Below are 72089 nucleotides of genomic sequence, written 5' to 3'. Positions count from 1 at the left end.
CTGGGAGCAAGCTGCTGCAGCACCCCTCGGCTGCTCGTGAGGGCACGCGTCAAGCGGGCAAACTTCCCCCAACCTTGAGAAAACATGCAAGGTTAGACACACATTACCAAAAAAAGCTGCAAGTGTACCTCATAAAACCTCTTATATGACTAAAAGGAGAAAAAATTGTTAAAACAGAGCAATCTGCTTTAATACTGACCAGAAGGGAGTATAATTTAACCAAGTAGCAGATAAAAGCAAGTCAGAGAATAGGTGTCAGCGTGGTACGGTAATAAAACCCATGACTGCTGTGACTTTGTATTCAATGACTCTACAAAAGTACTGCCACATGAATTGCATATTTTGCAAAGATAAATGTCCACTATAGAATAATCTCATATTAAATCTAATGATCAGATTTGGATCTCACAGCATTGCAGAAGACACTTCAGACTAATCAAGATGTAAGGCTAGAGTCATGCACAATGAAAATTACAGTTGTCTGTAACAGAAGTGAATCTAGCCTCAGATGCATCAAGCATAGATCTGGAATAAGCAGCGAAATATACATAAGATAATAAAAAGCAGAGCAGAAAAGCAAAACAAAACCATTAATTTTACTCTCTCTAAACAAAAGGGGGAATATACTAATAGATTTTCTCAAGCACAAATTAAACATTTAGCAGCTTCTGGCAGAGAAGTCATATGCTGAATTTTAATTCAGAATATTTTTTACAGTGATTTCAAATATCCCTGAAAATAGAAGACTTTCAATGACATCACAAGAGCTAGCTACAACTATAATCTTTATGAGCAGTACTTTACCATAACATGTAGGCAGAGTATACATCTGGATATTTTTGGTATACTGAAAGGAAGAAACAGTGTGTTTAGTCCCAATCTTGAAAAAATGCTCCCACCTGGGAGCTCTTGAGCTCCTACCCCTCATCACCAACTACAACTAAGGATGCTCAGCACTTTGAAGATTCAGTTTATAATGAGAACCTGGTTCTGGAACACACTGCCTACACAGCTTTCTTGTAGACCCCTTTTAGGTACTGGAAGGTGCTATGAGGCATCCTTGGAGTCTTCTCCTCTCTGGGCTGAGCACACCCAACTCTCCCAGTCTGTCTGTACAGCAGAGGTCCTCCACCCTCTGAGCATGTTTGTGACCCTCCTCTAAACTTGCTCCACAGGTCCTCCTTACGCTGGGGGCTCAGAGCTGAGTGCAGTACTCCATGTGGGGTCACATAGGATTCGAGTAGGGTATTGGAATTAAATACCAATATAGCCAGATGGAACGTGCCTGGGCTCATCTGGCCCTTGCCGCTTGACCAGAGGCAGCAGCTGTGGTGGTTTCACCCCAGAGACACCTTTGGCTGGCTGGATGCTGCAGCTGGGTGCTTGGGACAGGTCCAGGCATGCAGGAGCTCAGGTTTACCTCTGGCAGAGAGGCTTCAAGGCAAGGTGAAGGAAAGGAGTCAGTTCTGTTGGAGGGTTTCGATCCAGAGCTTTATTCCTGGCCCACAGGCCTCTGAATCCAGCAACATCTCTTAATAGAACTTCCAAACCACATAGTTGCTGTGTCTTTTAACCCCAGGGAGAGGGGAGGGAAGGGGCAGGGATCCCACCCAGGGGGAGGAAGTCTCAGGGAACAAATGACACCTGGATGGCCCAATGTCCCCAGGGCTGAGAGGCATCTTTTGAACTTTGCCAATCACACAACGCCCTTCCGGAATGTCAAGACTGACAGACAGCACTCAGCATGGGGCAAGAGAGGGGAAGGGAGAGGTGACTGGCACACCTGAGGAAGGAACCAGGATAACTGAGAGAGGCTGTGACATCACACCGCAACAGTAGGGCAGAAGAATAATTTTCCTAGACTGCTGGCCACGCTGCCTTTGATACACCCCAGGATACAGCTGGCTTTATGAGCTTCAAGTGCACCTGGCCGAGTCACAGCCAGCCTCTCCCCGGCCCAGGGGGAGGGCTTGGCAGGTGCCGGGCCCGAGGAGGCCGGAGGGGGACGCGCTCCAAGGGGGCAGCGGCGATCTCCCCTCAGCGGCGCGGAGGGAGCGGCGGGCCGGGCCTCTGGGGCCCGCAGAGAGCACAGCGGGCCGGGGCTGCAGCGGGCCGGGGTTGGAGCCGGCCGGGCCTGGAGGGGGCCGGAGCGGCCCGGGGCTGGAGCTGGCCGTGGTGCTGGAGCCGAACGAGCGGGACGCGCTCGCACAGGGCAGCCCCGAGAGAAACAGAAGGGAGCACAGCGTTCCAGCTTCGCCCGGGAACTCGAAACCGACCTCCCCTACCATGCACAAAATATTTCTAATGCCAGATAACATAGACAGCTCCTTTTAGTAACTCGAACCGGATTGATGGGGAGGGAGTTTTCCTGGAAGATGCGAAATTTGGTTCAAAACCTGAGGACAAACTTTCAGTGGGCATTTTCTTCCAAACATTGTTCTAAGATTTGGGCAATTTGGAGATACACAGAGGGAAGATCAAAAGGAAGCACCTCACTTGAACTTTGTTGCACAAAAGCACTGCCAGACAACTCTGTGCTATGATCTGTGGCTGTGAATGCTGAGCACCTTCGGGTGTACCCCCCTTCTTCCCAGGAGCCATCTCCTTCTGAAAGACACAGCTTAACCCATCCCTCTCTCCTCAGCATCCCCTGCAAGCATCTCCTCTGCCCTCCGTGAACATCTCACTTGTGGGTGCCTAAATGGCCCACAAAAGAACTGTTTCCACAAACTCTAGATCTCCCCCTCTACTCCAAACTCTGATCTGAAAGCAGTGTAACTGTTCTAGGCAAGAGACTGTGTCTCTGTTCAGCTTGGCTTTTCAAAGCAGTGTGGACACAAAGTGGGAATACACACCCTAATTCTCTCCACACATAGGGTACCACACCTGAGGGCCCAGCTAGGAGATGCTCCCACCACGGTGCCATGATATGCCTAAAACCAGGCACCAAATCCATGTGCAACGTGTAAGAATTCCATCTCTAGAACACAACACCCTCCTCCTTTTGGAGTTCTGGTTTTTTGTGAAAGAAAAAGATAAAAATGTGCCAACTCTAACATACAGTTAGACCTGCAGATTGTGGCATAGGAAAAAGAAAATAAAAATTAAACAGAATGCCAGTACTGAACCTTTTGAATCAAAACATCTCCAGTAATGCCTGAAAAGACAACAGCAGGTCAGTTATCTATCCAACAAAGAGAGGTCAAGTAATGGACTTAAGCCATAGGACTGAACACAAACACTAAATTTTAAGGGTCGTGGAGCTTTCCAAGATGAGGAACTAAGCTTCAAAATGTTGTAAGAATATATTGGTGTCTGTCCTGCTAAAGCAGAGAGACGAGATTATATGGATTAGTAGCTCTCTTTCAACACAAGCAGTTGGTATAGCCCTACATCCATTGTTTTCCTCTAGAAATGGAGAAAACACAAATTAAATTTAAAATCTAGTGATCCTAGGTGCTTCTAATACAGGCATATGTAATCCTCAAACAAGATAAGTTCACATAGAAGAGAACACAGCTTGCAATTCAGGAACCAAACATAAAGCTGGCTACCACCCCATGGTGGTGCTTGTCTGTGCCCCTGTCTTTGATTTTAACCCATTTTTATCATTGTTTGGTCTCTTTTCAGTTCTGCAGAAAATATCATGCACAGACAAAGCAATGATGACATTAAAACATTTACAGTTCAAAAGAATGGAAAGCCTGATTTTAGCACTCCTGCATTCCACACTGTTCTTTCAGTTTTCCACCATTTCTTCGCAAAAAGGTGAACAGAAATTGCTTCTGATAACACTCAAGACAAGATGATCACAAAAGCTGTCCCCTGAGGTTTGTTTCATGTGGAAATATGGCATTGAAATATACTTCTGTGCTGTGGCATCAAAACTTTTCTTCCTTAAAGCATGGATTTCATTTAACAATGGCCTTAAGTTGAATTTTCTGTATTTTTTCAGTAAGTTGATACTCAAGCACAAAGCACTTATTATTTATTTGTAGGTAGCTATTTGTTTCCCACCACTCTTCTCAATTCATTCCTGATAACTCCAGAATTCAAACACTGGGAACTGTGGCAGTTACAGAACCCTTGTTACCATGCTGCTGATCCATGACTTACACAATTCCTAGAGTCAGAACAAGAAGCCATTGTCTACTAGAGAACAAGCTTGTTTGTCCACAGCCCTGTTGTTCACACAACTGTGTAAATGTGAATAAATCAAGATTCCAGCAGTTCTTGCCTCCACTCAAGCCACCGTTGTATTCCCACACATGAAAGATCCCTGCTTACATCCATTCTTCTCTTTGAAACCTCATGACTAAAACAGTATCATTTTTCCATCTGGACTGGGAAAGCATACTGAAGTTTTTAACATATTCACTATTTCCCCTTCATTTGTTTCCTCTTTTTAAGAAAACATTTCATCCAGATGAAAGCAGAGTATATCTTAATCAAAATATTTCAAACACTGGCTCTGTTCATATAAATACATCTTAAAAACAGAACGAAAAATCCCCAAAAAAATCCTCCAGAAACAAAAAGGAAAAAAAAAAAAGAGGAAACGTGAATTTTCCCCTGAATTAAGATGAAGGAGACAAAATATTTTTTGTGTCTGTGCCCCTGCTTGTTATGCAAAGGACAGCTTAGCTGCAACATGAAATAAAGCATCTTCTGCAGAGAAGATGGCAACTGATGATTGCTACAAAGCACAGAAGGCAACATCATCTTGGAGGATAACAACCATTCACTACTTGATTCAGTGATGCTGAATTTGACCACCTCTTTGTATAAAAATGAAGTATCAAAAGCACAAATTAGGTTCCAAAGCTTAGTTTTCAAGCTTTTATGAGACAGCATACATGCTACTGGATATGTTCACCTTGTATTAATACATTCAAAATCTGTTCAGGCAAACTTCTTACAAACCACTCACAGTGCAAGCACAGTTTCTATTTGTCTGCATAAATAATTGTTTTGCATAAAGTGATGCATTCCACTTTATACACTATTCTCAAGCATCTCATACTTGGTGTGCTAGATCTCAAACCAGGAGAGACATATCAGACAAAATGCATTAATTCCAAATACAGTATAAACTTTAAAATTCAGCTAAGAAGGTGACCTAGCACTTGACAAGCCAAACTTAGCTATGCTATAGATTGATTTTGCCGCCTTCTATTCAAGTAAACCTCTTTTACATTTCCCTTATTTTTTCTGAGGGGCAAGCAAAGGGGAAAAAGTGGAAAGAGGTTGTTTAAAAAAAATTATCAACATCACTGACACTATTTTTAAGCGGTTTTATTTAGAATACACTATTTTTAAAGCTGCTGCATTTAAAAGCAAGCTTACTTACCTTCCATGGAAATCATAAAATAAACATATCTAAATTATCTGAATCAATTTAAAAAAGGCCACAATGAGAAGTCTACTTTTTATGTGACTTACTTGTTTCATCTATTCCAATGTCTGACATTATTAATCAATAAAAAAACAAGTAAGCATGAAAAATGGTAATGGAACCTTCTATTCCTCTGAGTCACCTTCAGGGGAAAGATGCCTATTCATCTTTGTATAGTCAAACACCTGCCATTACAGCTCTATACTTTTCACTCAAGGAGCTGCACCATTTGCAGCTGAACAATCAGGCTTGAAATTGCCAGCAGGTGATAGAAAACCAAGATACACCACAGCTAAGCAGGCTTAGCCTGACAGATCAGTTGCTCCTTATGTAGTACAAGAACATGATCGATTTAGTGGTTTTCTTTACATAGACATACAGGCACTGATTCTGAAAATCTGAAATGCTTTCAACTATAAAGTCCTGCAACTGTGCAAAGAGCACATTTTATTAACATGTGTGCATCTACAGGCAACCTGTTACATACTTAGTACTCATAAGCATAGGAAACTGATTACACATACAAACACAGTAAAAGGAAAGTACTTGCTAAGCTGACTGAAGGTGAAATAAGGAAAAAGAATTGATTTAGCAATCAGTTTTCAGTTCACAGTTTTAGTTTTTCAGATTGAAAGTTCATTTGGGTTGAGAATATGAGAAACATTCCTAAGAAAATTGCCCTCTTTCAAAAGCATGCTACAGAGTTCCTGTGTAACATTGCACACAGCACAAAGAACACGCCCTCCTCAAAGCTCATGTGTGTAAATGGTTCTCAGAACAAGCTAGTACAATTTTACCTTTTTTAGATCTTCCAAAAACATTTTTCCACTGTGTGAATCCCAGAGCCTACTACAGATGATTACCTAACACCTCATATCTGCCTTTTCTTCCCCCTCTCACAGCATGCAACTGCCCAATGAGATCTTACATTAAAGACATGGACACACGTGTAAAATTCTGTTTGCCAAATCAGCTCCTCCAAGAAGTTGCTCATCTAGCCATCAAGTGATTAATACAATATCACACAACAAAATTCCTACAGCAAGTATATTATGGAAGAAAAAGGGATAAATTAAGGATCAAAACAGAAAGTGCCGTTCCATTTATAACAAGACTGATTTGTGTATAAAGTGACAGAGAACTCTTTACCGGCATGAAAGTTCTGAAACGTTAATAATTTTAGGAAATCCAGAAATAATATTTGGAAGACTCATTTAGTGCACAGGCCCTCCTGTACATAAAGACATAGCAGTCAGGGAAAGAGTGAAGAGCTGTGAACCAGTGGCCTCTAAATAATACATTCAGTTCTTCTGTCTGCAACCTCTGTTAGTTATTTTGCCAGTTTTCGTGGGCCTGAGGGAGAAATTCTGCCCATCATCAACTCCTCTGCAAGTCCATGCATTTATGTGTAGGTTTAGTGCCTATACTGCTGCAGATGTGCAACCACTGAGAATTACCATGCTCACTGCAAGAACAGCATAATTTTAAGATACAAAGGAGACTTAAAAAGAAAAACACAATTATGATTCCCTTTCTTCAACATGCTTGTATTGAAAAAAAGAAAGCTGAAGTGTTTCTTTGTGTTGAAAGTGAAGGACAAACTGCCTGTCTCTACCACATTAGGGAACCCCTGTGAAAGCAGAGGACACAGCTAGCACTCCTGACTGAGTCCTGCTTATCAACCGACTAAATGAAGCAAGGGCCTTCACTACCAGCAAATAAATGAGAGCCAGCTTTACTGCATCATGCTTATTTATCTGTGCTGTCACTCCTCATCAGTATACAGTGAGCACCATTAGGCAGGGAAAAACAGACCCAAACTTTCTGACAAGCTAAGATTTTTAGTGTTATTAAAGCAATAAGGAACCAAACAAATAGCATTACCAGGAGAAAAAAATTATCCACATAGCCTGGAAGGGGGTATGTTTGTCAAGGTTGTACTTCCTTTTTCATGGTAACAGGTGTTTCCACTTTGAGAAACTATGTTTTTAAAGAATAACATTTTGAGAACAAATGTAAATCACTTCATCTTCACAGTAAGTTTCCTGTTTAATTTAATACTACAAATATTATTAAATACTACAAAAATGCAAACAACAGGAGAACTTACATCCTTTTTCACCCCAGAGGATGCAAGTCTCTGTAATCCTCCATAGAGTACAAAAGGTCTGTTTCTGACAGGCTCTGAACCTGAGTTCATGCTGCTGTCACAGCTGAGTTTGCTGCCAGGTTTCCAGGCGGCAGCTCAGCAAAGGGTTACGAGCAGGACACTGCTGTGCTAGTGTTCACTCTCCAGGACAGCTTAAACCTGATTCCACTTAAGATAACTGGAATCTCTCACATAGGCTAAAAGAAACTAGAACAGGACTTTAACAGAAGAAATCCCATAATAATGACAAGTAACATCGAGTCAGGCAGAATTTAATTATTCTGATCTTTGCTAGACTCAGCCAAGGTTGATTCCTCAGGTTTTTCATGGAGTTTCACACACAGTTTGTATAGGGCTGTTGAGCATCACTGTGAATCCTTGAGGGCTATGCTGGAGAGTGGGTTAATAGCGTATTTTAAAAGAACAGTACCTATTTACTATGTAAACTGGTCTTTCTGAAGCACTTGGGGCTTTCATTAGCAATGACCCTTTCCAGAGCAGGCCAGAACAATTTTACTAAAGAAATCAGCAACCATTTCTTGCACAAATGCCATCCCCAGTGGCACAGCTACAAGCTATTTTAACATTTCATTCTTAGCCTTGGGTATTTAAAGGACTTCAGCTCTTTCAAGACCAGGGCAAACAAACAAAAGCAGCATAAATATATAATTGTGAAAAAGACCAACCTTTACATGAATCATCCTCAATGGGCTGCTTGAAAGCCGTTATGTCATTGAAAGTGCAAAGAAATAAAACCACTTTATCCTGCTCATTTCGAATTGGAGCAATTTTCACAAAGAACCAGACAGGTGTTCCTGGAAACAAACACATCAAAGAGTTGGTCAATGGCAGGCAGAACAGTAAATGTGCCAGTTCAGATGTTTATATCTCAAATCAGCCATCTGTAAAAGTTACTTTAATGTTGACTTTTTTTTACAAGTACCTATTTGAAAAAATAACAAAGCAGCTGACAAGTCTGTTGTTTAAGTTCTCTGCTCTGTCTCTTCTTAGCTTTTTAATCTTCCAGGAATCACCCTATTTCTGAATTTCATCTGCAAAGTTAACACTTGAACTTAAGAACTGCTTTGTGATCCCCTGAAAGAAGAGTCCCACATATTTCCAAATGCTGCACACAACAGTGTCTTGCTGGCTCTTGAAGGACTTGAAAATGGGCCAGCTATGCCTAGGACATGAGCATAACACAGAGTCTCAACTCAGGAATATGACCAGTTTGGTCAACTTTATAATTCCCTGCCAAGAAGGAATGCCCTAAAAAAAATCAAGCCCTAACTACTACAGTAGCCTATGTCTAGCTTCAGAGCTGGGCTCCAGGAGCTCTAGCCCAGCCTGCAAATCCCCCCATGCAAGGGAAACCCTTCACAAGCTGCTTGCCTTGGCCTGAGCCTGCTCCAAATCACTCCAGTGTGAAGCAAGACTCCCCTGAATTCAGGAGAGAACAAGCCATTAGGACCAGATCACATGATGCTGTGGATGGGATCAAGTTGTACTGCATGGAACTGCACCTTTCTAATTACTGCAGCAGATGAACTGCTAATTAAACTGCTTGAGATTAAATTCTGCACATCACAGAAAAAGATGGCCCCAAAATATGACCCTTCGGATGCTGCTGCTGCCATTTCTTCTTGACCTCTACCCACCAGATCACCTTGAGGAGAGAATCTGTCAGTCAGCCCTGCCTTTCCATGTTTCTGGCAGTTCTCCTGACACTGCTGAGAAGACCCAATGAAATTCCATGTAACAAGGCAGTATCTACCATTCTTTTCACAGGACTCACACTGCTTTTAGTGATATTTGAGTATAAGCTGATTGGAGGGCTCAGAACAAAGCACTTGGCTCCTGTATGCCAGAACATGACCTCCCTGAAGGCACCATTTTTAAGTCTGCATCTTAACTTTAGAGATAAAAAGATGACTTCTCCAGCTCTGAGGTACATCACAGTAGGGACACTCCAGACCTCAGCCTTCAGGGAGTTTGTACATGGGTTTTCAGACTGTCCCTACACTCTCAGAGATGATGAAAACTCACTGCTGCCTTTGCAAGCGCAAGAAGTAAGAGAGAAGATTCAGGCTTTCTTGCTGAGAGCAACATTTTTTTTGTGTCCCTTTTGAGATTTGTTTGGAGAGACGGATCTACATACCAGGGGCCAAACTAAGATCAGCAGGAGTGTGACCCTCTGGGAAAGCCAGAATAAAGAGCACCACACAATCTTTTTCACTCATGTGGCAAAGCCTATTTTAGAAACAGTGATCTTAAAGACTATTCCTTTTCTTCCTCAGTCACAGGACCCTTCTCTATGCTAGTGATCAGATTCTCTTCCGCCTGAATTGCTCAGTATTTTAACATGAGCATGACATGGTATATTTCATGCAATAATTTTTAGTAACAAGGGCAACTTGTGTTTTCTGGCTGTCAAAGGGTCACAAGAAAACCTCAGGTATCTTACAAGTTACTGTCCAAAAAAGGAAGCAAAGGCAGCTTTTTTCCCACCTATGCTAATATAAGAGAGATTGCTGTTACCAGTGCCTCACCTGGCTGTTTCCCAGCCTCAGTGCTGAGCAATCTTTTCTGGCTACAGAAAGGTAGGGCATCTCCAAAACCCATGGACAACTTCCATAAACCAAGTTCAATTCCTAAGGCTCCCACTGTGCCTGCATAACACACAAGCAGTTTCAAACCCTGGCTGAGATTCCATGCCATATGTACAGCCACTTCTATAAACAGCAGGGCCTATGATGCATGGAGGCCTCTGCTCAAAAAGCAGAGAAATCCAGATGGAATCACTGGTGGCCATTTCTGAAATATGTCTGCATGGCAGAAAGTATTCAAGGGTCAATTTATTTTTTTTTTTAAGAGTTAACATTCCTGAACAACCTCTTCCAAAAAAGTAAGAACAAACAAACATGCTAAGTGTGAAAGAAGATTAAGTAAAGTAACTGTGCCAGTAAAATCATCACTAACTTGCTAATGAGCTTAGAAGACACTGCCATAAAGCAGCCAACAGCAATTTTCTAGACAGTAACACCCTTTACACTACTCTTTCTCAAGAGTTCCTAAAATTGCCAATCTCGATTTCTTCTTGCCTACTTGTTTTTCCCAACTTCACATGTGAACTATTCTGAGGCTGATCAAATCCGTATCCTGCTTTTACAGAGACTCCTTGGTGACTAACTGCTTTTCATTTTACCCACTTCAACACCCTTCACTAACACTGCAACTTTTTAATCAGCCAGAATCTCCATCAACAGCCTTGCTTTTTAATCTTTATCTACATGCACTTTTTTTGATTAGGGATTTTTTTTTCCCTCCCCAAACCACTCTGTATTGTTTTACTACTTCAAGCTGCAGCTATTCTGCTATGGGCTGCTCACAGTATTAACCTTCATAGCACTGAGGCTGAATTACACACAGTTTCTTCTCTGCCTCTCATAGCTATAAAAACATAGTACTGTGCTTTTGAAGATGATTTGTACTCAACACAGAAAGGATGCAATTCACCCTCCTATTCTGGCTATTTGTCAGATGAATTATGTCACCTTCTTTTACAGTTATGCTGTAGTGTGTTGTTGCAGGAATTTCCTAACATGTTCTGAATGCAGCAAGAAGACTTTTCCCAATAACCTGTCGAAGGCAGCTACAGAGCAAGGAGCTTTTATCAGCAGGGTTTTTACTTTCTGGCTCCCTTGACTCCCACTCATGTGTTGTATTATTTATAGGAAAAAGGAAGACAAAACACTTTTTTACCTAGAACCAAGTGTATAACTTAGTGATATGCCCCACAGGCTAAAAGAAAGAGCCAGATGTTCTTGACAGCCAAAAGTAGTTGTGTTTGATGAAATGCACTATTGGGGTATCCTTGTAATTTCCAGAGTGCCACCATCAGAGCAAAGTCCAAAATCAGGCGGCATGCAGGGCCTGCAGAAATCATCTTCCAATTTGTGTTCTACACAGTAACACTACAAAGGCAGAAATAAGTAGATGGAAAATTCTGTCTCTACAACATTGTATTTTCCCTGCAGTGCATTCCCTAACATCTTGTCGGTGTCTCTTGTGAACAGGAGACAAGTGGATATAAAAACACAGTCATGAGGTGAGAGCTCACAGTGCTGGGTTACATGGGCTTCCCACAATGCTCTCAACCAGCAGCTCATTCACAACAGAACTGGGATCTGAAACATGGGAACACACCAAATGGCTCAGCCAAGAAGTGGCCATGCTCAGCTTTTGTCCTGCATACTGGTTTAATTATCAGAAGAATTTTACTTCTTAAACAGTTTATTTAACTATTAAACAGGAAAGCCTAAAGTATAAACTACTTATAAATCAGGTCGGAAACCAGAATTTCAACGTCCTACAGGCAGTCCTCATGCTCTTGGTGTCAAAGCCAACATCCCTGCTCAGCCAGACAACCATGACTAGCAAGAGGCACAAAAAAACCATTTTAATGAAAAATGTGATTTTCAGATTCAGCCTGTGGTTATTCAGGCAGTGAAACTGCAGCATGTTCCAGAGTTCTCACAGCAAAACAAGAGCAACTTCCCAGTCTGCACTGATGCACAGCCACACAGAAAGTGTTTACCAGTGTTTCCAACAATATATCTACTTCCATTTACATTTTATCTTTAGTCCTGGCAACCTCTCTCCCTGGTAAAGTTCAGTGATAATACCAGTGCACAAACAAAAAAGTAAACACTCATGAGCTACACTGGCTTCTGTTGGATTTGGAATCAGCAGTGAGAGAATCCAGCCTTTGTCTGGTGGCATAGCACCAATCATGCTAGAAAAGGGAATGCCCCTCCAAAGCTGCAGGACAAGCAGTGGGGACAACTGAGAGGAAATGAAAATCTACAATGAATGCCCAATACCAGCCACAGGACCAGCCTGGCTCGTGGTACCAAAGTTACATGGCCAATCCAGAATTAACAGGGGCAACTCCTGATAGGCTTTTATGGCCTAATCACAGTTCTTATGGTGTTGCCTTAAAGGAAAGACAATTTTAAGGTCTGTCATTCAAATACCAAGTCTTCTCCAGACTAACATACTCTAAATGTCTGCATTTCTTTCAACTTCCCATCTGAAAGACAAATACTACTGTCTCTTCCCTATCCTTTTCTCCAGTCCTGTGTCTTTCAACAATGGTATGTTCAGCTTCTTGCTGGGCAGGAACACCAGCATTTCACATTCTATTTGACTTTGGTTGAAGTCTTTCAGAAATTCTTACATCATCAAAGCAAAACAGATCTTAAAGGTCTATTCCAGCCTCTCCATGAGCATACCACTGAGCTCTCCTAAGTCTTCCCTCCTGCCAAACAAAAATAGGCAATATGAAAATAAAAAACCACTGTTTAAATGTGCTCTTTGCCCATACCTTAAGCCATTTAACCAAAGAGGCCAACTGTTTTTCAAAACTACAAAAAGCATAATTTAAATAAAACTGGAATACACAATCTTTCTTCCCATTAATTAAACCAAAATTAATTTTAAAATATAATGAAAAAAATGTTTTGGCAATTTAGCTGACATCTGCACTGCCATTAATAAATGGGGCAAGTTTCCTCCAAGCATCACAACTTCTGCATTACTTGATAACGTCTCAGTCAAACAGTCATCAGACACCTATTGTCCTGAAGGGAAACAGTCTGGCAGTATCGAAATAGAAATGTGCCCTTTCTCCACCAATTCCTACAGGCAGCAATGCAGACAGCAGGAATTAAGTTCTATTAACAGCATGGCTGACCATTACAGCCACCCCTTTTAGGGTTTCACTTCTTCCAGGGACTCAGTATGAGATTGTTCCTCTCTATCCCACACTGACTGAACAGTTTGTCCCAATGTCAAAGTAGCCAAACAACAGAAGTGTCATCAGAGAGAGTTTGGCAAGCCACTGTACCCACACAGATTTTAACCAGGCAAGCCATTGTACTCACACAGATTTTAACCAGCCATTGTACCCACAGATTTTAACCAGGTGTTCAGAGAAGCCCATGACATTTGACCATGCAAGACAAAGAACAAAAGTTCTTTGCTATAGACTCTAGCTTTGAGCAGAGAGTGTGTAGCAAATGAGAACAGACCAACTCAGCCTGCAGCTCACCACTCTTTTAAAGAGTAAACCTTTAAAATAGACTCCCAGCACTTTTAAAGCTGTTATCTTCGTGTCTTCTCTATCTGGTGCTTGGATACTGTGGCACCTAATGCTTCTAAAGGTCAGATCTTTACATGCTAAGATAAGGAAAATCAATTTTAGTCCCCAAAGGTGGAATTGCCGTTCACAAGGGTTATCCTATGACACTGAAACAGCGCAGCAGAAAACAAGGTTCAGCACAGAGTCTGGTACTGCAGTAGTGCTGGCACAGTTCACCTGATTCTGAGCTCTCTGAAGAATAGAATATGAGTATAAGGAAGACACAGTAAAGTTTTGAGATCTTCTTTCCATTTACTGCAGGAAAAATACTTAAGGACTACTACTGGGAATCCTGTACATATTTGTGGAGATGACAGCAGGCCTTGCTTGCCAACACATTTGAAGACAATGATAAATGGGAATTACCAGTTTAATTTGACCTTGCTGAAGGTAACTGAACTCACACAGATGGGTTTCACAGGAGATGCAGGTGTGCATACTGCTTGACAAATAATGGAGCTGCACTTCATTGAGAGGTTGAGGAGGATACCTGTCACTTGACTCCAACACCCTCATTCTCTCCTGCTTCTGTTCCTATGCAACAATATGGGTTAGCAAAGGTTTCCATCTGGAGACACTGCAGGCACAGCACAAACAAGTATAAATGGGTTTAGATGGTTTGAACCAATAGGAGTTATGAGAAACTCTTTTCTCATAACTGGGTTGGTGGGCAATCACAGGTCTACCACCCTGAAGTGAATTCTGCTTCCTACAAATTAGGATGGGGTTGTTTGCTTTTGAACCTCTATAGAAAGCACTTGTCCCAAAGACAAATGCAAGTAGAATCTACCAAATCACTATTTTAGGCTGATTTGTCATTCTCTGACATCTGAAGGCTTTCTAATACACTGAGGGAAGAAGGGAGAAGGAAGGAAGGGAAAATATTGTATACATGTTAAAATTAAAATTTTAAAAATCAGACCATCAAATAAAAAAAAACCACACACAAAAACATTCATGCTATTAAATTTGTTAAATGTTCAAGCACCCAGAAAACAGGGAAGTGAAGCCCAGCACAAATTGAAAGTGCATCCCAGCCTTTGGGACTCTCACCATAATATGTCTACTCAGCAAAGAGCTACTGCTTTGCAGCATGCAAAATAGTTACCTACAGCCAAGCCAGCATTCTGGCAAGCATTCTGCTGGTCCTATCAGTAGACAACTTCTGAGACACAAAAAAAAAAGGTGTCTTAACACTCTCTCTGCAGTACAGCTGCAGACCATAAGCAATGGGAATACCTCTGCTCAGACAGGGGACACTTGAAGACTCTTTCTAACTCTTGATGCACTTCACCTTTGATGAGTTCACCCCACTTCAAATATTCTTCCACTAAAGCGGGTCAAGTACTGCATGGAAAAGGGGGTTAGATTTCAATTGGACACCACCTCTTCAGGGGCAGATAGAAGCAAGTGAATTTTGTATTGTTACAAAAACACACTTCATCAGTAATGAAAGCAAGTGCATATAGAACAAGCCTGCTTCTGCACTGCTTGTCTGCCAGGCCTACATTGTAGACTAAATACAAGACAAAGAAAATCCAAGTTTAATTTATTCAGCCATTTTTAACTCATGAGGCTGACCATGAAGTGTAAAAACTTAACAAATGACTGTCAAAGTCTCATAAGAAGTTAAATGTTGAAAACACATCAATTCAAGTAAGGTAAGATATGACTAAGGCTAGATATAAAATATTTTCTAATACATAAGCTGTACCCTTCCTTGGAATAAGTTCATTTATCTCCACTGACTTCAGATTTAGTGATGTTTTCATTTTCCCATATAAAAATAAACAATACTTCCAGCATCACTGGGCGCTCACATCTAATTAAACAATGGAACTGAAGCTCTCATGTGAAATTACTGTCAGTCTGTCTGTTGTCATTTGGCAGTCCTGATTAAAGAAAGCTTTCACTTTGTCTCCTTCCAGGTATGACAATGAATCCCCACTGAATGCAACTGGATGGCATCAAAGCAACAATGACAAAAATCTGGTGGCTATGCACCTGTTTGCTCTAATTGCTTCCAATTATCCTGAAGAAGCTCTGTATTACTGGGAAGTAATTCTTCCAGAGAATAACAATGATTTTTACATATCTGCTCAGTTATCAAGGGCCTAGCCCAAGGAATCATCAAATCTCTATCATATCTTAATTTTAAGTTCTGAAAACAGAGAGTGTAGTCACTTTTGGATATGGGGAGGACTGGACAAAGGAAGGGAAGGCCGGGGTAGAGGCAGCATCCATAAATGCAAACATGATGAAGGCAGGGAATTGTATGTTGTTTCTAGAGTTAATACTGTGAACTGGAATGAAGTTTGTGGATATACTGTGGATATACTATCAACAGCTGGATGGGGTATTCTTATCAGGCAACCAAGTAAATACTAACACTGGGTCACCACCATGGAGAGTGCCATGTAAAAAAAAAAAAAAAAAAAACTATCACTTCTAATAACATCATTAAATGTCTCAATCTGCTTTGGCATGTAAGACCAGGGAATAATTGTTTCTCAGAGAAAGAAAAAAATAGCTGCTCCCAAAAGTACAAGATTGACTTGCACTACAGACATCATTATTAACTCAAAACTCCTATTTTGTTTTCCTTTGTTCCTCCAAAAGGTTAGAGACTGTACTGTTAAAACAGCCAGAATTACATTAAATGTGCAGACTGTGGAAAATGTACCAATTATCCAACAACTCAAGACTAGGGGAAAAAACTGCTATTTGTCATGTCTGTTAGTTTATAAAGAGGCTGTAGACAGGTAAAGAACAAGGAAAATCAATTTTCCTGGCTAATTTGAAAAAGAAAAATAGAATGAGGAAAGAACAGAGAGACCTAACAGAAGAAACAAAGAGCGGGAAAAAAGATGTCTAACAAAATTCGGGGTCCTTTCCCAAGCTTTCAAACTGAGAGCAGGTTAGAACCAAGCATGTTCATTGTCTGAACCGTTGCCACAGTTGCAGGCAGAGGTAAGGTGACCACAAAGAAAGGCCACTAAGCAGTCTGGGTGCTAAGTGACTGGTAAACAGGACAGTGTTTTTCTGTGATGTGCCTTATATGGAGAAAGTTCCAGGATGTCCCCTTTTTGAAATTTTTCAGTTAAAACTCTCTAGTGTTATTAGTCAGTCTCTGTAACAGTAGTTAATGTATCTCTAAAGCTGCAAATCTAACAAACATTAGGTGCTCTGCAGTTTGTTAAACTTGAAAGCAAGCTCTGTGCTTCCCTTTTTCCCATGCCTGTGACCCTCTGTGTGTGGAGCAGAGCCGAGGCAGCTCCGTCCCTCACGTCACACAGCACAGCTACTGCACAGCTGGGGCTCCTTCCAGGCCACCTCTCCTGCACAGGAGCAGCACACAGCGGGGCAGGAAACACTCCTCACTCCACGGGTACCTCACTCTAAATCTGCATAAAGCACAGAAAGGCCCCAGGCTCCACTGCAGGCCATATGCTGCAGCGTGACAGAAGAGCGGCTGCATCGTCTCCCGGTGCCAAAACACTGATAACTAAGAGAGAATTCCAGGCTCTCCCAGATCCCAGGACTGCAGCTTATTTACTTGGGTTTGGATGCATACATGTGAGCTGGATATGGTCCCCAAGGCCACAAACTGAGCTAGGAACAGAAATCAGCTTTTAGGAAATAGGTAAATATTGGAGGCAGGCAGCCCTAGGAGGAAAGCAGCATAAAGCAGGGCCATACAGACTGTGCATACGGGCAGTACCAGCTTCATTGTTAGAAGGCAAAACTGTTAAGAGTAAAATAAGTTACAGAATGCATTTTTTTCAGCTTAACATCTGCCTAGGCTGAAGATCTCAGTGTATTCACACTTCAGGTGACACAGGTTAAGTAGATTAAGTATTTTCATCTTCATTAATAGACAAAAATAACTGCATGACATAGTCCACACTAGGTGAGACACCGAGTCAAGTGTTTGGGGCAAGTTCATCTGCTGATATGTGCAGTTACAGACAGACTGAATTTCCTAGGAAAAAAAAAATCATGTGCCAATTAAAGCTTTTTTGTCCAAAACAAAAGATGTTTCATCTGAAAACATCGGAAGTAGTTCAGGTTCTAAAACAAAAGACAGGTTCTTTTTATTCCAAAATTACTATATGCTGTCTTTGCTACATCAAGTTGTCAAAAACTGAGAAAGTATGTGCTCTGCAGTGGAAACTTGCCTAAACCTAGCTTGTGTACTACCATTGCTGATGGAACCTTCAGTGTTGTCTTAAAGCATCACACATAGATTACTCTAAATGTCAGAACAAATTAGAAAGCTTCCTCTGCCTCCCTGAGTGACTTTCATCTCTAATGTTCTCATTTCTCCCTTTCAGATCAAGTGGCAGAACTGGAGCTTACTTAGCCCCAGATAAAGCACTGTCCTCCAGGGTGACAGAATTGCAGTGTACAGTACAATTAAGAACACCTTTACACACCTACATTAATGAACAAACCAATTGACTACTTACTGTTCTTCTTGTACATCAGGATTTCAAAAGAGTTCATCTCATAGTTCTCAAATGTTTGCCGGACCTTGTCGATTGTATCTTTGTCTGTCAGCTCTCCATACATAAAACTGCAAATGAAGGGAGAAATTCCAGTCAGATACCAGACAAAGACACAAAGCCATTTGTTTACTGTGTAAAAAGGACCCATTTAGAAATGGCTCTTCTTTGATTTTGTTTCACCTGGAAAGCATATTTGACAGATGTAGCCCCAGGAGACAAAAGACAAAACTGGAATAAACAGATTACTTTTTTCCTCAAGCAACAGGCACAACAGTACAAGCTATTTAACAGAAAATAAATCTGTTCTCAAATACCTGCAGGTGCTGCTTTTCTGCATAACTTCTGCTCTGTGATATCCTGATAACTTGCAAAATCCATCGTTGCTGTAGACAATGGGCCAATCCACGATCTGGGCATTACCCAGGACAAAATTAGTATCTGTTTGAAAAAACACATCATGTAGACATTAGTCAAAGCTATGGTTGCATTAGAGGAAATACTCATTTCAGAACCCAATCCCAATTGCTTCAGCCACTGCACAATTTTCCCAGATATCATTCCCACTGCACTCAACAGGATTATTCCTGGTTTTTATTTTAAGTATTTTTTTATTTTTAAAGGAGTGCTAATTACTCAGACAGAGCATAAATAAAACACATGACGGTTAAGCAGGTAAAATTCATCTCTTGACTGAGGACAGATCCACCAAACTGTTTCCCTCTGTGCCACATGCTCTGATCCACATGACACTTGAGTTTGAAGGTGAAGCCTCTGACAGGGGGCCAAACCAACCCATGAGCAATACTTCTCCTCCGTGAATGCAGGCACAGGGGCTCCTCTCAACACCGCCCTCACCGCTGGCCACACAAGCCCAAACACTCACGCACAGCACTCCGAACTAAGGGCTAGCAATTACACCAGCAAAAGGAACTCCTTGTTTGCAATACAAGCCAGAGGCAGTTTCAATCAGTACAAAAAAACCCAAAACAACCAAGCAGGATTCACGCCTCCGTTCTTGCTGGGGCTGTGCGTGCCACAGCTTTATGCTTGCCAACTCAAACCTACACGTGTGCCAAGGCAGACAGCAGTGCTGCTCCCTGGGCACTGGCAGGCAGCAGGAGATAGATGGTGGCTCCTGTCACAGCTGCAAAGACCCTCTGGCTTCTGGAAGAAAGGCTGGGCACTCACATGAGATCAAGAGGCACTCATTTTTAAGGAGAGCCCTTACGGGAGTCCAACACACTGCCTACATTTCAGTATCAACTCCCAGCTGCTCACACATCCATACAGCTCATTAATGCTTCCTCCAAACAAATGACATTTTACCTATTAATTGCAGAGAGTTTAGTTTGTTTTAATTCCCCCTTTAATTCCCTCTTTCACCCCAAACTTCAAGTGGGTTTAAATAAAGCATCCTATAGTTAGCTAAATCCACTGCCCAATTCCACAAGCATGATCAAGTGTACTTTTACACACTCTTTAGAATGAAATACATCAGTAACATAACTTCAGGGTATTTCAGCTGCTTTGTTCCTCACAGCCTCTTTTAAATACCATGAGCTTTGCTTGGTTGAAGCACCTTCTCTCCGAAACAATACACCTCTTTTACCCCTTCCTATGAATAAGTAAACCAAGTCATTTCTTACTGCTAAAGCAAGTGCTTTTGAGTGTCTGTTACAAACATAGCATTAGACTGTTTTAGGATATTTTAAAATTTCAGCAGGAAGTACAAAAAATTACAAAAAAAAGGTAAATACAAATGCTAGGTGAGGTCCTGCCCTGATCTGAATAGTGTTATTACATGCATGAATTGCTTACAAATTCCTTGTGACTGCCTTCACTTCTCAAAAGGTAACTTTCCCTTCTCTCCACTTCCTAAAGAGTTCCTCTTAAGAATTTGCCTCTCTTTCACCCTTAAACCTTATTGTTTTCAGATAAATAATCTCTTGGGTTTTTTTCATTGGAGGCTATATAGGACACATTTCTGATAACCATCACTGTGATAATACTACTTTTATCTACGCTTGCAAGGCTTCTGTGAATTACAACAATGCTCTTATCTCCTATTTACAAGTGAAAACAAAGCCCTAAATCCACAAGGGATTTAAGCTCCAAAAGTTGAGACTGCAAGAGTCTAGTCCCTAGATGCCCAGCTATCAAGAACTTGGGAGCTGGAAGCTGTATGAGCAATGTTGGAGAGGAGAACTGAAAAACTTCAGCACAGCAAATAGAAATCTGACCAAGTTAAACCACAGAAAACAATGAAAAAGGTGATATTTTAAGGCTGTTTTTTTCCCCTTTCCCATGTTTGCTACAATACCCAATATTTTAACATAAGCCCAGTTCTCATAGTTAATACACGATTCTTTGCCATTATTGCAGGAGCTGAAGAATCATGTTCCCACTTATATTTTGGCCCAGCAAAGCTCAGTTTTTTTGGACTGGCAGTTTCCAAAGGATGCGGAGAACATCATACATTTCTCTCCCCCAGCAGCAGTTTGGACATTCTCCTAGAAGATAAGGCTACCTTAGGGCAGTGAAAGCTCAGCCATTATTTCAGCTCTCTAATGACTGTTCTAATCATCAAGCCACCACAGCAAATAGATGTCAACACCCTCACCATGTGAGTCTGAAGTCAGTATGGCTTGGCTGTTGTATTTTATGCACCCCTACTAGTCAGCACTGGGTGAGCCTCTCTAGCATGTAGAGGTACAATGTTTCATGAGAGTCCAGGCTGGGTTTAGTTAGTTGTGAGTTAGAAAAGCATGCTGAGAGATCATTATGTACCCATAAAGCTTTAAAGGAAAAATTTTGCACAACTATCAAACCACAGAACAAGTCAGAGATGTTGATGATCCCATTGTTTCTTAAGTGTCTCTCCCTTCTAGCTAACTCCAACTTCATGCATCTTGACCTTTCTTTGATCCAGGCTTTACACAGCTGACAAACACATCTCATTTCTTCAGAAGTGTCTCTGACAACACTGTTTGCCTGTGTGAACGCTGGCAAGACACAGCATAAAATAAGGACTCCCACTTATAACTGCAGTGCACAGCTTGCTCTGACAGACAGCCCAGGAGTAGAAGGGCTGTCCTCATTGCTATCATTTACACTCAACTGCAGTGACATCCCTGACAATGTGCTGCTTGGGGACAGCTCATAACCTGGTCATTTTTCCTAACATAAGAAAATAATGAGAAACATCCACTGAGGCAAATACTGCCATTGCATCTGCAGGGACACAGGGTCCCAGAGACCAGGAAACAGCTGTGGCTTTGTTACACAACAAGCACGAGGGATGCTCTAGTGAACTCTGAGTATCACAGAACAGAGACTCCTGGGGACTCACAAGTGGGTCAGCAAGGCCAGGAAAGGAGATGGCAAGAGGAACACCATGAAGAAATCCACTGCTAAATTCTCTTCAAAGACAGGGATGCATTGGACATAATAGTAATGGCAGCAGTATCAAAATTATTTGATGACTTGAAAGGACTCAGTGAACTCCCCTACCTGAAAATTAATTTCTATCACAATGGCAACTGTGTTAGCAGTATTGCCTAGCCCAAGAAGAAGCTGTAAGCATCACTGGCCCTTCTTATTAGCTAGAACTACAGAGAGCAGGCCCATATAAGACCTAGGCTTCTGGCTTGTGCTGAATTGCTGAATTTGGCACAGTCTGAACAAGACGAAGGAAGTATGCACAGGAAATATGCAGAGGTGCAGCACAGAGCACAGTGTGCTGCAGAAACACCAGTAAGAGCTGTAACATCACAAAGGCAGCACAATTACTTTTGCAAGAGTAGGACAGCCTTCTGCAGCATGGATTACTTTGTGAAGTGCATCACACCATATTTTCTAGCTTGCATTTTCCTCAGGTTAGTTCTGCTCATTGCAGTATACCCACGTCAGCATCTACACACTCAAATGTCAGATCCAGTTTGGGTTATCACTTTAAAGTAGACATGGCCGCTTAAAAGCAACAAGAAAAACATTTTAGCTCCTTCCAAAATACAAGAATGGATTTCACTCAGTCACTGAAACCAGTACTTTCCTCCATTCAGAAAACAAACCATCACAGAAGAATCAGAAAATGTCTTTCTAAATAACCTTGGTCCTTTTAACACTAACAATCACAGGTGTCTAGACACCCATCTTACCAAAACTACTCTATCTACTGAATCCTACTGTTATATTTAGTACTTTGTTTAACCAAAACCGTCCATCAGCTTCCAGAATTCCTGTAGATAAGTTGCACTCACAGACATTTATCTGGCCAGGACTAACTGGCTAAGGAGTGTTCACCTCCTAGCACGAACGTGGAGCAAGTCACTGAAATGTTTCCCCCCTACCATCCATTGCCCTGCACAGCTACATATTCACTCCCACTGCATCCCAGCCTCTCCTGTAACTTGGATCCTGCCAAGCTGAGACCGCCTCCCACCTCTTTCCAGAGGCCAGCACATCAGTTCTACCTCCCCAGTCCCACCAGTGATGCACAGGTCCTCTTCTGGGAAACAGTGGCAGAAGGTCAGAGACCAACAGCCAGACATACTCCCACAGCACTGCCAGACACATCCCACACTGAAGGTGTTCCCTCATTGCACAGAGGAAGCTGAGGGGAAACCTCTGCCCAGGCAGCTCTAGTGCACACCTCAGTAACAGGAGAGGCTGCTACCCACTGCATTTTCCCATGTTTGGGTCAGTCAAATCCCCCAGGGTGCTTGGGTTTGTGTAGTGCACAAATGGGATTTAAATATATTAATATATTTCCCCACAGTCATCATACAAATGCAACACTCAAAAGGTTTGTTCCCGATTTATTCCCCCCTGAGTAAAAGGAGAACCAGGGTCAGTATGGTGGGAAGACCTGCTGCTCACCAAACATGCTTGTTCTCCCATGAGAGAGAAGGGAAGAGGGAAAGGGAAAGAAGAGAAGGAGAAGGAGAAGAAGGAGAAGGAGAAGGAGAAGGAGAAGGAGAAGGAGAAGGAGAAGGAGAAGGAGAAGGAGAAGGAGAAGGAGAAGGAGAAGGAGAAGGAGAAGGAGAAGGAGAAGGAGAAGGAGAAGGAGAAGAAGGAAATTGCCCTCCCCATTTGAGACCACAGCCTCCCTCATGCCGGGTGATGGCAGCTCTGGTTATTGAGACCAGCAGGTCTTTTTTTATCCTGTCTCAAACTCTTCCCATGGATCTTCAGGGGAGCAAGCCTAGTTCTTTAGCATTAGCAAGCACACACCACTCCTAGAGCAGAACTAACAGAGCTGCACATCACATGTGTCTCTCACCCTCGCCATGGAACAGGGGTGGAGGATGCAGCTACTGCTGCCTGGGCTGGGCACAGAGCAGCAGAGATGCTGTGTCACAGCCAGGGTAAGAAATGTGCAGCAGGCAAAAATCATGTGCTGCTGCCAGAGCAGCAAAGATTGTATCATACAGCTTAAGGACAAGGGACACGTGGTATCTACAAACTTGTGACTTTGCATAACAAACAGCATCATTTGGATACTGGGGGGAAATGAGATTGCATCATTTCTGTCTAATTTCTTCCCAGAGCATAGAAATCAAACATTGTGTATAAGTAGGCCTGTCAAAATTGCTAACAAAGGATAGGTATGTATGAATCTTTGCTCATGTTTAGTCTTAGCTTTGAAAAAAAAAAGTAAACCAGAAGCACTTAGTCACACTGATTAGCTACATTGTTCAGATGTAATTTCTGAGATCAAAATATGGCCCTAAGTCAGTTCAAATAATTCACACTGAATTTCAAGTATTTATTCGATCCTTTCTTCGCACACACGATTTGAGACTTGCACTTCTGGGACCAACCACATTTTCATCCTAACAGAAGTGCTGTAACTGTAGTCAGGGCAAGTACAGACCTGCTCAAATGACAGAAAGACTATTCGTGTGGTAAAATAAAAAAAATAAGGAATAATTCTGCTCTTCCACCCTCACATCCTCCTGTGTAAGCCAGTGTTACACCAATACTCACATTCACTCAGTATCCCCTTGCATTCATCCCTACAGTGGAAGTGCTTCAGTGCTTAAATATCCCATGGAACAACTTGATCATTCTATAGGATAATGATATAGTGGCCTCAAAATCATCCATCCTTAATATTGAGGTCAAAATTTTTAAGCTCACTGTAATACAAAAACCATAAACCCCTATAGATAAGTTCATTTGGGCTGTTTTATAAAAGTTTTATATAACTATTTATTTAATTTCCAAAACAAAATCGATTTTAAAAGTTCCTTTGTTGCTACAGCATGAACACACTTCCCTAAATACAGATATTTCGTGTTTATTCAAACATGACTTACACTGTCATGTTTGATAGTGTAAGAGCAAAGTGCAAGTGCAAGTTGAAAAGAATTATTAAAAAATTTGTATCCTCAGTCTTCCCACAAATAACAAGAGACTCCAACTAAAGCAACAACTTCAAGTGAGTCACTCTAAATCATTACAGAAAATGAATGCTAATTGCAGCCAGCAGAATAGACAAAAAACTACCTTTTCCATCTCAACATTCTTACTTTGCATTGTTATAGAAAATATTTCATGGCAGGCATCTACCGTGAGAAAATCTTAAATTGAAAATTATGCATCATTCTAACACTTGTAGCCATAAAATCTCCATAATTATCTATACTTTTAAAATAAAGCATATTACTGCAGAATAACAGAACAAGAATAGCTGAAATGGCACCAAAATTGTGCCAAAGGTGCTGTCTATTGTATTTTATGGACAGCATGATTTGTCACCTATCCTTGAAGTACTATCGATATTGAGAAATAAAAATCCAACATACCTGCCCCCCCAAATAAAAACCAAAAATACACACTAAAACACAAATCCCAAAACATTTACACACATGTGATGTTAGAATGAGATAATTAGGTGATTTTCAGAAATGAAAAAGTTCATCAGTGGGTAAGAGTCAGACATTGCACCACTCTTACTAAAGGACAAAGCCACTGTTTAGCAGTGAGAGTTCATCACTCAGCTGGTCAGGGGGTTTGTTCTTCCCATCCCATATGATCTGAACACTAATCCAGAAAAGGCATACTTTAATTGCTTTGATTATGAGTCTTTCTTAGTTTAAAGAAGCCATTTGATTTACTGATTATAGCCTTAGAAGTGTTTGAGACAAGACCCAACTCCCCACTCACTTTAATGCATTAACCAATTGTCCAACAAATGGGTTTCATTAAAATTTGTTTTATAATCTTGTTCTAGGATTTAATGTAAAACTGGATTGATACATTGAATTATCACAGGAGAAGTTCTTGAGCTTTCAGAACATTAATTTTAAAGCACATTACCTGTCATCTCTGTGCTGTACATTTTTTCCCTTACTATCTATAAAAGTAATTTTAACAAAATCAGGCTGTACATTCCTAAATGCATAAAGTTGCACATTCAAAACTAGACTTCTGGCCTAGTAAAAGCCAGTAGAAAAAAAAATTTACATTCAATTCCAGTGATACTGAGAAAAAAAGATTGTCAGTAGTGAATTGGTATTTCAATTTACTGATCAACTGTGAGAAAAGCATGGATGAAAATGTATATGAAAATATATGTGTCTCCACAGTTGTTAACATGGGAAAGAAGGAAGATCAGAAAGCAATAAAACCCATTGTTTCATTCTCTTCTGGGAAAATGTCCTTAACACAGAACCTACAAGCTGTCCTCCTGCAGTTTCTGAAGGTCTGCTGTTTTCATTCCTCATTCTCTGTTAAGTTTCCTTTGCATTTTTCTCTGGCTCAACACAAAAACAGTCTTTTCAGTTTCAGAAGTGTTTACAATAAAGTTAATTTCTCTCCTAGGTCTCAGATGATGGTACAAGGTTAGCATGCCCAGGATGCAAAATGTTTATTGTACTGGGAATTTTATAGCCTGTAATGAAAGCAATGCCATAAATCATGCAAATGTCTGTTATACTCAAGATCTATGTCTGAAGGTGCTTTTTCTTTCCCTCTACAGGGAACTCTGCATTCTCCATCAAAAGATGCAAGTTTGCTTCCATAACTGATGTCTCCTTAGTGTGTTCCCAGGGGATTTTGTGAAAGGAAAATTAAATTCACACAAGCTTTATGCCTTCCAACTTACTCTTCCTCCAATCTCCTTATTTTGTCCATAAATCAGAAAAGCACTTGTGACTTCCACTGAAATTCCAAAGCCACCTAAACACAGGACTTACTTTTGCCATCCTTATACATGCACAATTATCACACACCTCAATGAGAATCCTGACCAAGGAAGGACTGAAGAATTTGGCTGACATTTACATAAATATATTTTTTCTCCAGATATTGATAAAGCATTGGAATACCACAAATAACCTCCACAATAAGCTGCACCAGTTGATTTGGGTGCCCTGGCCATGATCCAGGTTTATAACTGTTATAAATTACAGTGCTTGTATACTGTGGATGTATTACATTACCAAGAAAAATATTAATATCACATTAGCAGAAACCATCAGGGGCTAGTGATTCTTTATATACTGCACTGTGTTACAGCATGGGCTCGTTTTCTGTCCCACTGGGTGTTCTGGTCTTTAAATATTTCACTGCTTCAAAGAAATTTTTGTCAGCCAACCACTGCGCGCAACATTTCTTTTTCTAGCTCTGCATGACTAGTATAGAAACACATATTTTGAACAATAAATACAAGATGATCAGAATTATGGCGTCCCTCATTTCAAAGAGGGACAAACCTTAAGCTCACACTTGGTGCAGAAGGTCTTTGTGTGAGAAGAAATCACAGAGGACCAGACAAGGTCCACAGGTCTAGAAGATGTTTCCTGTGTGTGCTACCTAAGCCATCCCATGCTCTCTTTACTCCAGTGAGTGGGAAGGCAGTGCTTTGCAGCTCTAACCCTAGCACAGCTCTTTTGGCTGGCACTCAGTGCATGAGAGCCTGCCTCAGTTGATTTGCAGCCTGTGAAGAAGCTCTCATTCCTAATAACTCTGGAGCAGACAATTCAGACCAAAGGAGCTGGAGGTGAGTCTTGCTGCAGAAGGTGTGCTATGAACATGAGCCAAATTTTAACCCTAGTGGCAAAACCCCTGACCTGCACATCTACATACACTGCTACTATCTTTAGCCACAGAATGTGCATCAGCTCACCAGTCCCATAGCTAACATGACAGAAAGGCTGTCCAAAGAATTCCTTGTCAAAACTACTGGTAAAATAAAGGTGTAATTAGTGCTGTCCTTAGAGCAATGCTTGCCAAAGAAGCTGCATGTCCATTCCTTTGTAACCACCATACAGCCCCTGCCACTGAGATAACACCCTCTGCCCCAAAACACTCTTTCCTCCATCCACCCATGACTGATGATACCCATATCATATACAAGTTCCTTCACATGAAGCACTTAGTCCATTATTTTTGTTCAATGACAAAATTCTTCTCTTTCAAAGGGAATCCTCTGCAAATTAGGAACATTCCTATATCTGTATCACCCAATATCTGTTGGCATTACTCAACTTGCCTGCATGTGCCAGCAAATACAAGTTTGACAAGAAGCCCAAGGTTTATTTGGCAAATCCCAAACGGTGCAGACAGCTTCATTGTGGGTCACATTACTGCTCAATTGAACAAAACCAAGAAAGAGGAGCCAAACCTCAAGCTTTATGGGCCCATTTAAGCACTCATCCTGTGGGCATCCCAAATCACCTCAATGGCCAAGCAGGCAGGACAAGATGAGATGTGGCGTGTTTCCATACTGCCCCCGTGCTGGTCAGCACCGCCCTGCCTCAGCACGAGAGAAAGGAGTCTACCCCTGTATCTCCAAACAGACTAAGGGTAGACAAAACTGATTCATCCAACACGGGTATGTGACAGCACCACATTTCCAGCAAAGCTGGATTGGGTCCAGCAAAAACTTGAAGGCACATCACAGAAGAAATAAGGTTCTAAACCTGAGTCGATTCCCTAAGCTTATCCTCATATGTCTGAACTGTGCATCACTTCCCACCAAGCTTAGTCTAAAAACTTGTATTGATTACAGCCCTCAGGACTTGCTGAGCATTTAGAAATGGAGTGCTGTCATTCTACCTGTGCTATCTAGCACCACACTCTGTTATGACACCTTCTTAATAATGGGGGAAGAGAGGACAAAACAGAGCACAGCTTCTGCTGCATGATTCCTCCCATCTCCAAGCCTCAACTGATTTATTGCAGCGAGGCTTTGGCACTGAAAGCCAAAAGAGGAAATTGGTTTTTAATGAAGAAAATAATCTACAAAGTCGAGACAGTTTTGAGAAAAACCTTCAATAACTGTTGTTGGAAGATTAGAGAAGCAGCATGAATGTGATGACATGCAACATTCATTTTTAAAGACATTAAAAAAAAAAAAAGGCGGGTGAGATTCACTGTAAGACTGGAAAGTAATTTTTTCAGGAATGCAGCCTCCAGCCCCCTTCCTTCTACAGGAAAGTTGCAGAGAGAAATAACCTATAAAAAGAGCCTCACAATTTTATGTGAAAATATGGTCTTATCAAAGGCTAGTTCTCCAATCACACTGCCTAATTAAAAAAATTTGAAAATCATTCTTGGGATCATTTGAGTTTTTAGCTGCTTATCAAGAGGGTTAATTGTCTTTGCTTTATCAGAACAAACTGACTATGTTTTTAATTAATTAACTCATCGTGTCTTCAAAAGAAGCTTGATCTTCATATTCTCAACCATACTACAAGTTCTTAATCCCTGAAGTAACCCCATTGAAGTCACCAGAACATCAAAAAATGGCACAACTTGGGCTCAGAGCTTTAAAAGAAATGCACATGCCTAGGTTAAACAAACCCATGAAAGCTTGCATGGTCGCCGGCTTACAGAGGGAGCAGCTTTTGGTAAGTCCCTAAGTGAAAGAATCTGGATAGCATTAATACATATTTGCATGCAATTGTGAAATTCGAGGCATTTTCCACTCCACAGTTTTCCAAGAGACAGACCTGGTTACAGTGCACTAGGAAAAAAAAAAAAAAAGAACAAAAAAGCAATATCTGCCCTCAGCCCTTAAAATGGCAAACTCTCTCCTCACTTATGGCAACCCTTCCCTTTCACCTCGGGCCGGCAGCCCTGGCCGCTGCCCCCGCACCGGGCTCTCCCAGCCCAGGGACCATCTTGAATCCCCGCACCCCCTCCCGGTCCGGAGCCGCCGCCGCCCCCGCCGCTCTCCGGACGCCCCGATCCCCCCTCCCGGAGCCGGGCGCTGCCCCCGCGGGCTCCGGGGCGCGGATAACGGCCGGCCGGGGCTCGCCGGGCGCCCGCCGTGCCGGCGCACCTGCAGCCCGAGCCCCGCCGCCCGGCCCGGGGGCTCTCGGCAGGACCCGGGCGGCGCAGCGGCACCGGCTCCGGCACCTGGACGCGGCGCTCCGGCGGAGCCGCCCGGCAGCGCTCGGGGCTCGGCGCCCCCCGCCCGGCGCCGTCCCCGTCGAGGACGCGGCGGGCTCCCGGCAGCCGGCGAGCGCTCGCCCGCGGTGCCCCCTTACCGTTAGACCTTCGCACGATGTTCTCCAGGAACGTGTTCTGAGGCGCCACCAGCCCTCGCCTTCCCCCGGCCATAGTCGCTGAGCGGGAGCGCAGCGCGGCGCGGAGGCTCCGCTCAGGGCCTCGCCGAGCCGCGCTCTGCCGCGCCGCCGCCCGCCCGCCCCGCGCGCCTCATGCCCCCGCCGGGACCGGCACCAGCGGCTGTGCGGCACCGCCGCCGCCGCCTCCCGCGCACCGCAGCCCCGCGCCGCCGCCGCCGCCGGCCCGCCCCGCAGCGACCCCCGCCGGCCGCCGCCGCGCCGCAACGCCGGGGCTGCAGCGCCATCGTCTGGGGCCGCGCCGCGCCGCGGGCTGACAGCCCCGAGAGCGCTCGGCCCGGCCGCGGCTGGCGGCGCCTTCCCCTGGCCTCTGCCCCCGCTCAGAGGGGGCTGCCGCCGTGTCCGACCCCTCGCCGGTGAGAAACGCGGAGTGCGTAAAGACCGCTCACAGCTCCCGGGAGACACCGCTACGTCCCTGCCCGGGTGAGTCCCCGCGAAGCTCCGGAGCTTTGCTCGGCGCCCTCATCCCGGGTCGCGCTCCACGCTTGCCCACGATGATTTCTGTTAGAAGGCCACTTAGTATTAGTGGTCAAACTGATTTGCAGCTCCGTGGAAGCAGCGAGGCAAACTGTTTGAGTATAACCTTTGACAGGTCTTGAACTCTTTGAGATATTTAACTGACACCAAGCTTTCATTCAGAGGTTAATCGACTTTGTTGTTCCCCCATACCAATCTGTCAGTAAATGGAAAATACTCAGATCTTTTAAATTTAAAAGGCATATTTTCTCTTGCTGGCACTGGCATTTACTTGCTGTAATGCCTCATTAAGTGTAACACCTTCAGGCTCCACAGCTCAAGGCATATTGGAGACATGGAGAGTATGTTTCTGCATGTTCATCTGCTCGAGGAAAAGCTATTTCTCACAGTGCCAGCAAATAAAGCATAGCAAACACCATGGCCTGTGTCAGCTGAGATTTTTAACCACTACCACTGATCCCACAGAATGCTGGCACTGCCCAGCCTGCTCTCTCCTGGGTAAGGCTTGGGCCAGGACCAGAGCCAGGAACCACTGGCAGCTCCAGCACAGCCACGCACATGGTCCAGTTCAGGGTGTTTTTCTAAAAACACAGCTGTGACCAAACACTGACTGTGACACGAGAAGTCTGATGTCCCTGCCACCAGCCTCCTACAGCATTTTTAAGTGGAGTGTGAGACTCGAGGGGTGAGGGCAGGTGACAATTTCATTGCAGCAGCAGCTACAGATGGAGTCCCTGAGCATGCTGGTGCCATCAGCCCCTCACGCAGCGGGGATCCTGGGAACTCCCAGAGCCCCCGTAGGACAGGCAGGAATTAGCTGTGCCACAGAAGCCTCTTTTAAACTGGTGATTATCTGTATGCTGGACACCTACATTTGCTGCCAAACAGAGGCAGGTTAGGGGGGAAAAAAAAAATGCCTGAAGCTGCAAAAAGGCCACCAACTGTCCCTGAAATGTTGGGATTTAAAAGAGCCCATTGAAGCATTTATTTGCATCTTTACACATCTAAGTACCCCTATCAACTATCCAGGTGAGAAATAGATTTATAAAGAACTTTTAAAACTTGACAGAAAGTTTTATAATTTTGTATATTTGTATATAAACACTGAAATAAGGTGTGTTGATTTAGGAAGGTCATGGAATAGAGATAACATTGTTGAGAGAGAGATTGAACTAGAAGTAAGTTTTAACCAATTTTAAAATACAGTTTTGTAAAATAGTTTTGTAAAAAGACTAGATATTTTAGACAATTAGGACTGTGAAACTATTGTAATAAGACTATGTAGGGTAAAATTCTAAGTGATTAGTGTTAGAGTAATAGCAGCATTGTGTGGTAAAAGCTAATAGGCTGAAAAACATTTATAAAGTATTGTAACCAGATAATAAGTTAGTTTCTGATGGAATAGCATTGAGTTTTATGTCTCTTATGTCTCATCTTTCATCAAGTGACAACAGAATAAAATCTTTTAAAACATCTCTCAGTTGCCCCATCTCTATAAAAGCTAAGAAAACCAACAAATCCATTCAAAGCTTATTTAGTTCCTGCTAGCTTCAGCAGCACAGCCAAACCTGAAGAGATTCTAAGCTGTCTGAGAAAATTGTAAATGTAGCCTTTGACACTGATTTTATACAACTGCTAACAACCAAGAGTGAGATTTGGAAAACTGGGATGCAGAGTAGTGTTTCATTATTCCTCAAAGCCACTGTGCCAGAGGAATAAGTGCACACTGTATCTTAGCTTCTGCTGGAATATCTGCAGGAATATCTGTGACTTAGGAGACACCTGGCAGCTGACATACATTACAGGAATTTTGAGGTCTTTACAGGAAAAAGGTTTCAAACTGAATCAGCAAGTACAGAATCAGAAGTGGGAATGAGGTGACCTAAGAGTAAGAAACTGAAGACTTTTTCCTGAAACTCCATTAAGTTTAGGCTGGCTGCAGTTTATGTTGCATTGAGTGGTCCAGTCTCTGATTACCTAATTTTTCAGTGTCCTGCTTAATCCAAAGTTTCATGTCAAAGGTGCTATTTTATCTAAATTGGTTTTACATCTACCCTGTAGCATTGCAAATGACTAAAATGCTATAGCACATTGTGGTGGATTGACCTTGGCTGGGTGCCACATGCCCATCAACTGCTCTATCACTCCCCTCCCCAGCAAAAGAAGATGGGAAAAAACCCTTGTAGGTCAAGAAAAGACATGTTATTACAGCAAAATAAAAAAAATTAGTGAGCACACAAGCAAAGGAAAAAACCAAAGATTTTATTATCTACTTCCCATCAGTGAGTGATGTCTTGCCACTTCCTAGGAGGCAGGGCTTCAGCACACAGTGGTTGCTCTGGAGGATAAACACTGTAAATAACAAATGTCCCCCTCCCTACTCCTTTTCCCTAGCTTCTGTATCTGAGCAGGCATCACATGGTGTGGAATATCCCTTTGGTCAGTGGGTCTGCTGTCCTGGTTATGTTCCATCCCAAGATTTTGCCCAGCCCCACCCTCCTGGAGAGGGGAAGATGCTGGAGTGACAGCAATGTCACCGTGCCAGCACTGCTCAGCAGCAGCCAGAACCCTGCTGTCTTATGGGCAGCTCTACAGCTGCCAGTGCACAGCACAGCTCTGGGGGCTACTGGGGGGAAAATGAACTCCAGCTCTGCCAGACCCAGTAACAAATGGAAGAGTTCTCCTCTATCTTCTACCTCCCTTGGACTTTCTCCCCCTGCAAAATATGATTCTTGCTGGCAGTATGAATTTTTCACCACTAGAGCAGAGGACACTGTGATAATGTCCTACTGTGATTATATTGAATTCTATACTCATTTTCTCACCATCACTGGTAAATTTTGCAAATGATACAGAACTGGAGGTAAAGCCCCACTTGAAGCAGAACATGTACTCTGTTTGACTTCATTATTAGTGGGTTACCTCTCTCCAACTATCATTTTTTTGAAATTTCAAAACTGGAGTTGCTTAATTTGCATATTTGCTAAAGCCCACTGGACAGAACTAAATACCTAGCACTTCAATTTAATAATATAAAAAGTGATAGTTTGCTATGGAAGACATTCAGCTGTCTTGCATTATGCTGTTGTTTCCTGAACAAGGCCCTAGGTCGGGATGTGTAGTATCAATCACCCCAATAAGTGACCATCCCTTGGCTGCAGAGCCTTAAGCTCCTGTTCCATGGTCACACTGAGCAGCTGCTGCTGCAAAGGGACAGATTTGCCTTCATCTAAACTGTGCATATTTGTCACCCCTGAATTGAAAACCAGCCTGAAAAGGGCAGCTAAGACACGTCCCTCTTTGACAGCAGCCTGTGTTTACATCAACCCACTTACTAACATGACTGTCAACTTCCAGTGTTCATACACACAAACATCTTCAAAACATCAGTTCCAAGAATTAATTTATGGGAAGATCATTTAACCCCACAGCATTTATGAAATAGAAACACTGGAATTGGACAGAGCTCACTTCTTTCACTTTATCCCATGGTTCACACCCTTGAGACACCCTAAGGAAACTTTAAAAACTTTCCCTTTGTCAGCCATTCGGGTTTCTTAGCAATCTGTTCCAACCTTTAACAAATCTTGTGAGAAAGCTTTTCCTAAAATGCCACTAAGTCATCTGGTCTCTGAAGCCAGTAAAAACTCTTCCTTCTGCAGTGACAAAAATCACCAACCCTTTTGCAAGTTTTCAAGTGCATGAAAAGTTGCTGTAATGCTCATCTGTCACCTCCTGCAGCCTCGCAGTCTGGACAAACCCAGTTCTTCCAAAGTTCCACAAGGCTTCTGCTCTAAGATTCTGCCAGTACTTTGGGACTTCTCATTTCACTGTCACAGCACCAAATGGGTAAAGAAACATGGCAGTTAAGGACATCTCATAGGCTAAGAATTTAGCTGGTTTATATTGAAAAAAACTGGTTTATTTAAGGTATTTTTGATTTCTTCTGTGTTATGCACACTTCCTTTTGCTCTTTGTAAAAAATAAACTGTAAAAACCACAGTTATAACCAACTACCACCAACCCTAAAAACGAAAAGAGCATTCAGTCTTTAAATTGAGTTCAATTTGTATACTACCATATAGCTTTTGATAAATTGTCAAAATAAAATACATTAAATGGTAGAATAACTAATTACAGAAGGTAATACACAAGTTACACTGCCATACAGATACTAAACAAAAAAAAAAGAAATCTGAATTCCAACTAAGGTGGAGGAACAATTATAATTTTATTTATTTATTTTTACATTCAAATCAATAAAGCAGTCATTATTGTACAAATTCTTACCCCCAAAGGAATGCAGGCAAAGGCCTCCTGTTAAGTAATAACATCCATGAATACTTAGTTGCTTGTGATTAACCTTATTTGCTGTCTTGTGGAAAGAGACATGAGAAACAAAAGTCCTTAAAACTAAGGCAAGTCAGTAGTTTAACAAGCACATGTGTCCATCAAAAGGAAAGACTTTGAGAAGATATCTGTGCATCTCACTGAAACTGTTCCATTTATTTCTACACTATCTTGAGATACTCACCAAGTTCAGCCTGAGGTTCCTAAAGGTCCAATTATTTCTGGGGTCTGAAATAAAAGAAATATCCAGTCACACAGCAGACTGTAGACCTAGGAACTGAGATATGTTAATATTTTTAAGCAGCCATAACATTTGTCTAACAATAAATATTAACACTTTTCTAGTTTTGGAATTACTGAATTTCCTCCAGAGTTTTTATGGGTAACAATTATGGAACAATAACTAAAAAAATCCAATGTTCTGAAAGTAAGGAAAAAAAAATCTCAAAATAAAACTGATGAGGGAGTACACAGCCAGTTTTTATTTATACATCTAACATTTGGAGTGTGGGCTAACAGGGAGGAACTGTTCCTTCTTAAAGAACACCTCAAAAGGGCATAGAATTTTTTTCCCATTTGGACAGCATGTCCATCTCCATTTATTTCAATAGGAGAAAGCATCTTAGATTTCCAGAGTAAGGGAGGGGAAAAAATAAAACTCCTAGAACCAAACATAAAGTCACCACACATCTTGTTTGGGACAACAGCCACTATCACCCTTCCCCTCCCTGCAGCTGTGGCTACTCAATCCTCTTGGCTCAACCCTGTCCTGGCAGGGCCACAGCCTCTCCCTGCCTCAGAGCAGAGGCAGTGACCTGCTGGTGGTGTTACTCAGAGAGGGGATAGAGAATACCCATACCTTCTTCGGTTCCAGGTTTGGTGGGATTTTTTAAAATATTTAAATATTTACACAATATTTACACAATATTTAAATATTGTGTATTGTGAAATATCATGTATTTCACTGGCCTCATTTTTCCTGTGTCTCTCGATCAATATAAAACAAGGCAAAATTAAGCAGTTTGGATGCAGTTTGCTTGAATTTTAACAGAATGCAGGGCCCTGCTAATTAATTGTAGCAAATAATTTTATCTGCATGCCCTGTCCACAATAAACCCAGGAACCCATAGTTCTGGGTGACTGTTTTTTGTAAAGTAACAAGGAGCTCTGAAGACTGAATTATTGTATTGTTACTAATTGCATCTTTATCTCTCAACTGTTGTCAAGTAGTCTCTAATATACAGTATTTTTAAAAGCCACTTTTAATCCTATGTTTTCATTATATACTGTCCAAAGAATAAAACTGAAAATTAGATGGTTTAGGCCCAGATTCAGAAAAAATAACTCCTAGTTAGGAATATGCTTGTGCTAGCTAGCAAGTCCTCTGTTTGTTTTTTTTTTTTCTTTGTATTCTACTAGATAGCATTTTCCAAGAATGTAATAATACAAAGAATTCCCAAATAATACTGAGTCAGACTCCCCAGATTATACTCTTTGGTAATTTTAAAAGCCCAACAGTCTTAAAAGCTTTATTGTTTGTTTCTTGGACAGAAGCATCCCACCTGTGAGGCTGAGAGTGGTAGAAGCACTGCTAGTGCTTCTTTCCAAGCAGCCTCTCCAAAAAACACACCTTAAAGAGTACCCAGCATAAAACTATCCTCAGCACAGTGAATAAATTTCTTGCTTATATTTTATAGGTTTTGCCTTACATGTACTCAGAATTCCTGCTTTGAAGTCACATACTTTTTATTATAAAGTTACTTACCTTAAGACTTTACCATACCAGTTCCTTGTACTTTTCAGTTATGGAAGGTTCATCAACAGCCAGAAATCAACCTCTCCTCCAAAAAAAACCCCCTAGAATAGAAAAGTTAAAAAAGCAGACCAAACTCATGTCACTTTATTTCATATTTTTTCTGAGTTTAGCATTTCAACACATATTTCCCACTTACTAATGTCAACAGGCTGCATTACTCACATGCATTACTGCTTTCTGTGTAGACAAAACTTTGTTGCATTCTTTGACAGTGGGAGAGAAAAACAGAAGTAGCCAAACAACTGAGAAGCATAAATCTGGCAGGGAAGGAGGGAAGGAAGGGTTCTGTAACTAGCATAGTACTGCCTTTTCTTCATTTAAAGTTTAAATAAAGTGATAACAAACTTTCTCATTCTAACTAGTGTCTTGCTGTTATCTCCAACAATTGCACTGAGAAAAAAATTACTAATTTTCTAAATTTGATCATATCTTAAAAGCAGTTTTTTCCATGGTCTTTATCAGTACTGGACTCATAATTATACCTAGGAACTAGTAACACATGAACTGTTGATTTTCATAAACACTTGCATACTTGCTGGGAGGCAGGTTTGTCTTTTCTAATTTTGGTTAATTTTTTTACAAGTAGAAGGAGATTCTTTTTTTTTTTTGCTTCCATCTATTATTGTGAAACAGACTGCTACCAGTTAATTAATACAAAAGCTTCTTTGTAAAGTGACATGGTACAGAGAGGAATCAGGACATTCTTTCAGAATATACAGACCTATCTGCAGCTACCAAACTAAAATACAGCATGTGGCACATGGGAAGGTGAAATTAGGGACCGAGTGGATGGGGTAGGAATGCACTTGTTAGAAGTGTATGTTTACACAATAAACCAGCAGAACACCACATATCAAAAATGCCCTTGCATATCCAAAGGGAGGGATCTCTGGCAGTGGGCTCAGAGTGTAACTCTGAAACCCGGGTCATCTCTTTGCTTTTGTAGAACAATATGAGTCTAACACAAATGGACCTCATAACAGGTTCCCAGACTGTAACATATTTCAAGTTTTAAATAGTTTAATTTAACTGAGGACAAAAGCCACCTTCACCAAAAGGGATGCAATTTAGATGGAAGATAGTGAACTATGTAAGAGCAAGTAAAAACATGATCTCCAGCAGTAAGAGAATTTAAAGCACTGGCTGAGAGTGAAGTTGAGTGGGTGTTTTTCTAAAAACTGTGTGGAAACCAACAATAGCAAGGTCCTGGTGGTAGCCAACATTTTCACCCTGAAGTTGTGTATGCATGAGCTTTTGTTTTTCCTCTCAGTTTAACAAACACTCCAGCAGAAATTTTGTGACCAGTTCATTCTTTCCAAGGACAATTTTGCTACTGTAGATTAACTCTTTATGCACTGATCCATAGTCTCAACTGCAAAATTGCAGATTTCAGTTTTACATTTATGTAGTCATTATCTGCCTCAGACAGGAGAAGAGAGAACACCATTCCTGGAAACACTGTACAATACAACTTGAAGAGCCAGATACAGCCATATTGATCAATTTGTTGTTGAGCTGCTGGGTTTTTTAACAGGATACTTTTAAAAGAATCATTTGCACTCCTAGAAAATTCCAGTGAAATGGTTTTATAATAACAATTTCCATGTGGAAAAATGAATCTTACTTATATGAGAAAAAAATTCATTCATTATTATATTTTTGTTGCTTGCAACTCCGTCTTAGAGATATCCTCAAAATGGAAGTTCTTGCTGATCTTTCCTAAACTGTATATGTGAACTGTGGATCATTACATGAGCCAAACAGTAGTTACAGCAGGAAAAGATGACTCTTAAATAGCAGTAATGTTTGATATCTACACAGTCCAGCAGCACTGACCTTCAAAATCCAGCACAGCTCCGTAACACAGCGACTTCTAAGAAGCAGTGTAGACTTTTCTATAGAAACAACAAGATAGAAAGCAGAAATACAAACTCTTGTAATACATCAGGGACCTTCTTTTGGCCCTAGACAGTGTTACTTTCCACTTGCCTCCTTCCCCCATCCTTAAATCACAAGAAGCCAGGTAGGATAAGCTATGGAGGACAAAATTTAGCAGAAGGTGCCAGTGTGCTGCAGCAAAAATGTTCTGACAGGCCAAGGCCTAAGACATACAGCCAAAAAAGCTGCCACTTCAGGTTACTACATCACTCCTTGCACCTTTTTTCCACATGTAAAAATACATCATCTTCCTCAAGTGAAGTTTTTAACATTTGGTTCTTTCAGATCCCCCAATATTACTCCTGCAATAACACTTCTCTTAAATGGATGGACAGTAGAGGACTACAGTAATTTTACATTATTTGTCCAACATATTACTAATGTTTCCTTTATTCTTCCTTCATTTTCCTTTCCTGATTGGAAATTCAATTTCCAGTTACATACACTGGCTGGATCCCAAACAAACTATCAGGTGTTTGGGGCAAAGTTCTCTCTTTTTCAGGATTAGGCACACAGAAATGGTAACACAGCAGAGCATTTTCTTATTCTAGAATGTTTTAAAGAACATTTTTCTCATCAAAACAAGCACTCGGTACTATTAACTGCAAGGAGAAAATCTTGCACAGTGTATTCCTTTTGTGATGTTGCTTCAGGGAAGGAAAAGGAGGAGAGATCCACAGGAGAGAGCATAAACATCATTACCTCACAGCAAATGGTCACCTCTTCAAGTTTTGAAGTTAGCACAGGGACAGGCAACCTGACAAGAGTAAAGCCTAAGTTTAGCACAGTTTCCCCAACCACATGGAATCAAAGCACTTGCTTTGCATTTAGAAAAACAAACAAAACCCCTCCCAAACCACAACAAACACACAAAATGTAAACATTGTGCAGGAGAACCAAACTACATTTCTTACATAAGTTCAACAACTTTAAGTATCAATTAGGTGACCTCTGCTTTCTGCTGAACAGTCCTATGAAAAGTGGTTTAGGTAACTATGCAAAAGTGAAAGAGGACAAAGCAAAAGCACACTAGCTTACTAAAATAATTTCAATATATTTTTTCCTTTTTGTGGGAAACAACTCGCCCAAAACCCAAATTATTTGTGAAGAGGTGCTACCACTTCAGCCACATATACAAGATCCTTCATACACAGTCTGAGAATCTTCACTGACAACACTGAATGTCAATGCTGTAATTCAAAGACATACTGCCAGCTGTTACCAAAATCTCCTTTAAAAAGGGTATGCAAAAATATAAGTGGTTAAATGGTATCTGTAGATATCATTTAATAGATAATATAGAAATCTGTAGACATAATTTCTGAAATTACCTGTTGTCCTGAGTTACCAATGTATCACAAGATGAAGTCAGCTACACTCAGCTTTTCCCACAGTGAGTTATCATATTCAAATGGACACAAAACTCTTTACTTTTTACAAACAGTACAGCTCACCAGATATTTAGATTAACTGAAGAGAAATGAAACAATGATACTGAAAGGGCTAAGCAGGAACAGATGTCCCTCCTGTCAAGAAGAAGAGAAAATATTTTATTTTTAAGGAAAAAAAATATAATCATACAGTGTCAGTAAAATTCACATGTAGGAAGTCACTGAAACAAGTCCACAAACATGTAAAGGTGGAACAGAAGTTTTCGTAACACATCCATAGGAATAAGAATTTTTTTAAAGATACCAAGCTTTACACTTCAGAGTTAAAATCTTTAGAAGACCAAGAATAGGCCTCTTGCCAACACAGAATGGAGACTATGGCACCCACTCCAAAATGAGTTCCTCTGTAGAACTGTCAGGATCAGAGTACTGGGCAAGATGGATGTTAGCACTAACCCATTAAGCTCATTCCTGAACAAGCCTTCCAACAGTGCAGCAAATAATTTATCTCAAAATACTATTTTTAACAGAGTGCCAAGTCCTCACACTCCCCACTCCATTCAATGTATCTACCACTAATACTGTGCAACACAGTCTGAGTCTCACATTTTGGCAATGTATGATACCTGGTGACAGGCATTTAAATAGAAAAAGGTGTCTACAGCTGTAAAGTCCTTTAACTTCTCAAAGGAACTGCAAAATTACTTTCTTCATCTCCCAAGAATAAATTACCAACTGTTCTGATGCAGAAGGATTCCATTCAGATCTGGAAAGCAGATAACTCTTGAAATCTTCAACTGGAAAACAGCACTACAAAAAAAAAAGAAAACAAAGAAAAAAATCTAAGTTTGGAGATATTAACAGTAGAAAGACAAGAAATGTTTTGCTGTTTCATTTTAATATAGAACAAATCTTTACTAACTTCTGCCTTAACACATTAAGACTAGAATTCAAAAATACTAATAAATGCTAGCTTGAGACTGAAGGCCTGATTTTCTAGAGCTGTAGAAAATCCACCATCTTCCACTGGTTCCACTAAAATGTGAAGTCCTTGAAGCACTCAAGACTGTTGAATGAAACACAGCAACAACCATCAGTGTAAAAGAACTAATAAATCTCACCCTGTCCACTCTAAGCCTCCCACTTAGCACCCAGGAGGCCAAGTTGTGTTTAATATAAAAGCAACACAGGATTTGATGGATGACACCTATATATATTGCAGCAGAGGCGTGAACAGACTCCAAGCAGTGTAATTTATCTGAAATTACCTTGATCCCAGGCATGCTTTTCTTAATGTGGTTATGACGACAAAGAGCTTATTTTCCTTTATGGAACAATTATAAACCTTCACATTAAAGCACAAGTTTTCAGCCTGGATATTGCCAAAAGGTTTCCATAGTCATCCTGTTTTCTCTGGGTTTCACACAACACACATCAGCTATCTATAATTTTTCTGGAGAAGCATCACAAATCTGTTGACCTGTTTCTAAAAATATTTAAAGACACAGATTTTAAATGGTGTAAGGCAACATTCCCAAGACAGGAAGCTGTCAAAATGCTCTTTCCAAAAAAACTGAAAGCATGAAACTGTCACCGTAAGATAAAAAGGACAAACATGTGATCTGCAATACTTCCCCTGACCTAGAATTTAATGAGTTAGAAATTTATAGTTGAGATGGGCACACAAGGGGTATGAAGAGCATCCAGAGGAAGCTGGTGAAAGGTCTGGAGCACGAATTTTATGAGGAGCAGCTGAGTGGGCAGGGGTTGTTAAGCCTGGAAAGAAGGAGGCCGAGAGGAACATTCATGGCTGTCTACAACTGCCTGAAGGGAGGCTGTGGCCAGGTGGGGATTGGTCTCTTCTCACAGGTAATAATAGGATGAGATGAAATAGCCTCCAGTTGCACCAGGACAGGTTTAGATTGGATATTTGGAAAACTTTCTTCACAGAGAGAGTTGTCAAGCATTGCAACAGGCTGCTCAATGAAGCAGTGGAGTCACCATCCCTGGTGGTATTTAAAAGCAGCATGGATGTGGCACTTAGGGATATGGTTTAGTGAAGGATTTGGTAGTGCTGGGTTAGTGGTTGGACTCAATTTTAGAGGTTATTTCCATCCTAAATAATTCTATAGGCATGTTAAAACCTCATTTTAAGAATTTAGTTGCTTCTGAATAACCAGTCTCTTAAACCTACCCCTAGCTCACTATTCAACAGTTAAAACAATCATTGACCCTCACTGTAAGGTAACAGTGTGCAGGAGTCCACACTCCAATCAGTCTGGTTTGCAATGAACTCCAAGAACCCACACCAACAAAAATTGCACAAGGTCTCAACCCTGTGTGGAGCATCCTCAGAAGCTGTATAGGTTTTAAGCTGAGTTAATTGATGGATAGGGAAAGCTGTTTCCTTTTGAGCTTCTGTATCTACTTTTTAGCAATTTCACTGAAAGGGAAGAAGTCCCTGCTTCACCTTCCTTGTCTTCAACTTGTCCATTCCCTAATTCCTTCCTCTCTGTGGCAATCCACTTTGTACCCTAAGGATCCCTGCCCAAACACAAGCCTTCCCCCTCAAACTATGACGTGGGAAACACGTTTTAAGAAGAAAGGCATCATCTCCAAGAATGAAAAACCGACGGGCTCCTACAGAGAAGCCTCAGACGGGCCCAATTTGCACCTTCTGAACGCTTTGGCTGCTTTGCTGCCCTCTAGGGCTTCTGTCCGGAAACAAGAATTACAAATAGGATACAGAGAATGAAGGATAGACAGAAGGAAGGATAGACAGAAGGAAGGAGACAACATAAAGCAAGGAGAGGGTGTGGATGCCCCATCCCTGGAAATGCCCAAGGCCAGGCTGGATGGGGCTCTGAGAAACCTGACCTAGTGAGTGGCATCCTGCCCTTGGCAAGGGTTTGGAACGAGATGATCTTTAAGGTCCCTTCCAGCGCAACCTATGCTGTGATTCTATATGCTAACATTAATCTAAGATAACTCCTTATTCATAGTTTCTGTAACAAATGCAGCACCAATCTCACAAATCTGATTATCATGTCACATCTAATCCAGCAGCACCCATATACTGAATGTGACAGAGGAACTGTGCAGAGAGGGATAAAAAACAACCAAACAAAAAAACCCAACCAAACAAAAAAATTAAAACAGAAGACAAGGAAAAGACAAGAATCCAAGAGAAGAAATAGCCCAACTTCCAGACTGCATGGGGGAAAAAATCATTATACGGATCTGCTAATATCTAACTGCTTGACTAAGGGAACCTAAGCCCTTTCATGTAACCTCCAAAATGCAGTTCCATCAGCAGCAGAAAGAGGAAAGGCCAAGCTCTTCTGACAATTCTCCTCCAAACCATGCCACAAGGAATCTTTCTTCCTTTCAGGTGGCTGCTTTCATGACACCTGTAAGAACTTAACATTACTGAAAGCTGCAACAGCTTACTAAAACTTCCAGCAGCTTTTATCAGTAGTTAAGAACTGTCAGAAAAATACAGTCATATGACCAAATTTCACATCCATAGAAAATAAAGATAAAAAGTCTCCAATAGATGGCCTTAGGAGAACTAAAACAACAAATCCCAATTTCCTGCAAGTTGTCGTGATGATCTCCTGCTTTTTGTAAATTTTGTGTCTTAAAAGTACAAACTTTGGTTCAAAATTTTCCTGTGGCTCTGGAATTTCAGTGTTTTCCTACTGTCAGTTCTTTTGTGTACATTAAACTGGAGACTACAAGTCCTCAATTGTTGAGGCACTTGCAGGCAGTCAAGCACTGCTGCTCCTACCTTGTCCTTGCTAATCTTTCTCTCCAGCTCGTGAAAAACAGCAAGCATAAAGGAGTCACAGCTTGTTTACTTGCATTTTTGATAGCCATCAGCCAAAATTGTCACAAAAACAGCTCTTCAAAGACCACAAAACTCCCAAAGCAGGAAAAGTCTTAGCAATATCTTCCTGACATATTCTAGGAAGCACACATACACCAAAGGTTTTCCAAAAGTATATTAATTTTACCATAATGTGCTGTTTTCAAGGCAAGTATCAAGAAAAAGCAAACACAACTACATCATGTTACAATCCAACTATAAGCCAACATGAACACTTAGTAGCAGTAAGTATGGACACAAGTGGTCGTCTCCCCTTTATCTCACCCCAAGAAAGCAGCTGCACTATTCCTGCTAGCACTCCTCAATCAATCAATCAGTCAGTCAGTCAGTCAGTCAGTCAATCAACGAACCAACCCACCAGCTTGGGGCAGGCAGCCGCCAGAGCAAAGTTTGGGAAGAATTGCTGAGATGTGACAAAGGGTAATGGATTGTGTCAGACACTCTTAGCTGGAACATGAGACTTTAATTTGATATACAGCAATTTAAGTTTATACTTTTTTCCCTACATCTGACAAACTATCACTGCATCACTAAAAATACCTATAATGCATATTAAAACATAGCCACAAGAACATTAAATGCGTTTGCACAGAACAAACCAGACTAATAATGCACCTCCAGATTAAGCAGCAAGACTGTTGTCACACTGTAACTCGGACTCGGTCTGGAGCGCGTCTCAGCCCTTTTTTACCTCATAAAACGTGAATATTGGAGACAAACTGGATGGTAACACCGCAGCACTTGGTAACGCACCGGAATTCACTGAACAGGTAAATAAATAGATCACTTTTTGAAATTAGAAAGAAAACCCGGCACGGGTTCCCACATCGTGCGATTTCAGCGATGTGACGGCCCCGGCTTTTCCCCGCTCCGCGGCCCCGGGCCGGGCCCCTCCCGCGCCTCCCGTCCCCGCTCGGCCCCTGCGCGGCCGCGGCTCCTCCCGCCCTGGCCGCGGCACTACCGGGCCCGCCGCTCCCGCCCGCCGGGATCCCTGCGCCGCCGCCGCCGGGAAATAGTCCCCTCTCTGCTCGGGGCCCGCTGGCCGGGTGAGCTCCACGGCGCGGCGGCGCGGCCGCGGTCCGGGAGCGAGAGCAATGCTTCCTTCCTTCCTTCGGCCGCGCCGCCGGCGCTGCGGCGGCATCTCCGCCCCTCGGCGAGATCCGGCCGGGCCGGCGCGGAGGGATTCCCGGCGCCGGGGGAGGGGGGCGCGGCGGGCGGGGGGGAGGAGGTGCCCGAGGGGGGGGCGGGGAGGGGGCAACATGGCGGCTCCGTATTAACTTCCCCCCCCTCGGCAGCCAGCGCTACCGTCGCTCTCCCCCGCTCCTAGCCTTGGCATGCCGGGCACGATGGAGAAGGGCGCGGAGCTCTTGGGGGGAAAGAGCCGGACAGCCCCCAACGGCGCCAAGAGCAGCAGCCCCTCCAACGGGCACTACTCGGAGCCGGAGAGCGGCGGCGGCGACAGTGGCGACGAGCACGGTGCGAGCCTGGGGCCGCCCCGCCGGCGGCGGCAGGGGGGTGGCGGAGGCGGCGGGAGGGGCGGCGAAGCGAGCCGAGCCGCCTCCCCCTTGCCGGTGCCGGGGCTCCGCCGCTCCGTCCGTGCCGCGGCCGCGCGTGTGCGGGGCGGGGGGGGCGGGAGCGCGCGGCGCGGCCCCGCGGCTGCCCCCGCGGTACTTAACGATGGGGAGGGAGTGTCTCCCGGGAGCCGCCGCCGTCCCCATTGTTCCGCTGGAATAAACTCCCCCTTCCGCCTCCTCCTGCCCCCTCCTTGGCGGTCGTCGGGGCTTAATCCGCGGCGGCGGGCGGGGGGTGGCGGGGGGAGGAGGTGGCTTATTCCGCACGGCCGCGGCGGGGGCTCCGCCAGCCCGCCCGCCCGCCGCACGGCGGGAGCCTGGGACGGCGCCCGGGGACGCTCCAGCCCTTAATTTCTCTTCTCCCCTTTGCCTTGCAGATGTAGGAATGAGGGTCGGAGCGGAATACCAGGCGCGCATTCCTGACTTCGAGCCCGGTAAATGGCTTTTCGGCTGTAACCTGACATCTCCCGAGGCGGGAGGGGTGGGCTCGCCGCCGGGGCGGGCTCGCCCGGCGCTCTCCGGCGGCGGGAGGCGGCCGCGGGGCTCTATTTACGGTGCTTTCGAGCCTTTGTGTCGACGACCCGGTGCCGGCGGCGGGAGGCTTGGCCGGGGCAGCATCTGCGCTCCGGGGGCGGGGGGCTCCGCGGCGGGGGATTCTCACTTCATTATCGGCCGCATTATGTGGATCCGGCGGGAGGCGGCGAAGCAGAAAAAAGCTTGATTTTTTTTAAATTTTTTTTTTATTTTCCCCCCTGCTTGTCCTTAAACCTACAACCATAAAAAAATCTTTGCCGAGGGGTGATGGATGTTGTCGGGCACGGGTGGGAAGTGATGCGCCCTGCCGGAAGCGGAGCAGACCTGGCTGCTGGCTGGAAGATGCGCTCGGTGGGAAACTCCTGCTCCCGGTTTTGTGTGCTGTAGTAGCCGGGCTGGCCCCACAGTGGCAGCCCGAGCTGCTCTCCTCCGCCTTCCTCGGCCCCCAGCCCCGCCCCGAGCGATGTGGGTACGCTCGGCCAGCCTGGTACTCGGCTCTAGCGAGTTGATTGCGGGAATGCTGCCGTGCCTTGCTAGGCTGAGCAGGGAGCGCCCAGAGCGTTCAGCAGTTCTGCTGTAGCGGTGGGTCAGATGAAGCCTGAGTAGTTTGCTGCTCTCCAGGCAGGCTCCATGGGTGTGGGATGGTCTCTCACCAGAAGGGGATTGCCCCCGGGGTGCCTCCCGGGGCTGCAGCGAGCCCCTCGGGATGGACACCAGTCCCCGCCGGCCAAAGAAAAGGCCGGGGGAAGGAGAGCGCCAGGGCGGGATCAAATGAATGCGTGATCTTGGCTTAAGGGAATGCCTTCCCCTAGGAAGGAGCACGCAGTCCATGTCTCTTTGTTAATAAGGCTAATTGTTTGCACCCTGTATTTTTACATTGCCTACAGGAAAATATACACGGATAAAAATGATAGTTTCCCACCTCCAGCCTGGATTTGCTTTTCCTATAGGCCACTTAAATTAGAAAAACACCTAGTGTTTGTTTTTCTTTTGATTAAAAGAACTCTTCAGCCCTTGTAGGACAATTGAGGTTCTGTGGTTTCAATTTTGTAAACTGTATATGCAATAGTACCATCACATTAGTAACTAGAACTAATTTTGTGTTCTCCTATAAGCAGACTTTTTAGAGCTCCTAAGTGTTTCTGGGGGATGGTATTCAATTAATGCCTCTTTCTCCAATAACTAGGGTTAATATATACTCACCCTATCAGATTCCTTAATAATGGAAATGTTTCTTTAATAACTCCTGAGTTACAGGCATAATGTTTTATTATGAGTTATTATCCTTCTTGGTGTGTGTATTTTGCTTATTAGGGCAAGAAGGTAGTGATTTATTTTGGAACACCTAAGTCTTACAAAATAAATTTAAAAGTCCGTCAAGTTTAAAAGTACAGCACTTACCAAGTTAACAGATTGTTTATCTGAGGAGATATCAGCAAGATCTCATTCTTTCATCTCTTTGGTTTTTTGGTTAATTTTTGTTCTGGTGAGTTTTGAGGCATAATTTCTTAGAGACAAAATTCTGTGCCCTTACAGGTACATTCAGACGACTTTTTGTAGCAAGTGAGGTAATAAGCTCCCCTTTAGTTCCAGGTTTGCATATATGGACATGGCACTGTATTTGATTATCCTTAGTTATGTTTCTTCTTGGAATTGTTCTAATGCCTTTTTTTTAGGGTTTATCAGATACTTTAAAGTATGTGTTTATTTGCAGTACTTTTGAGTGCTGTTTTTTAAGCCCCTTGAGATAAATAGGTGGGAGAAGGGAATCAGTGATGGGTAAAAGTAGACATAATTCTAAGACACAAAAGTCAGCCCTGATAAACCTACAGAATACTAAAATGAGTGGAATAATACCAAATCCTTGGGTTTCACTTAGCTTGTCTTGAAAAATAGCCATAAGCAATGCTCTACAACAATACACTGAGGGACAAAATATTCATGATTAATGTTGTGATGGCAGTAAACATGTTTTAAAAATTTAATTTATGTATAAAACAAGATAATTTTTTAAACAACAAGTGGCACTGTTTCTCAGTGTCTCATGGAAGAAGTGGATTGTGGTTGGAAGCAGCAATTAGGCAAAGTTCACTTTAGTATACTCTTACCCCCTCCACACCATATTATTTTTACAAGCAAACTTTCAGATAGAGCTTAAGAGAAGTAGAGTTTTTAATTGTCACCAACTATTACAGCAGTGAGAGAGATTTTGTCACTGCAAGAAACAATTTTAGTAAGTAAACTTGGGTATTTTACTTTATCTAATTTGCTGAGTTAACATACCACCTCTTGCACTCAGTTTTTTGTCTCCTCCTCCTGGTTTTACTATAGTATTTTATATTCTTGGTGAAAATTTTTCTGCTTGTGTTTTCTGACCCACCTATAGATCCAATTGGATGTTACAAAGCTGGTATCTTTATATTGTGGGTTGTTTACATTCTTTTGGAAATCACAGTAGAGAATGCACCACTCTGTTGTGTCAATCACAGAGAGCTGCTAGAGAAGTTTTATTCTACTCAGACTCAGACTTCACAATGGTTTTAGTATGAATTTTGCCTACTTAATGCTGAAATACTTCATTTCCCATTTACCCTCTTTTCAGGGCTGGACCTGGGGCTGTCAGGAAGAATGTTTTGTACCATTTAAGGTCACTTAGGAAAGCATTTGTCTGTATGTCTTTATAGCTTTTCCCTCTCTAGTCTTCTGATAGGAAAACAGGCTTTTTAAAATTGAAATTATTAAATGGTGTGGGGAAGGCTTAGTCTTAAGCAGAGGAAGGTACATTTTCTGCTGGAAACCAACATGTTGTAAATTGCCATGCTGCCCTGCAATGCCCTCACTGTGTCCTGTATGTTTCTGGGTGATCACTTTATTCTCAGTACTTGGCATCCTGCATTGAGCTGCACCAGCTGTGCATACCCAACTTCTAGTGTGAAGCTGCAATTTAGAGAGGGTCAGTTTGCTGCTACGATTTCCCTGTCCTGGAAGTGGTGCAGAGTGCCTGTTGGTCACCTTCAGCTGGCTGCATTTCCTGACTGGCACTGGCAGAGGGGTGCAGCAGCAGCTGAAGTGCAGAAGCCTCTTCCTCAGTGGCTTGGAGGTGTGTTTTGGGGAGAGGGAGACTTGTTATTCTTCACTTGTAGCTCTTGGTCCTTCTCTTCCTCGCTGGCTTTCAGGTCTTCTAACACACTTTGGTTAATGTGTTGCAGGGTATTTCCAGCCTCCCTCCCTTGTAAAAAAGATCGTGTTGCCCTTGAGGTGTAACACAGCCTCTTTGGGGGTTAGGGCTGCTTCCTTGAGTGCTTGGGGAGGCAGGAAGGTAGGTCATGGTCTTGCATATGGAGATGATGCCTTAAGTTTTAGTTTTTGTATTTTTCAGATTCTGTGCTGCCTTGGTGTGTAGTTCTGAGCTTCATATTAAGTGTTAGTAAGTTCTCTTCACAGGGCAGTTAGACAAAACAATCCTTTTGCAGCTTGAGAACCAAGGATACAAGGACCCAAGGTTACAGCCTTCAGGCCCAAAAAGCATAAACAACAGTGAATTGAAGAGAGCAAACAAGGAGGATGGGACTTCATAACCTGAAGCTGTAATTGGACAATTAACCCCAATATGTAAACTTATACAAGTGTGAAACCTTGTGACTGGTTGTCCATCTTGTGACCTTTTTGCGTCCATCTTGGGTGTAGCCCTGGCCAGGCTCTTGTACTGCCCAAGGTGTATCCATTGAGGCCTTTTAATAAATGCCTGCTTTATTCTTTTAGCTCTGTCTAGTGTCTGTTCCAGATCACCTCTCAAGGCATCAGAGATGGAGGGACATGCTGTGCTGAGATCAGGGTGCCTTCCTTCAAGCTACCTGTATGCATCTCATTATTCCTTTGTCATCCTGGCTTTTCTTTGGCAGTGTGAAGGTGCCACCTGAATGGAAGCAGATGTGATTCCTGCTGGGGACACAGCACTGTTTTGAAAAGGGATGTTCTAGTGGTTGTTGCTTGTTTGTCATGTGAGGGTTGCACCTCATCAGGGGAGTGTCACCACATACACGATCTCCCGCAGGCACAAGAACTCTGAAACTATTTTTTTTTTGCTTTAGTACTTGAATATTCAGTATCTGGTAATATCCATGATATCCCCTTGTCTGCGAGTATCTTAAGTTTAGATATTTTTTTTTTCCTCATAACCTGAGATTCTAATACCTTCTCTGGTGGTCCTGCTTTCTCCTCATCTTTAGGTAGAACGAAATGCAGGATAGTGGTCATTTACTTGTGACCAGAGAAATGTTGTGCCTGTAACAGCTTGCCCTGCTCTTCATGAAGTCTTGCATTCCTAATAACTAAAAATGTCATGCTTTTTTATTCTAAAGTGGAATGTTATATTAAGGAGTTCATTCTTGTGTACCAAAAACCTTTCAGAGTTTAGTAGTGCTTATGCCTTGAACCTGGTGCATTATGAGTGTACGTACATTCTTAACCTGTTACAGAGTTTATGCTGCACTGAAGTTATCTGCCTTACACATCTCATTTTGGAAAGGCACGGGAGTTCTTTAATTAACTGTTTTCAAGTTCACAGTTGTGATGGATCAAGATTGCAGAGATGATAGCAGATACAAAACACTGCCAAACCGAGGAGGGAAGAGCAACAAAACATAGTACATAAAGGGAAAGCATGACACTGTTCTTTTTTTAAGCACGGGGTTTGGTTTTTTATTTGCTTCAAACAAGATGTAGAGCCTAAATATAAAGTGTGTGAGCTTAAAATGGAGTGAAAAGTTACTTGTTTCACTGAATAAAAAAAGCTGTTCTTCTCCAATAAGGATGCAAGGATTTCTCCTCTGAGGGTGGTTACTCAAGGAATTCATACTGACATTAGATATAAATCCAATTGTTGAGCAATATCTTAGCGAGATAAAGTGTTGTGAACAAATAGATTATAAGGGGCTTTATGTTTTAGACTACATTTGTGCAATAGTAGTGGAAAGTGGCTCTTGAATGAATGCTTTTACAGTATTGGGGAGTTTGCTTTTACAGCATGTTTTCAAAAATCATATGCTCTGATGTAGTGCTTCAGTGTTTGTATCAGTACTGCTCTGTCCTGATGGGTTGGGTAATTTGTATTGCTTCCCTTTCTATGTTGATGTGGGGGTAAAGAAACCAAAACCAAAAATTACTTTTACATCTAACTGCTTTCTCCAGCTGTGCAATTTGGTTGACTATGAGTATTAAAATTAGAAAATTAGAAAAAACAAAACTAGAGGGAGATTAACAGAATTGTTTCTGGTATAGTTGTTAGTATAGTTTCTCCTTGAAAGGGATCAGGGATGGTGACTGAATTGTGGCTCTTATCTATTTTTGTTTGTTTTATGAAGTCTAACTGACCACAGCAGGTCCTAATCCTCCTATGATAGTGATAAATGTTAGAGCCCTAACAGACAATCAAACTGCAGGAGAACAAAGTTGCATCTTTTCCAACTTCACAGCGGGTGTATTTAGATATGAGAAAGAGAAATTCCTCACTATGGGGTGGTGAGGCACTGGCACAGGTTGCCCAGAGAAGCTGTGGATGCCCCATCCCTGGAAGTGCTCAAGGCCAGGCTGGATGGAGCTCTGAGCAGCCTGGTCAAGTGGAAGGTGTCCCTGCCCATGGCAAGAGGTTTGGAATTAGAAAAGATTCCTTCCAACTGAAGCAATGCACTTAGTGGTTTAATTGTGGTAACCAGGATACTGTCTAATATTTAGTTGTACTTGAACATCTGAAGAGTAGTGTTCAGATTCAGCCATTTGATATCTTAAGGAATTAATTGTGAATTAATAACCCCCCCCAGTAGCTGGACTTGTTACTGTGGTTGGCTTTTGCTTACTGTCACATAGTTGTTCTCTAGATCATAGTTATTAAATAAATACTGAGAGTTACTTGTTTTCTTACAGGTGCCACAAAATACACTGATAAAGATAATGGAGGGATGCTTGTATGGTCTCCTTATCATAATATTCCTGATGCCAAGTGTAAGTCCTCGCCTGCTTAGGAATTTGGGTGCTTAAGTAAACTAAATAACTGTTTCTGGTGTGCCTGTTTGTCTTTATTTTACACACAGTGAAACTGCAGATAATTAAACATAAGGCTTCTCTTTCTTTATTTAGAGAGCTCCAGGTAAAGCAAAGATGATTATTTCTTATGTTAGTAAAGTCTTTATTTCAAATCATACTGCCTATTTTGTATTATCATCATTTTCTGTGAGACCTTTTGTTATTAATTAAAGAATAAGATATCTGAACATGAGGAACTTGCTGCTTTAAATTCCTAGGAGGAGGAGTTGCAGTGGATGAATTTAGAAAAGATTTGTTGAGGCCCACTTCAAGGGGAAATCATTACTGCTGTCACAGAAGGAAAAACCAAACATTTTTGCCCTTTAGGAGTGACCTGAAATACAGGAGTCAGCTGACTAAATGTGATCAGTTATCTGTTTAATCTAGTTTAAACTTGTTTCCTCTGCTAGAATTTCCCATATGAAATATAGGGGAGTAAACTTTGAGGATGCAACCATGAGAACCTCATCCTCAGGACAGTTTCTGTCTAATACCAGTAGTTAGAGATTTATGTCCCTCTATGTTTGAGGGAATCCACCTTTAACTACTGCAGAACAGTTAGAAATAAAATACAGCTGTGATCATTAAACACTTTTTTCATTCCTTTAAAGTACAATTAGCTCTTTGCAGCAGCAGTGCACGGCAAGGGTGTCCCTTGTCCAGTTCAAGAAGGAGGATTTGATTATTTCCTTTTCTTGAACATGCTTCCTTTCACTTTTTAGTTCCATTTAATTTTGAGCTCTAGAAGGTGATTAGGAAAATGTTCTGTTTAAAAATAAAGTGGGACTTAATTTCAAAATTATGAATGTTCAACTCAAAGCTGGCTCTAATATTGCTAAATATGATCTTTAAAATTTTATTCCTTAGTTTTGTTATCTAATAATTGAATTTTCATACTTTCTATTGAAAACTGACTATGTGTCATAGTTAAAATCCATATTGGTTAGTGAAAGCTATAGTAGTCTTGAGGATATGCATAATCATTGATATAGGATCTCCTTGCTGTAATTTTCAACATGTTTAGGAATACAAGCAGTAGAAGTAGTTAAATTTAAAGCTAACTCAGAGGGGGTTCCAGAAAGGCATAGCCTTTCAAGAACCAGCTAGTCTGCCTTAAATAAATAAATAATGAGCCTCTGTGGTTTTGTTGTAGTAAAAATATGAAAGAAAGCAGAATTAGCTTGTGTAAACAGTTTATAAAATTAATTGTTCAACAATGGTCATTGGGTTTATTTATTATTAATAAAGCTGTGAGTATATTTAATATTTTGGGGGACCTGGGCCTATGCAGTGTGTTAAAGCATGGGGAGACTTTCCCATGTTAGGTTGTTAATTCTGTCATAGAGCAGAACTAAGTATTAAAGAGTAATTCTGACATTGCTTTGTTACAGTGGATGAATATATAGCAATAGCAAAGGAAAAACATGGATACAATGTGGAACAGGTAAGTGCTGTGGAATGAGAGTGCTCATTTAAAGGATTTTTTTAATATAAAACTATAACACAACTTATTTTTCCCCTTGGTTACCATTAATTAACGCTGTTTCTCTTCAGGCACGGCAGCAAACACTGCAGTTAAATGGATCTGCATACAGTTGTGGTCTGGATTCTCTGCAAAAGATTGAGCTCTTTGTTTTCATGACATGCTCAGCTTGTAATGTGCACTTTTGAAAGGTTTGGTATGTTTCTTGATACACTGGGCATGTCATGCAATTGTGTGTGTATATTTAGCTGAAGAGTTTCTTAGGGAAGCAGCTTACAAATTTAAAGTTTAACATTAGAATGGAAATATGGTACAATTTTGAACCATTTATTGATAGGCACTGAAAAGGTTTCTTTCATATTGAAAAAAACCTGGAAGCCAACTTCAATTGAGTGGCTTTTTTCGGAGGCAGGACACCAGACTCAAGTTTTAGCTCTGAAAGCAACAAACAAGTTCACTTTTTATTTAACAGCCTTTGGCTACCATTCCTTAAAAAGTTGGGATAAAACTTTGCTGGTCTGCATGTTGTTCTATCACAAAATTCTTCATAAATTCTTCAATTAACCAATCTGTGTAAAAGTGAGGTTATCTGTTGCAAAAAAATATTTGCTGTACAATTGAAAAGAAGTTGTATGATCAAGTTTTGGAGGATGGAAGCTTGCTCATCAACTGCTGTCTGACAAAGAGGCTGCCAGTGTTACAATGTCCAGAATATACCTGTGGTTTGGTGTTACTTCTTTATGCCTTGACTTCTGTTAGGCAAGAGGAGGAACTGATGGATCTCAAGTCTCCAAGAGATGGATTTCCAAAATAACTTCTGGTGCAAAACATTTGTAGACTCCTCACAATGGAACAGAAATTCTCTTTGCAAGCGGTGTTTGTCACTTGCCATTTTAACAAGAGCAGAGTTTGCTGTGTGCAGGTTGTTAGAAGATGTGAAATCAGGGGGTTGGAGAGATGCTGGTGATCGTGTCTGTGCTGTGTGATTGAAACTGGGTGGATTACATTGCCCAATTCCCATGCCCAAATCTTGGCATCGAATCTGCCTGTGGTTCTCTGGCAGAAAGTCTAGTGAACATAAAATCCTTTTAGACTGGCTAGAAATGAAATTGTATAAGAAAATATATTTAAATTTTGCTTCTTTATTAGGCGCACATGACAAAGTGGCCATGCTGTTATTTGTGGATTGGAGAGTTGTATAAAGACCGCTCTCACTTTGAACTCTCAGACTTGCATTCTGGATGATCCTCCAGCTACTGAGAAGTATTTTTGTTAAAAAGCATTAATACTTAAAGTATTTTCTTTCTTGAGTGGGCTGGTAATAAGGGCCTATAAGGGGCTGTGTAGGTGATATATGCCTGTAAAGTAAGAAAGCAGGTCAGTTTTGAGCCTCTCAGCCTAGTTCAAGCTGCTCTAGAATTACTGCTGCCATGCCAACCTTAAATTGTCTGGCTTTCATACCATTAATAAAGTATAGATGTGCCCACTGTCTCCAAAGAGAATTTTGTAACCTATGGTAAAGAGCCAATAAAATTGTAAACACATTTTGAGAAGGGATTCTGCTAGTCAAATTTTATTTCAAGCAAATAAATTGCCTGTTTTTATTAACTTGTCTCAATGTTTTAGAAAATTGACTAAATCCAAAGAGGGACTATTTCTTTTTAAAGGCTCTCGGCATGTTGTTCTGGCATAAACACAATATTGAGAAGTCCCTTGCGGATCTCCCCAACTTCACTCCTTTCCCTGATGAATGGACAGTTGAAGATAAAGTCCTGTTTGAACAAGCATTTAGCTTCCATGGAAAGAGCTTTCACAGGATCCAGCAAATGGTAAAGTAATATTTTAATCAGAAGCATTAAACAGCTCAGATGCACTAAGAACAAAGGCTCCTGTTGGGCTGAAATTTCATGTTGATTTCTGTGTAAAAGCTTCAGGAAGAACCTTGAATATAAGATTTAATTTAATTTCATCGTGTGTCTTGGACATGCAGCTTTTTCACTCTAATGAAAAAAGCCTTCTCCCCTTTTCAAAAATGTGTATGAAATACATCCCTCCTTTCAATCTTATCAATGCATTTAAAATATTGTTTGAAGTTTTATTTGTTTATAAACGGAGCAGAATTATAATTCTGGGTTTAAAATTTAAATTTTAAATTTAAGTGTTAATCTGTTGATGAATTCTTCTAGCTCCCAGACAAGACCATTGCAAGCCTTGTAAAATATTACTATTCTTGGAAAAAAACTCGCTCTAGAACAAGTTTGATGGATCGTCAGGCTCGTAAACTAGCTAATAGAAATAATCAAGGTGACAGGTGAGTTTTATGTTCTTAAGTAGCTAACCAGAGACTGAAATCTTCCTAAGTAAAGATGTGAACTAATTTCTAGCCATTGTTTCAGTGTGAACCATGTGTTTCAGGTTTGAACCCCTGTTGTGCTATCTCTGGTTTTAGCAAGAGGTTTGGTGCCTGTGCTTTAAGAACTTTATCACTCTGGTCTGTGTGAGTTGTAATAGGAGATGGGAGTGTTTTAATGGATAACTGTAAAAACAAGGATTTAAATCCTAAAGTCTGTTACTGTCTGTGCAGGAGTGTTTTTGTGGGGGTGGGGTTGGAATTTTCTTAGTTTGCATTTCTGAGCTAATATGGAACTACAACTGAAAGCACAACCAGTATAAAGAGCTGACACAGTTATAATGCCTATGCATTGTTTTAGAACAAAAATTTATATAAGTTGTTTTTTAGAAGACTTACAACTGTTATCAGAGAGAATTAGAGCTCAGAGTGGTTTTGTTGTCTTGCATAGAAGGGAATAACATTTCTCACAGTTATTATAAAATTTAAATTTTATTGTGCTCAGTATATGTAATAATTAACTTGCACTTTTTAAAAGGTGATATGTGTAGCATGTATAAGTAATATAATCTATGTTTATATGGGAAGCTGTAATTTTATGTCTATAGATAATTGCTTAACTGGAGAAAAAGGTGTCTTTTTAATTATATGTTATTTTGAATAACTTCTGAATCTAAAGTTCATATGCTTATTTAGTGATTCTATTTCTGAAAAATAGCAAGCTAAAATTAGTTTGCTTTTAAAATAGCAGTTTGGAGGGGTTTGGTAATAACTAGAAATTTTAGTTTGTTTTTGCATTAATTTATTCAGAAATTATATTGTCAGAATGACTGGATTGGGCTCCAAATTGACTGTTCTCTTTTTAACCTTTTCTTTGATTTAATTCAGTAAATTTCATTTCTCTCCCCTAAATTGCTAGATTTTAAGCACGTCCCATGTTTTCCCATCATATGCCCTATGCTCCCCACAGACTTCAGCAAGGGTTTGTTCACCTGGTGCAGTGGTTTGAAAATTGGTCTATTAAAACTAATGGGGCAAATGAAAGGTTATTTCTACCCTTGGTATACAGTTGGCCACATAAATGTTCATGCTGGCACAAGAGGTTGAATTGAAGAAAGGTGACACCAAAATTCTTGGCAGCAGTACCAGCACTGCTTAAAGTAACTTTGAAACTGTGGTTTTTGATTGCTTATTTATCATAATAATTACTAGAATTTAATACAGGAAATCATGCTTGTAACAGCTGAGTTTTGAAAACTACAAATAATGTTGAGATGCCATATTCTCTGAATAGATAAATTCAAGTAGATAACTCTTAACCTGGTGCATACTTAGATTTGGGTTTAAAAAGTAATAAAGTGACCAGCTTTTTTATAATCTGTTTTTAGTGATGATGATGTAGAAGAATCTCATCCAATGGATGGAAATGATAGTGATTATGATCCCAAAAAAGAAGCCAAAAAGGAGGTAACAGATAACTTAATGGTGAATGTCAGTTTGTTTGTTTTAAGTGAATGTGTTACTGTGAAGACTGAGTTGTAGTACAGAGGTTTAGGTTTCAACCTGCTGAACTCCCAGGGTCTTTAAGTAGTCAGGATCTTGATGATTTCTCACTGAAACAAAATTGTATCATGTATTTTTGCTATTTTGTGGCTGTAAATGCATCTCTCATTGCCTCCACTGTGTCCTGAGAACTCTTCAATTTTTGTGAGAGAAGTATCCTCTCACAACCTAGTAAAACAGGTTGTATTTGCCCTCCTTCAGTCTTGTTAATGTTTACACTTTTACTGGTTGTGAAGTATTTGAATCAAAATGTTTTCTTTGAATTTTAAAATTAAATTACATTTTTCAAAGAACAATTTTGTTGTTTGTTCAAAGCCACAATGAGGTGATGCATTTCAACTAATATGTGGTTTTACTGAGATGCTTTTAACTAATAGATGTAGAGGAAAAACATTTTTGTCCTAATGAGCACTTACTGTTAGCTTTACAGATGACTGCTGTGTTCAGGGTATGTTCAGGTTTTAGGAGTTGGAGTTCTTGTTCTAAACATTAAGCTATCTATGAACAAGAGTAGAAAAACACATTTATAAGTGTGTGTTTAGTTGTTTCTTTGATCAACTTTAAGCATATGTGTTCTTCCTAAATCAGCCAGTTCATGCTTCTCAAGAGTGAGACGAGAGGTTATGCAAAACTTCAGCACTCCCATGAAGGGGTATCTTGGATTATGAATAAAACTTTGCACTTTTCACAAAAATAATATTGAGTAAGGGACTGATAAGTTTAGCTTCTGTTCTGAGCTTTGCAGTGACCTTCAATGTATCCCTTTATCTACTGGCCTTGGGGGAAAAAGGACAATTATCTCTTTCAGTGAAAGCGTTCAAGATTACTTTTTTAACATGGGCATGTTTTATAGTACTTGCAATGTCACATGGTCTGATAATGTACCTTTTTACTTTTCTCTGTTCTAACAATGTCCCTGCAATCTAATGGTTGGAGTTGCTGCCTTAGCCATGTCTAAATAAGGGCTATTTTGCTCAATTTACTTGATTATAGTTTGAATTATGACATGCAGTCCAGAATGCAAGTGGCATGTTGATAGACTTCTAGGAAAAGGACAAATAGATTTGTAGTTTCTGATGAGCTGTTTGGATCTGCACAAGATAATTTTGTGATCTAATAGTTCTGGTAGGATTTGCATGCTTTCACTTCCTAAGCAGAATATAAACTGAGTAGGCTGCTTGAGCACACAGAGCAATGGAAACTTTCTGTTACCAGATGAAACAAATATAACCTAAGCTCTCTGTCTTGGCAAGACAAAATTATGAGAGAATATTTTTACTTTAAATCCAGATTGAACACACAGGAACTGCAATTTCATACTGAAAGAGCAATGCAGAACCAAAACCCAAATAAGTATAAACAGGGCAGAAGTAAACTTAACCTTGAATTTTTTGCATGTCAAAGATGTAATGCTCTATATCAGTTTTCTGGGGAAGAGCACATATCTTAAGTGCTTTTAAGGTGGCCTCTATGAAGTCTGTGGGCTGGATTAAGATGTTCTATTAGCTGGGGAAGAGAATGTGGCACAAGGTCAAATGTAGTAAAACATTTGAAGGCTCTGTTTGCTGCTCTGCAATACTACTACAGAAAATAATAATAATGATAATAATAATGGCTGCTGCACTTGGTTTTGCAGTCACTGTGATCAGATGACCACCTCCTCTTAACATGCATGGGTGCCAGCAGGCAGGAGCAGTAGGGAGCTGCTTGAAGTAGGGAAAAGCCTGAATTCTCTTTCTGTTCTGGTACTAAGCATTCCTTTGAATTAGAATATCCTTGCAGAGCAAGTAATTTTTGTGTCTCTGCTTCTGGGCTATAGGGAAACTACTCAGTTGCTCTGAGGGAGTCACATACATGCTGAGAATGTTTAGGTGCCCACACATACCAGAACAAAGACTTAATTTCCTCTTTGCCATTCCTTTCCTTTCCAAAGAAGCAAATTATCAAGGCCCATGTTTTCTAAATTACAAAGATTTTTATAATGTCTGCAGGGGTATGTCCATACTCTCTCTCCCAAATCCCAAATCAGCTCCTCCTCATCCCCCCAAACCAGACAGCACAGTCTCTATGTGGAGAGTGCTTACAGCAGGGAGATATGTAATTTTGCATTCTTCTCCTTTAGTATTTGCCCTAATTATTCATATCTGATCAGAAATAAATGTGTAAAGTCACTGATTATTTGTTTTAAAAACAAGATACATACATGTATATAACTTATGTAAGAGATCCATAATGTTTGCCCTTTGTCACAGTATTCAGACTGGGGTTTCCATACCATTTACTGTATTTGTGGCCATATTAAAAAAACGTTTTGAGAACTCACCTTTCTTAGAGTCATGCAGGCTTATCCAGCAGATGACTGGTATGCTCCAACTCATCTGCAAGACATAGTTGGATACTACATGCAAAGGAGGATGTTACCTTAAGTTTTATTTGTCATAAATACGACATTACAATGCTATCTGATACTTCATTCTTTTTAGTAAAGTTGTATACAAGATACTGTTATTCTTTAATGATTTATTTCTTGTAAATTAAAGGGCAATAATGAGCAGCCTGTTCAGACCAGCAAAATAGGTCTGGGTAGAAGAGAGTATCAGAGCTTGCAGCACCGCCACCATTCCCAGCGTTCCAAATGCCGGCCACCCAAAGGCATGTACCTGACCCAGGAAGATGTGATAGCTGTTTCCTGTAGTCCCAATGCAGCCAACACAATTCTTAGACAGCTGGATATGGAACTAATCTCATTAAAGCGACAGGTACCATGGGTTATTGGTCTTGGTTTGTTTGTTTGTTTGTTTTTTTTATCTCAGATTGTTCTGATTGTAATGGTTTTGAAGATTCTGAAACTTCTTTAATGTGAGTCTTCCTCGTTTTGTTCCACAGTTACCACCACAAATGCTGGATAGTAGCTGCTCTTCAGTTTTGTTTTTTACGTTCATCTGCTCTTTTGGATAAAATGAAGCAAGATTACTTTTTACTTTTTTTTAAAAAAGGGTAGCATTAAAACAGTGCTACAAATTTGGGGACAGGAAAAATCAAAAGTCACATTTGATTTGAATTTTTTTTTTTTTTTTTACTTTGTTAGAAGTATTTGTTTGAAAAGCAAAAATGAGACCAATGGAGCAGAGGAAGTTACATTTGTTATGCTTTAAATTGTAGCCATTTTTATGGATGTCCTTTCCCACATACTATGAAAGTATGAGAGGTGTGTGGAACCCAGATGTGTAAACCTAGTTATTTGTGTTTGAATTGATAAGTTTTCTACTTCTTATTAAATTTAGAAAAGCTTTTTAGTCTTCACCTTTAAAAGGAAAATTGCCTGCATCCTTTGCATAAAGAAATTAAATTTTGGCATTTCAAGTTGAAACATGTAATTATTCAGCTTCTAAGGGTACAGTAGTTATGTGCATGCTTGCTTTCTAGGAGCGAGGGGGCTACAGAGTCAAGGCTTATCTTCTGGAATTTCTGCCTCCTTGTAGAGCTGCTATGTTGCAAAATCACGGAGTGAATAAAGGTTTTTTTTTCATGGGGTTTTTGCTCCCTTATGTTCTTTTACAGGAGAAATAAGCTTCTTTCTGTCACAGCAGGACTCTGGGGCTAAATAGCATAGGTGGGTTTCACTCTTTAGCCTTAAGTGTAGGTGAGTTTCAGCCTTGAGGTTGTGTTTCTCTTTTCTCTTTTTTTTTCTTTTTTTCTTTTTATTTTCTTTTCTTGCAGTGATCTCAGAGATGCAGCCTTTGGAATCCCCCACTGAGTTGTCTGCTTTTGTGTCCATGCTTAAGAACCCTTGTAATAGCTGTGCACCATAGTATGCAAAACTATTTTCTTACCTATGTTATGTGCTTCAATGTCAGATTTAAGTGGTTCATAGATGTGTATATGTTCAATTTGGAAGGTCTGTCCTTTTTATGAACTAAGAAATACTTAGAATAATTTCAGGAATCCCCCCTAATTAAATTAGAATGATCTCAGGTCAATGAAAAGCATCTGTCAGAAGGAACTAACTGAAAACATCTCATGAATTTTTTTTTTTTTTAGAAGGAAGAAGTTAATAAGTTAATATATGCAATACAACTCATGTCTAAGAATGAAGTTTTGTGTCTAGAGTATTCTTAATTCTTCAAGAACCTATGCATCCTTATCGAAAATTACTTGTTGTGAACAGCTTTTAATATTCTTGCAAACAAATTGTTGTTTTGGAAGACTGGCTTAATTTTTTTCTCTATAGTTAACTGATGTGTTTTGTTTTGGCTTTTTAAAGTTTTTTTGAAACAGTTAAAAGTAGTGAAGCCTTAAACCATAATATTTCTCTTTTTAACTTAGGAGGTACACTTGTGGCAATCCTAGTGAAGATAAATGTGTAAAGTGACCAACTTTCTTTGTGGAGCTGATTAACTTTGTTGTTTTTGACCAAGGTTCAAAATGCTAAGCAAGTAAACAGTGCACTTAAACAGAAAATGGAAGGCGGGATTGAAGAATTCAAACCTCCTGAGGTAAATCAGAACAAACACTGAAACTTGTGTCCTTGCACTTACATTAGTGGGAAGCTGCAGAAATGTGTTTTGCTACAGCCTGGTGTTTGCACTCCAGCAGCAGCTTAAACAGGATCCATTAAATTATATGCAGGGGGGAGTCTGGCTTCTTTACAAGAAATCAGTGGTAGGCAATTTTTAATGGCAACTGGTTGAAAAAAAGAAGCAGAAAAAACTGAAATGTCATGTCTGTTCACAGTAATAGGGGGCTGAAACTGAGCCCTGGTACATGGGGGCTTTTTGGATTAAAAATAGGTAATGTAGATTGCCAGTAATAAATGGTGTTCTGTGTGAAAACGTGACTATATATACATTTTGGCATCTAAAATGAATGATGTATTACTACTGAAGTTCTGGTTTTGCTTGTTTTAAAGGCTTGGATATGAAACATAACATGAATGCAAAATGCTCTAAACACCAAGTCCAAATAGTTTAGGTAAATGTTACTGTAAATTCAGACTCTGTCTGCATAAAGATCATTAGCTTGTGCATAAGTTATTATGTAGCTGATACTAATACTTACAATAAAACAGAGGAAAAACTGCTGGTATAGTTTTAAGCTCAATTCCATAAACACTATTTCCTCTGCATGAAAGCAATCTTAAACTATAAATCTTTTGCTTAATAAGCAAGGGGTTGTTACCTATTTTGCAAACTGTAGTGCAAGTAAAATAGATTGATGCTCAGATATCTTGCAGCTGTTGAAGCAATTTAATGATCTTTGTGCCATTTTTCTAATTTTAATAGTCTAATCAGAAAATCAATGCCCGTTGGACCACAGAAGAGCAGCTTCTTGCAGTACAAGGTATGTTAACAGTAGCAGCAAGTTGAAATGTGATGCAAAGGATTTGAAGAGGTGCTTAGACTTATATTTGTATTTCCCTCTAATGCAAAGCTAAACTTTATCTGATCACCAGGAAAACAGCAAAACTCTTGAGAATATTTAGAACATTTATTCAAGCAATATGACGTTAGGCTTTCTGTTACCCATGTTAAATTTCAAAGAGAAGAGCTATGCAGCATTTAACAACTGTATTAGTACTAGAAAGTCCCTTTTAATCATCTTCTAAATCACATTACATGAATTTCTCTAATGTGGAAGACTAAAGCAGTTGTTAAAGTAATAAAATGTGAAGCATTTAAGACATCTCCAGTATCCTAAGGTAGGAAAAAGCAGAAGTAAATCTGCTTTACTGTTGCTTTTCTCTGTTCATGAGGGAGTAATGGGCAGGTATCTACCCATCAGGCCTTTTAAGATTCTAAAGCTGGATATGGATGTTTGACTAAGTCTTACTGGGCTAAAACCCCAGCATTTTCTGATAAGCTATTCATACAGTTTATTTGCATTTATTTCATTTATATAAAGGAAAACTGACTCTTGTATTAGCAGGCACTGCCAAATCAAGGAACATATAAGGGAAATGTCTGGAGATGCTGTCTTGAAGGCACGTATTGACTTACTTACGGGGATCATCTTTTATAAAGATAATAGCTCAGTTGTATGTATGTGCTTTATTCCTCTGTATTCTTCACCTTGAAAATGAGAGACTAGGTTTTAATATTAAAATATTCAGTGGATCAGGATATCAGTGTAAAGTTGTCAGGTATGCTATACCTGGTGCTTATTTATTAGTCAGATGACTGAACCTAAAGTTAGGTTGTTTTGATGTGTGAATGGAAATGCAGAAAGACCTGGTGAGTGTTAAATCATGCCTTTCAACTTACATACTTCATGCTTGGATTTGCACCTCCAAACTGTCCTCTGTCCTAAGTTCATTCTCTCACTGTTAATAAATATGTCAGTATTTTGTTCCCAGATGCAGCTGAAGGAGATGTCTCTAGTATGATAGCCTAGTAAAGACAGACTTGCTGAAAGAGTGGGAAAAGTCCAAGGTCATTGTTCCTGCCTTGGAAAGAAAGGATTCAAACCATCTTGCCTTTTCATAGTTTAGTTATTGGAGTTCTGTCTAAGCAACAGTTTGGGAAGTGATAAGAATACAGTCAGGTTTTGTTAAGCTATGACACTGTGACCAACAAGACAAATAACTAGGGCCTGAGCAAAAGAGAGTGAGGGTTGGTGGTGACTCCTTGGAGAGGAGATCCAGCCTTATGGTCTCTAGGGATCTGGTTCTGTGTTTTATAGAGGTAGTCAGCCTTAAGGATGGGATGATAAATCTGTTTTCATTGACATGTGCTTATATGTATTGTTTCCTCTGTGAACTCTTTCCCTTATAAAATGGAGATGAGAGAGAATCTTAATGACAAGAACAAAGTGTTCTAATTATCCCTCCCTTACTCAGTGCTTGCTCTCTCTCCTGGAATGAGAGGGCTGTCTCCCATGCCTCAGGCTGAGGACCCTGATTTCTTGCTTCAAAGCAATTCCTTGAGGTGGTAGACTCCAGGCATGAGGGAGCCATGCTGTGTTTTTCCCTGGGTTTATTTTCAGAAGGTAGCCACAGTTGCTCTGCTAAAAGCTTCCATAATGTGCATTAGGCTTGGATTTGAACCTTGACTTGAACATGGGGACATTTAGTTCATACACTTTAAAATAGATTTATTTCATTAAATGTATTGGTATATTTTGGCATATTGGCTTTTAATAATTTTACAGAAATCACAAGCATTAAGCAGGTAGGTGGCACTTACATGATTTGTTCATTTGAATTTGGACACTAACTGACCAAGGAGATTGTAAATATAATCTGCAGTAATATAATTCTGGTACTGTTTTTTGTAAACATGAAAATACTTATCTGCAGGCTAATCTCAAGGGATTGCCAGTAACTAAGGAAGAGGTAATGAGAAAACCTATTTTAAAATAGAGCTGTGTGTAATCTTAAAAGCAGTGTGGGTGCCTGCAGTGGGGTTGTGGACTCAGATTTACAATCTCTGAGCCATTATATTCACAGTATAATTTATCAGCTATCAGTTCAACTTTGAATAGTTGTTGAATGTAATGGGCTAGTTCATCAGTTAGTGTTCTTAAATTACAAGATTTTTTGTGCTGAAATGTATAAGAATGATCATATTTTCAAACTAAGATATTTGCCATAAAAATGCAATTGCAAAAGTGTTTTAACACTTGTTTAAGACAACAAATTTGCATTGTAAAGCTGTGCGTGACTTTCATGGCATTGCAGGGAAAAACAGTTGGGACAATCAGGATCTAACTCAACATAAGATAGTTGCCAGGAGCACTGTAATCCCATCACAGTGGAGCTGCAGCTCCCATTAACTATTTCTGCCTTCTTGTGGTGCTGTATCATATTGCTTTGCACCCTGATTAATATTGTGTTGGCTGTGCTGTACAACATGAAGCAGTGTAAACAGAATCAAACTTGGATTTATGAGTTTCTCCAAGAGAGACATTCAAGATAAAATGCTGTAATCAAGAGCATGCACGTGTTCCAGTGTACCTTTGCAGCTGGATGAAGTTCTGAAGAGCTTGAAGGATTCCTGTGATCTGGGCTGCTTTCAAATGAGCTGGGAGAAAACCATTCATTCATACATGGGAAGTGAGGCTATGCAGTCCTCCTTTTTGAGCTTCACTTTCATCAGCCTAATAAAATTATTGAATCACGGTTTGAACACGTGAGAAATAATTTGGGGGTGTTTAGCACTGAATTTGTATAAGGATGCATAAGAAATGTGCACCAGTTTGACAGGGATGGTGACTTGGCAACAACTCTTAGAGATATGCCATCACCTTAGACATTAAAGTTTTATAAACACACAGTGAATTTTCTCTATTTCTTATGTGGCTTGAAAGGCTTTTAATACCTCATTGTGGTAGAGCAGTGGTAATAACATGGAAAAGAATCCAAAGTGAGCAGTGCTGTGTGCAGCTAAACTAAGGAAATTTTAGTTTATTTAGATTTTCTTTTCAAGAGTTGGGTTCTCAGTGAAGGCAAGAACACCTTGTTTTCAAGCTGTTTGCTTGGAAATAGACTTTAAGACCTTATTTTTTGACAACTCGAGCTGAAGATAACCAACAGGCTCAGTTGTTTTGCAGATTAAGGGAGGAAAGAAGTGTAGCCGCCATAGTAACATAAAAGGCTGAAATCACTAAAAGTCCATATTAGTTTTCTAACAGAAATGTGCTTTGTTCGGCTGGGCACCTTGCTCACTTGATTAATTGTACAGGATGTTACATATATTGCAGGGGATGTTTCATGTTCATTATAAATAGTAAGGGTGGTAATGGTAGGGCAGACAAAGAATTTTAAAATACTGGAGGCAATGTTGTGTGGGCACACACAGCTTTTAAGGAGTACAGCTGATACCTTGTACAGCTGATAAAGCACAGAGCCAAATCCCTGTCTTTGCTTTGCCTGGATCCATGCCCTCCCACGTGGCTCTGAAATCTTTCCAAGGTTCCTGCAATCAGGAGGGTTGTATTCTTTTGTACACCCCAGAAAAAGATACTACATAATGTAGCTGGGCTCCTGACAGCTGAAACATCAGCTTCAGCCACAGAATTTGTTACTGTCCTGGAGGTGAACTTTTCTTTTAAATTGCACAGAGTGTACATTACCACATCAGAAGTGCCTAATAACAAGGAAAGTAGAAAGGAGCAGAACAAACTGAAGGTCACACTCTTCACAATTAAGTTGAAAAGGAACATAGCTTTCAGATTTGAAACAACTCTCACTTTCTGAACACTTTGCTTCATTTTCTGAAGTGAGGCATGAAATCAGGCATAAATTTCTTTTCCTGTAATGAGAGATTGCCTGTCCTCTAAGAACTGTAATACGTTCCAAATGAGTTTAACTATCACAAGCTTCACAGGAGAAGTCAAATTGTAATCCTCTCATGCATAACTGACAGCAAAAAAAAGCCTTCTGTTTACTCAGTCTGGAACAAAACTGGTAATTTCTTCAGGTCTCCAAACTTTTTGACACTTGTAATTAAAAATATACTTTGTGCAGCTAAAAGCTGTGGTCTGCGAGGTGGGAGAGGTTGAGGGTTTTTTTTCTTAAGCAGGAGAGGGGAAGAACTACACACATGGCCTAAATATAACAAAATATATATAATTTTTATTATAATTCAAAATTTAAGTTAAAAACAATGGAATGTTGCACTCTATTTTTTGTATTATATTCAAATGTAGTTTTAGAAGTATTTAAAATATATATTGGGGTTTTCTTTTCAAGTGCTCATAAACAAAAGCGATTACTGATGTCAGTACAAAAATTAATGAAAAGAACAATGCAAATCTCACCTGTCATGCTGCTTATCAGTAGGGGATTTAATCATGGAGGGTTTTGCTGGGCCATCTTATAAGCAGGCACTAGTAGCTTAAATATATTTACATTCTCCAAGGTTTGTTGGGCAGGCTTTGTGGGGTGAACACTTGACAGTTGCTCTGTGTGGCCTGAGTAGAGCATGTCACACATGCAGGAATGAGCAGTAAATTGTGATTACAGAGCTGTGCCCCCTGTTCTGCCCTCTGCCACTCCTGCCCCACTGGCCGTGGGAAAGGGCCCTGTGCGTGCAGCTGGTGTGGAGGGAACCTGTAGGAGCTGTCAGTGTTCGTCAGCTGATATTTCTAGCATTTTATTCTGTTTACAGCCATTCACACGTGCTCAGTCACCTCTCCTCCCCTCCTGAGCTGATTTTGGGCTTCTGCCCTTACTGTGAGCACGCTGAAAGACTCGCTCTGTTTGTCAGGGACCAGATCTCTGTGGTTTTAGGTTGAGAGATTTGGTGAGTAAGCCAGGATCTTTTAAGAAGAAGGGGTAATAACTTTTTAACAAAGTTCTTGAATTGTGTGTTGATAGCTGTGCTATTAAAAATTACTTTGTTTTAATGGAAATTGAGGCCTTCTCCTAATGGAGAAGTTCTCCTAATTAGCGAGCCCTCGGTTTGCAGGTCCCATAGGTTCTCTCTGTAAATACATCACACGTAGCTGTGTCTGACTGATTCTTCACAGCTATGTTATTTACTTTGCCTTCCAGGTGTCCGAAAATATGGTAAAGATTTTCAAGCTATTGCAGATGTAATTGGCAACAAGACTGTTGGCCAAGTGAAGAACTTCTTTGTAAACTACAGGCGTCGGTTTAACTTAGAGGAGGTATTGCAGGAATGGGAAGCGGAACAAGGAACCCTGGCTTCTAATGGTGATGCTTCTGCTTTAGGGGAGGACACAAAAAATACTTCTAATGTGCCATCAGGAAAGAGCACTGATGAAGAAGATGAGGTGTGTTTTGTGTACCAGAAATAAGTAAGCATGGGTTGAGGAACAGCATTTTATGTAGTGATAAAATATAAGGTTAACTGGTGTGGAGTGGCAAACCGCATTCTAAAGAATGATGATGAGCTTGCATAGAACTTCAGCCAATGCCGTTAACCAGCCGGGAGCAGGACCGCACCTTTGATAGTGACGATCACGTTACTGTTTTACCGTTAAAATACACTTCTTGCTCTAGAAGAAGACTTGCTTTGTAAATATTTTTAGTTCTGCTGTCCATAATGTTTTGGTTGGTGATTTCTTTTCAGTAACTTCTCGGTTCTTTGGTTTGATTTTTTTAAATGCTGTTTCCTGTGTAGTGGCCAGTGGCAGCCCAACCGCGTGAGGTCCCGGCCGGGCCGGCCGTTCACACCGTCTTGTCTTTGTCCTTTGCGCAGGCACAAAGCACTCCGGCCCCTCAGTGTTTAGGCCCTTCACCTCCAGCACACGCCTCTGCTCCGGCCCCTGCCGCTCCCGTGGCAGCCCTAAACCAGCCGCCCCCGTTACTGCGCCCGGCGCTGCCCGCCGCTCCCGCTCTGCACCGCCAGCCGCCGCCGCTGCAGCAGCAGGCGCGCTTCATCCAGCCGCGGCCCGCGCTCAACCAGCCGCCGCCGCCGCTCATCCGGCCCGCTAGCTCCGTGCCCCCCCGCCTCAACCCGCGGCCCGTGCTGGGCGCCGGCAGCGGCCAGCAGCCGCCCTCGCTCATCGGCATCCACACAGAACCTCAGTCCACTCTGCACTGAAGGAGTGCCGGCGCCGTTATGCTGACTCCCGCCTTTGACAAATTGGATCCATGTACTTTTTTCTCCCCTTCGTTATTCGGAAAAAAAGAGCGAGCCTTCACAGGTATCAGACCAGTTTTCCAGAGGAGCGAGCTAAGAACTAGACACGGAGCGACGTCAATGACCACCTGTATAAAAATATTTTTATGCCGAAGACTTGTACAGCAGAACAATGCCTACGCTGCAGCCCTCCTCTGTATGAATAACTGTTGAAGGAAGCTAACTTCTTAAATGAATAAATGTTCAACACACCAAGATTTTGTTTAACTGATTTTTACTCTATTTATTTTATTACGGTTCTTTATAGTCAAGCATCTAACTACAGGAAAGTAGTCTGGCAAATCTAGACATAGATAATATTGTAGGAGACTTAAATGTAGTGATGGGGTTTTTTGTGTGTGTGAATTTTTTAATTTTTTTTTTTACCTTTTAGCGAAAGAAAATAATGGTTTTAGATTCAGAATGTTTGACCCTGTTTAGATAACAGCATTTCACACACTTGTAAAATGTAGGTCTTCTCTCCATGTTTTTCCCAGAGCATCTTAGCTTGTTTTAAAAGGTACTGGCTTATTAAATGCTCCTCTTTCAGAGTAATCTGAAGACTCAGTGAGCTATTGTACCAAATTTATTAAATCTCATGCACGTTCTACTCATAGAATTAACTGGAAGTAGGAGTCCGGTTTCTTGCTGCAGTCCTTTGGGCTGAGCAGGATGGAGTGGCAGCAGCTTCCACCACCCAGGGGGATGACAGGACAGGAACCATCTAGCAAGAAGTATTAATTTAATTTGTTATTCTGCTAATTCTTCTAATGTAAGTACAGTAGAATTCTATTCCTCTGAGAATGACTGTCTGCAGTTGTGTATGTTAGATCACTGATACCTTGCTTGAGCATTAATGAGGGAAGTGTAGAGGCTGGTGGTGCTGGTAGAGTATCATGAGAGTAGTTACCTCCTGCCAACCCAGTCTTACTTTTAAGTGATTATCTCTTGACTCCTGCTATATTTCTGACAAAGTTGATTACATGAGCTGAGGGTATTGGGGGAAGGACAAAGGTGTTTGTTTATTTTATTGACTCAGTAAAACCTGCATATAAATATTAATATTGCTTCCAAATTATAGGAGTTTGAAAGAAACTCATTTCACTGCATTCTCATCTGAAATCTTGATTGATGCCTAATAATCTTTCAGGGCGTGGGTTGTTTTTTTTGTGTTTTTATTTGTAAAAGCAGATGCCTCTAACCTCCAAGTAAACGAGGCTGCAAATATGAGTAGCACTGTTTGAAACCATGTGATCTGAATTAAGCTATTGAAGAATAATGCATTTTGATTATGTAATAATATTCATGTTGACTGTTGTACTATTTTGAAAGGTTTTTTTGCTTGTAGCCGAAATTATGTCTAAAAGTTATTTTAACTCCTTTTTGTTTTTAACTAGATTTGCCCTTGACCAAAATGAGACTTCTTATGCAAATGGGATGTGCTCTCCCTAGGTTTTTTTCACAGATAAATTAGGTGGTCTAATGATCAGTTTAGCAGCTGAAGAAGGTCTTTTTTCAATGTGCAAAAGCAAGTTCTTTTACTATCAGATTCTATTTTATTTGAAAATCTAGTATTAAAGTTTGATAGTTGTAACCTGAATTGAAGTGTTGACCTTTATGTTTTAGTTCTTCATTTTAAAATACTCTCAAATAAAACTTGAGAGATTTTTCTCTCTGAAGAGCTTTCACTGGTGTGCTGAGGTGTCATGCAAAAGGTCTTTCTTACAAATTTTCTTTTGCCTCAGAGTAGGTGCTTAGCCACTATGTGAACATCAGATGATCCAATGTCTAACTAAAGCAGAATTTTAAAACAAGCACCAAGGAGTTAGTGGTCATGGAAACTTGTGTTCTGGGAGTCAGGAGTCTTTAGTGTGCCCTCGTTAGCTGCACACAAATCTGGCTGCTCTCTGGTCTTTAAAACCAATGAAAAACCAAGATGGTACATTTTTACAGTTCAATTGTTAACAGTGGTAAGATTCATCTTCGGGATTTTTTTTCTTTTTTTTTTTTTTTTTTTTCTTTTTTTATCTTTTTTTTTTTTTTTTTTTTACTTTAAGCATTGAGTCTCCCAGGTGTGTGTATTGTACATCTGCTAATTTTTGTCTTGTCTCTTGTCGATAGACTTCAGTATGCAGAATGTTGGGTGTTACAGGACAGTTGGCCACCACCAACTGCCATGAAACTGTTCAGTACATTGTAATTCCGTTTAATCTTGTTTAAATATTCTATAACTGGGCAAAGGTGCTGTATTTGAAGGGGGTGGGAGGGTCAGAGATAGGTAAGGTAGTATTTCTTAATTTACCTACACTGTAGCACACAGTAGGGAACTCCTAGCATTTGTAGTACTAAATAAGTATGTACATAGTAAAATGTCTTTATTGTGTGCTTTGCAGAATATGTGCATACAGTTTGCACGTCCTGTTTTGGGGGGTAGGGTATGTTTTAAGCAGTGTTTGCCTGGAGAGTGATTTGCTTGCTGCTTAATCAAAGGATTAAAGTTTCAAAGAAATCTGTGTCTTCTATTTTTATGTACCTTGTAATGGTCTAATATGTTAGGGCCCTTATACTGTGATTCTCTTCTAAATTCATTTCTATTTTTTTAAGAATTAGAAATAAAATTATACAATGGTGTTGATTTCAGTGGGAAATTTCTTTTGCCATAGTCTCCTGTTTTGTCATGTAGTAATGAACTCTGACTTCAAGGTTGGCTTAATTTTGTCACTTTAAAAAATGTACAATGTTTGCACACTAACGTTGGGCAGAGAACGTGTATCCTACATTGTTCAAAGCTAATGTAACTCTACAGCTTTTTGTACAGTTTATTTTAGTTAATAAAGCAAAACGGTACTAAAAAATTACATTTTACAAATGCAAGGCATAATCAGAACAACATGTATTCAAGAAACAACACTTGCAAAATATGGATGTACAAGAACTATCAGATTTAATTGTTGCACTTTAAATCAGAATGGGTACGAAGTTGAGCAGGTATTTCTGCATTTAATAAAACAATCACTAAACATTGCACATCATAGTAAAGCAGTTTAATTTGTTGCTCCTGAGCAAAAAGAAATAGGTACTTTTGTCCTTAGGGTTTTTTTCATCCTTAGAGTGTTGGGATTTGTCTTTACTCTGGAAACCTCACAATGCATCAAGAACAGAACGCACACCAGTAGCTTGCAGGTATGGGAGTTTGTGTATGGACAGAGA

At 41.0% G+C, this 72089-nt stretch overlaps 2 protein-coding genes across 5 annotated transcripts in view; one reads left to right on the top strand and one right to left on the bottom strand.

Moving 5' to 3' along the window:
- KCNH1 (potassium voltage-gated channel subfamily H member 1) overlaps positions 1–29828 on the bottom strand; it is a 175546-nt gene extending 145718 nt beyond the window's left edge. The window contains exons 1-5 of the mRNA XM_058802022.1: positions 29756–29828; positions 18569–18692; positions 18216–18322; positions 8231–8359; positions 1–73 (exon numbers count right to left, since the gene is read on the bottom strand). The exon at positions 1–73 is cut by the window's left edge and continues 46 nt beyond it. Coding sequence (XP_058658005.1) covers positions 1–73; positions 8231–8359; positions 18216–18322; positions 18569–18692; positions 29756–29828 — 506 coding nt within the window. The remainder of the gene's footprint in view (positions 74–8230; positions 8360–18215; positions 18323–18568; positions 18693–29755) is intronic.
- Positions 29829–44964: 15136 nt separating this feature from the next.
- On the top strand, positions 44965–71885 carry RCOR3 (REST corepressor 3). Of its 4 annotated transcripts, none has more exons than XM_058801038.1 (12): positions 44965–45188; positions 45661–45717; positions 51740–51817; positions 53290–53342; positions 55049–55210; positions 55568–55692; positions 57120–57198; positions 59835–60053; positions 61713–61790; positions 62577–62634; positions 67787–68028; positions 68457–71885. In XM_058801038.1, exons 1-12 carry the CDS (start codon positions 45047–45049, stop codon positions 68799–68801), a joined length of 1638 nt encoding a protein of 545 aa, XP_058657021.1. In that variant the 5' UTR covers positions 44965–45046; the 3' UTR covers positions 68802–71885. The 4 variants fall into 4 exon arrangements, with proteins under 4 accessions (XP_058657021.1, XP_058657020.1, XP_058657022.1 ...); XM_058801037.1 differs by having other exon boundaries at positions 57120–57216; XM_058801039.1 differs by lacking the exons at positions 44965–45188; positions 45661–45717 and adding an exon at positions 53453–53577 and having other exon boundaries at positions 51790–51817; positions 57120–57216.
- The last annotated feature ends 204 nt before the right edge of the window (positions 71886–72089 follow it).

The sequence above is a fragment of the Ammospiza caudacuta genome, chromosome 3 (assembly GCF_027887145.1).
Source record: "Ammospiza caudacuta isolate bAmmCau1 chromosome 3, bAmmCau1.pri, whole genome shotgun sequence".
NCBI classification, from domain to species: Eukaryota; Metazoa; Chordata; class Aves; order Passeriformes; family Passerellidae; genus Ammospiza; species Ammospiza caudacuta.
Note: the sequence above shows the minus strand (reverse complement) of the source record. Positions and strands in the feature narration are given on the sequence as shown.

Bases quoted from the DNA above. Each gene is read 5' to 3' on its own strand.
- RCOR3 (XM_058801037.1), top strand. From the start codon at position 45,047: ATGCCGGGCACGATGGAGAAGGGCGCGGAGCTCTTGGGGGGAAAGAGC. The intron at 62,635-67,786 runs GTATGTTAACAG...TTTGCCTTCCAG, and splicing joins GCAGCTTCTTGCAGTACAAG to GTGTCCGAAAATATGGTAAA. The intron at 68,029-68,456 runs GTGTGTTTTGTG...TCCTTTGCGCAG, and splicing joins GCACTGATGAAGAAGATGAG to GCACAAAGCACTCCGGCCCC.